At 37.8% G+C, this 72,089-nt stretch overlaps 1 protein-coding gene across 1 annotated transcript; it reads left to right on the plus strand.

Annotated features, from left to right (window-relative positions):
- The first annotated feature begins 13,010 nt into the window (after positions 1 to 13,010).
- Positions 13,011 to 59,779, plus strand: TBC1D9 (TBC1 domain family member 9). The gene is made up of 21 exons (XM_015821584.1): positions 13,011 to 13,137; positions 24,183 to 24,293; positions 30,540 to 30,658; positions 32,532 to 32,760; positions 33,754 to 34,015; positions 37,009 to 37,216; positions 38,420 to 38,626; positions 40,617 to 40,787; positions 41,413 to 41,563; positions 42,408 to 42,622; positions 48,353 to 48,470; positions 49,137 to 49,422; positions 50,751 to 50,880; positions 53,069 to 53,167; positions 53,254 to 53,322; positions 54,420 to 54,660; positions 55,742 to 55,807; positions 56,090 to 56,176; positions 57,574 to 57,648; positions 57,761 to 57,861; positions 59,074 to 59,779. The coding sequence occupies exons 1-21, from the start codon at positions 13,011 to 13,013 to the stop codon at positions 59,776 to 59,778; spliced, it is 3,777 nt and encodes a 1,258-aa protein (XP_015677070.1). The 3' UTR covers position 59,779.
- The last annotated feature ends 12,310 nt before the right edge of the window (positions 59,780 to 72,089 follow it).

Raw genomic sequence — 72,089 nt, forward strand, 5'->3', positions numbered from 1 at the left:
AAAGAAAAATAACTTTTGTTGAATTGGAAGATTTTAGCACAATATTAGATTGGATAATTGTTACAAAGAATGTGTCAAGTAACAACTGTGTTGGCTTTTAATTGTGCTGACCCAATTAAGGCATTGACTAAATTCACAGGTATCCTGGTGTGGTTTCCTTGATTTTTAAGACATTATATTGCAATTTATAAAACTTGTTTTGTGACTACTCTAGCATTCCAACTAAGCCAGTGATTAACTTGGATTTTGGCATTGCTTAGCAGCACATCACAAGCAGAGAACGAATCTGCTTACAGAAGAAACATCTAGCTTCATTATTGCTAATGGAGATGAACCTCCCCAAGTCATTATTCAAGATACACACCTTCTTTCTTTGATTATAATTTTGAAGCATCTTCTCAGATTTTATATTTGATGAACCTTTGTGAATTCTACTCTGAAGCACAAGATAAGTCCTACCTTTTTCCCCCCAGACCACTTGATGGTGCACATCATGAATTGGATACAATAGCTATATTATACTGTAGTTGGACCTCAGAGTTGGATTAAGCTCCAGGAGAATTCAACTACTTTATCAATATTGGGTCCATTTTAACAAAAACAAAACTTTGCTACCTGTTGTCCTATGTCACCAGATGATTATTTTTGTGATATTTCAATTAATTCTAAAAATAATGTAATGGATTTTGATTTTTTTTTCTCCCTGACCTCACATAGTTGTTTGTAAAACTGGAGAGGGCTGGTTGAGAAAATATTTATATTGCCTTCTTTAATGAAAGGCAGAATTTAGACTAAACAAACACCATGAGGATATAATTTCATCTTGCGGGTTCCATCAAGAAAGTTTATATTGCCATCTAGTGGCTGATACTAATACTTAATACTGTGCATTGTTTTATGGAGTCCTTGGTGCTCTTTTAATTTGATTTCTTACAGATATTTCATTACCCAACCAGGTAACTTCATGAGTGTTGATTTTGCCTTCTATTTATATATAGTAGCTTGCCCTACCAGTATTGATATGGGTGTAGTATCTTGATTACCATATTGTTTTCTGCTTGACTGTTTGCCTGATGTTAATCCCTGCTTATTTGGGTGACGAATGTTGAAAGAGATGTATTCTGGTCTTTTTGTTTCCTTCTTAGCTCTTTTACCTTTTTTTAGTGATGTGTAAATATGGTCCATTTCTATGTATCCAGGAGAGCCATACCAAAATCTTCCAGGTCCCCTGGGACCTGCAGATCTGATGGTATAGCCAGATCTTGAAGAACTTGCAGAATGTTAAATGGGATGGAGCTAATGTCACATCTGGGGAGAGAAGAGTCCATAAAGCAAGCACCATGGCATAGAAATACTGCCTCCTGGACTCACCAAGTGTAATTCCTTAACAGATAGGATCCACAGCATGCTTTCTCTGTCAGATCTGATGGGATACTCTTCAAGGTCAGCCCCACATAGAGTGCATTACAAAAGTCCAAATGAGAGGCGATTAGGGCATGAGTGACTATGAGCAGGCCCAATGATCCAGGAACAAGTGAACTACAAAGCTGTGTCAAAGGCCCTCCCAGCCCTGATTGCCCCAAGCAGGTCCAAGAGGACCCCCAGATTGTACACCAGATCTGTCTTGAGGTAGTGCCAAACCCATTCAGCACCAATGATGGAATCATCCTAGAACTGGAAAGTCCCAAAACCCAAAGCCACTCAATCTTATTGAAACCTGTTTTTCCTCATTGAGATCCTCATAGCCTCCAGGCACTGGGATAAAATGTTCACAGCATGACTTCCAGTTCCGGTTCGTGGCGCCAGCAGTCGTTCGGAGAGAGTTGTCTCTTCGCCGGCCGGTTTTTCTTCGCCGGTAGACCCTGAAGAGAGTTGAAAGTCGCCCTGGAGGGGCGACCGCCGTTGAGGAGGCTCCTTGTCAACGGCGGGAGTGCGACAGCTCCTTCCGCGGCTCGAGGTAGCTCCTTAGGACCAATGGAGCAAAGATCACCCAGTAAGATGGCCGATCACCTAGCTGCACCAGCCGAAAGTCACAAGAATATCTAAGCGTAAATAACCACTGTGGATGATCCAGGCGAGACCTTTCCCTTCTTCTCTTTACCCTATTTTGTTTCTATAAAAAGCCCCTTTGGAATTATTTCCCTGCCTTGAGAGAACGGCGTCTGTCTGTATGGGAAGAAAAGCTTTGTATAAAAGGAAAGAATAACTAACTTCAATGACTATTTTTACTTGTGGATACTCTGGGGTCCCAGAAAAACCCCTATTACAGAATTTTACTACCTGATCTAGTCTATATGTGGAGAATATTATTTTTCCTATTTCCTTAATTGGGAAAAATTTTACTGGTGTTTGGAAAAAGATTTTATAATCTACTGGGGACATTTTGTAGTGAAACTCAAAAACTGCAACTGCTTTCTCTTCTTGATGTTGAGGTTGGTTTTGACCTTCAATTTATCATAAAAGGGAAAAGATAAAGAAGTTGAAACAGCTGCTAGAAATTGTGGGGGTGGACATTGGCTAACTGTTATTAAATATAGCCTCCACTAAAAGATTAAAGAACTGCTTTTAACTACCACTGAAATGGAGAAATCCCATTTACAACTTAACTGTAAACTTATACTGGAAAAAAATCATGAAATCACTGAGCAAGTATGTGCCAAAATAAAAGAGACTATTATAGAAATAAAAGTCAAAAACCCTACTTCAAATCTGCAAACTGACCTCCAGACTTCAACTGACTATTCTACAGGCCAAAAAATCACAGAAGAGGAACCAATCAACACCAAAGAGGATTTTATACCATCCAATATACAACCCACTGAGATTTTTGATGATCAAAAAGTAATTTTAACTAAACCATATACAACTCCAAAAGCAACAGGAATTGATGTACAAATACGATTCATTGAGAACTATGACAACTGTGATAACCAACCATTAATCACAACATTGGATACAACTGAGTGTGCTACTCAACTGAATCAAACATCAAGATTTGAATTTTTAAAGCAACAAGAGATTAACCACAAAGGAGTCAGGTTCCTAAAACAAAGGATGGGACGTTCTCCCTTGACCCAAATGATATCACGAGGAATAAAGGGAGACTTATTTGTTGATATAGAGGCTCTGTTATGGAAACCTGCTTGGCACAAAAAGAAAGCCAGAATAAGATTTAAAAATGAGACTTAAAATTGCATGTAACGGGTTAAAAAGGCTTTTCAGAGACACCGATTGACTTAAGGTTTAAGACTCAGACTTATAAGCGAGAGGAAAATTGTTGGTTAATAGAATATATATGTGAAATAGAGTAAATGTATTTTTTGAAATAATATGTTTATTTTATGTATGATAACCACCTTGTAATGCAATGAGAATAAGAAAATGGATTGTGAAAATAGAAGACATGGTATTGTAAATAGTAGAATAAGAATAGAATATGTTTAGGAAATATAACAATGTAATTGTTGGAACAATATGTTTATTTTTAGATATTATAATTATTATGTTATGAAAAGAAGGAAATTAGAGATACCCGAAGTATAAACAATATACTCATTTATGGCTAAATTGAAATACGGTAATTGGAATTTTGTAAAGCTTAAATACAGGATTGGGATTTGTAGAGTTAAAATGTTATTGATAATTTTATTGATTGAATTTCACTAGAAATGTATTAATCTGAACAAGGTATATTACTTGAGGGAACTAGAGAGGGAATTTTTAATGAGTTAACCTGAGCTATATACAAATGACTTTGTTTTTGGATAATTGATTATCCCATCACCACACTGTTTCCTAAGCACCTTGATGTAAAAACTGAAAAAAATCAATAAAACTTGTATTAAAAAAAATGTTCACAGCATCACTTAATTTACTTGTGGTATATAATTAGGTATCATTAGCGTACTGATGATACTTCATCTCATGGTGATGGATGAGCTCACCTGGCAGCCTTATATAGATGTAAACAAAAGAGTGGAGTGTACTGAACTTTGCAGCACTTCATATGGTATAGGCTTTCCTGTCCAGCAACCACTGACTGGAACCAGACCCAGAGAAAGGAGGTGAGCCAGCACAGCACCATGCCACCCAATCCCAATTGAAAGATACAGAGAGGCCATTCACCCTCTGTCAATTTTTCTTCTGCCTCTCACCTAAAGGAAGGAATCAACTCACACTCACTCATACCCACTAGCATCTAAAGGCACCACCACCCTCATGCTCTCCCCAACTGGTAGAAGCTCTCATCCTATTTACCTCCTACCAGTTCCACCTCTTGTTCTCACCCAGAGGAAGGAGAAAAAAGAAGTCCATAGTGGGAAACCCACAGCCCAATTCTCAAGCACTTCACCATTAGATGGGAACAGCAGCATTTTTTCATCCTCAGGGGTACAGGAGAGAAGACAAAAAGGTATCAGCAGGGAGGGGGGTCCACAGTAGTATGCCACTCTATAGCAACCCCTCCCCAGCCTGGCCATTGCCACACTTCCAAAGTCTCAGTTCAATGACAGAGCAAATGGTGAAATAGGAGACTCTTCCAGAGCATTGCTGAGCTCCCAAAATGCAGTCAATATGGCAAGTGCAAAAGAGACAGAAACAGCTTGTCCCCTGCTGTAGTCTGTTCTCTGGCCCACTCCTCAGTCCACCATGAAACAGCATGAGCACTCCTCAGAGCACCCTGTACAGAGCAGCAGACCCCTCAGCCAAGCCAGTCCAAAAAAGTTCACCCACCAAATTAAAAAAAGCCTGTCCAGTTTACAAACACTGTGAACCTCACAAGACAGCAAGTGCTATCATCAGGGCTTTTTTTTTTTTGTCATAGAACGCCCAGAACGGAGTTCCGGCACCTTTTTTGGATGGAACCTTGTAGGGTAGGCAAGGCGGGTTGTATGACATGTGTGAGTTCCGGCACCTTTTTTTTTTTTTTTTTTACAAAAAAAGCACTGGCTATCATCCTCCAGCACAGATCTCTGGTTAGCTGCCTCAGCAAAGTTGCCAAATAAATCCAAATTGAGCTGAGAAGTGCAATTTCCTTCAGATGAGTGCCACTCCAAAAAAATCCCTCAAACTACGAAAAAAAGCATACAGCACACATTACAAGAATAGCAGCTCCAGATCTCCCGCTCTCTCCACCATCTTAACCAGAATCCAATTGTTAAATACCATGAAATTGTGTTGAATTTGACCATGAGTTGTGAGTTTAAGGATTTTCATCAATCATTTTCATTTCTATTCAACAGATATACATTTATCTGGGACAATGTTTCTTAACTTCGACAACTTTAAGAGTAATGGAATTCCGGGAGATGAAATCTACATTTCTTAAAGTTGCTAAGATTGAAAAACACTGTTCTAAAGGACTTTTTTTACTTTTTCCTGGAGAAAAATATATCCCATTCCCATTCCTTTTGTATTCACTGATGTCACAGTAGTGTTTTTACTTGATCTTGAAAAATAACTATCATTGAGATGGTATCAATGGACAGTTTCAAGGAAGAAAGAATAAACTACTTTCCAAAGAAGAAGCATGTCCTATCCAAGTTCAACTACCTCTGTATTACGAGGGCAATTTGGAAACAAACCTCCATTTGATTATCAATGACAGACACTCGCAGATACAGAACTTTTATTATACACATTAGAAAACTACAACATTACATTAATTTTCGACATAATCGCCATTCAAATTGAGGCACTTATCATAACGTCTTACAAGGTTTGAAATTCTTTAGCAGTCGTTGCTCAGAGACAAATCTGGGCTATGGCGGAGTGATCAAAAACATCCCACGGAACTGCTTCAAAAGTTCTTGGGTGCATCTAGTGGTATGCAGACGAGCATTATTGTGAACCAACACCACACCGGAAGTCAGCATGCCCCAAGGCTGGTTACGGATGGCTTAACTGAGTTTTTGTAATGTTTCACAGTAGACTTCTGAATTGATGGTTGAATCATGCTCCATGAACTTCACTAGCAGTACTCCTTTGGCATCTTCACATTTGGCAGGATTTTCTATGGCACCACTTCCGTTGTGGTGTTGGTTCACAATAATGCTCACCTGCACACTGCTAGATGCACCCAAGAACTTTTGAAAGAGTTCTGTTGGGATGTTTTTGAGCACCACCACTCCCATAGCCCAGATTTGGTGCCGAGCGACTACTACTAAGAATTTTCAAACCTTGTAAGACATTATGACAAATGCGTCAATTTGAATGGCGATTATGTCGAAAAGTAATGCAATGTTGTAGTTTTCTAATGTGTATAATAAAAGTTCTGTATCTGCGAGTGTCTGTCATTGATAACCAAATGGAGGTTTATTTCCGAATTGCCCTCGCACATTTCCAAGGTTGTCATTAGCAATTAATATCACCAATGCTGGAAAAAACCTTCAGCAATGTTTCTTCTTAAAGGTTGGCAGCCACCTGTGATAGAGTTCGCCACTGCTCAAGTTGGCTGAATAAAGAGTCACTAAGGAGAAATGTACAATGGTGGTAGCCTGTGACTTAGGCTATTTCAGAACATGGTCTGCTGGTATTCTAGAACAGCTCAGCCTACAGATTTTTTCATTCCAGGCTGTCCACCATCTCAGTGGCCTGTCAGCTGGGCTCTTTTTGGGCAGAGGTTTATCACTTCCCAGAACTCTAAAAGAGGCAGGTTTGCCAGTTTCTTTGCCTCAACACAGGAGTGACTAGGAAGAAGCTACAACAGATATTTCTGCTATACAAATTTCTGTATACACATTTCTGTTGTCTTATACCTTATGTAATTTGTAGAACAGCATGATATTAACACGAAGAGGCTTGGGAAATTATAAACCTTTTTCTCCAAACACAAGAAAGATGAATCTGAAATCCCTATTTGCTCATTTACACAACAGCAAGACTGGTATTAAGAAGCCCTCAATGAAATTTCACAGAAGCTGTTTCTCTTCATGTTTCAGATTAAGTTATGCTTAATATTCTCTTTGCCTCAAGTCCTTTTTTTTGGAGAAATAAAACAACATGCCAAGAAAGCTACTGTGTTTCTCTAACAACTGTGCCAATCAGCTTTAACTCTACACTCTGTATTTTGGTGGGTTTTAGCCAAGGCTTACATAAAGCTCTGATATCAGTCTACTGAGATTCTCAGCAGTTGTAACACCAAGCGCTGACTCATTTCCTAAATATAGCAAAAAATGTCAGCTTAGCCCAAGGTGCCAACCTGATTACTAATGAGGTTTTTCTCAGTCCTTAACACATCTGGGAGTCCTATGACACAAAACTGCATACTGACATTGCAAAATAGGCAGGTTTTTTTTTTACAAACTACTAACAAACCAATTGTGTTCTTTTTTTGTGAAATAACAACAGTAACGTAATTTCTGTGGTCACAGCCATATTACAGACTTCAACCAATTTTAACAGTAATTTCCTGCTTGGTTGGGGTCTGGGAACTGTGGTTGTGGGGGATAGATGAAGTGAAGCTTCTATTACTTCAGATTACTTCTTTGCATTAGACCAGGGCTAGGCAACCTCGGCTCTTTTATGACTCATGGACTTCAACTCCCAGAATTCCTGAGCCAGCATAGCTGGCTCAGGAATTCTGGGAGTTGAAGTCCATGAGTCATAAAAGAGCCGAGGTTGCCTAGCCCTGCATTAGACCATGGTATTAGGTCTGCACATGATTTATGTTTATTTTTAAATATGCCCATTCTCTGACCACTGACATCTTCCCAGTTGAAATGTCTCTTCTAGAATTTGCTCTGAGTGTTTACTTACAGATGAACTCTAGAAGAAGCCAGCTTTCGGCAACCAGTATTCCATAAAAGGTGTTATTTTCAGCAACATATCTTTGATCCTATAGATCAGACATGTCAAACTCGCAAAGTCATGTGACATCGCACGACATATCAGAAGTTTTCCCCCATTGCCGGCAATGGAGTGGGCGCGGTTTCCTCGTGACACATTCAGCCCGCGTTTGGCAGTTTGACACCCCTGCTATAGATAAATACAGCAATCATAGCCAGTAGCCACTGGCAGCCTTAAATGTATATATTCCTCTTTTGAGTTGCTGGGGGTCTTCGTGCACTTTGTAGTAGATTAACCTTTCTTTCATGTATGTAGAACATCCTAATACTCAGAATTATTGGAAGACTGAAACCATTCCAGGACCATGACAGAATAAGAAAAATTTAACTCAAGCTAATCTATCTTATAAAGATTCATATCATGAATTAACAAAATTCTGGGCATAAGCAATTGCAAACAATTCCATATGCTTTAGGAAGAACACAACATGATGGGGAAAATTGGTGTTGATCACGTTTAAATGCAGCAGTTAAATGCAGTTAGAATTTTAAAAGCTTTAATGTCATCTTTTTGACATCAATGATTGTTTTTAATTCTGAAGTTTATATTGTAACATAGTGTGTCTACATGTAAGCTACTGGAGTTTAATGCTAAGCTGAATACTAAATATTTTAGTTGATTTTTTTAAAGTACATAACAATTCAATATTATTTTGACAGAATAGGGAATTTGTTTCATAGGCATTTGTTGATAAATATTAAGGAACAGATGGCAGTTGTGGCCAGGACCTTTGAGTAACTGTGGGTTGTGTAATAGTTACACTCTTTCCTGGATCAACTAACTCTTCCTGAGCACAGTCACAGGAAGAGCATCATGTCCTATAATTTTTACAATTCCATTGAAGTCATTCAAGTTTACTATTCCTCTGTTCATACTAGCAGCAAAAGATCACGATCTATTCATTACTAGGCTAGCTGTGTATGCAGAAGAAGGCGAGTACCTCATCAGCTATATCAAAAATCATTGGGGTTGCAAACTTTGTGCAGACTACCCACTTACTATTACAGGTAGTCTTTGGTTAGCTATAATAATTTGAACTGGAATTTCCATCACTAAGCAATGCAGTGATAATGGCAACATCACAACTGTTTCACTTAATAATGGCAATCCCGGCATTTCCTAGTTGCTGTTGTTAAGTGAGGATGTGAGTCATTAAGCAAGGACCTCTTTGTGACTTTTTGCCACAAGCAAAGTGAATGGGGAAGCTGACAGGAACTTGCGAATCCTGGGAATCTTATAACCAGGCCAGAGAATGGGTAAGTGGTATCTACAGCACAAGCATGGCTGAGCATAGGATATGCAAGTAATTGTTGCAACCAATGTGAACACAACCGGGTGTGGATGCTGCTGGAGGCAAGAGGGTGTCAATGATCGCCAAGGTGCCACATAAGGCAACCAGGCTGGGGGTAACTGGGAGGGTGTTCAGGTGGCTGTTGTACCACCATGCAAGCTTGGCTACACATGACATCCCCAGGATCTCATACTTCATACCCAGAGTCATGGGGAAGAAAAATAGTGGGAATGGAAGTAACTTACAAGAGGAACTAGTGGCTTTTCTGCCAACAGCTTTGCTTGTGGGAGGACAGAAGGGAGGGCCTCAAATGGTGATCATGTGACCACAGGACACTGCAACCATGTGTGAGCCAGTGAAATGGAATGGAGGGATGACTTTGGGGAAAGAGGGGAAGACATGCTGCCTCGGAAACAGACAAGAGCAACAAGAGCCCCCAGAAACTTAAAATCAGAAAAAGAATCTTAGAAAGGACCGACCCTAATGGATCAAGCAGTTAAAAATGGTGGTAGGAAGTTTTGTACTTTCAGACTTGCAAGATTCTGTTAATGTAGCCTTACAATAGAGTAGATTTAGCTTGTGTTTCCTGTCTGGTTTAACTGGAAAGGCTGACAGACAGTTGCCAAGTGTCCAGATCATGAGCGCATGACTGCAGGGAGGCTGGGGCAGCTAAAACTTTGAGGACCAGTCATAACCATTCGGCGCCATTGTAACTTTGAATGATCCCTGAAGGAGTGATTGTTACCTTAGGACTACCTGTAATGTAATATTCTTGGAAATCTATAGTGGCAGAAATTCTGAATTGACTTACAAGTACATTTCTGTGTTATTCGTTTAATTTCTTGAATCTTTTTGTAGCCCTTTAGCTACCTGAAAAACAAGCCACCACAGACCAAAAGTTCAAAGGAGTTTGCAATGCTAGAGTGTGTACTACAAAGTCTTATCTACTTTGATATTGCTTAGGTTAAGCTCTTTCTCCAAAACTAAATATTTTTAAGATGAGGTGCACCAATCTAGAAGCAAAATAATAATAACAAATATGACAGCCATAAACAGAGAGGGAAGGCATTTTCCACAAAGCTCTTAAGCTTCTAAATTCCCCCTTCTGCCGGGTTTAAATAGTATGCTTATTATTAGGTCTTCTATGTTTTCTTTTCTGTCCTCAAAATCAAACAAACATAAGCCTCCCACAATCTTATGTTATTCTGATGTTTCCAATTCTTATTTGTTTTTGTATTTACCTGTCTGGTAATACTATATTGGATGTATAATCAATTTTGCATGGCCATAAATTTAATGTAAATATATTTCACAGATATATAAAGAACCACCTTTGTACTAACTCATTCACAGCCTGCAAAACAAACTATGGACATTTACCTAATGTATTTGAGGGAAGGCTAACATATCACCCAATATGATAAGTCAGTCAACCTGAAAACACTCACAAAAGAACCATAAAGCTGGAGCCTTAATCTCAAGGGTATCTCTTTTAGAATGATTTACCTAGAGATATAGCTTCCCATAACAAAAAAAGTAGCCAAATAAACATCTTCTAGGATTGCTATAATGGTAGCTCCCTAGCTTAAAAAATAATATTATTGCACAAAACACTACAAGAGTGAAAAATCATCTTCTCAAACATAGGAACTATTATGCAGGAATATCAACAAACTGTAAGGCACAGGACCACAAATTACTATTTCCATACCTAGTAAAAACTACTGTACTGTTATCTTGGGTTATAACAGTGGTTCTCAACCTGTGGGTCGGGACCCCATTTGGGGTCCATCGACCATTTCACGGGGGTCGCCAAGCAAGGCTGTCCGCCATTTTTTTTTTTGTCCATTTTTTTTGTCCGCCATTTTTTCCCCCTTTTCCGGCGGGTGCCTTGGGCTGGGCCAGCTGGTGGTCGGCCTGCTCCGTCTCTGCCGCTTGCCAGCTACGCCTTGGCCGACGCAGGGGGCAGAACCATGCATGCACGGCACTCCCGGGCAGGGAAAGTCCTCGACTTACGACCGGTTGGGTAGTCCTCGACTTATGACCGGTTTAGTCCTCGACTTACGACCGGTTGGGGTCGCGGCATTAAAAAGGTTGAGAACCACTGGGTTATAAGATCTGAACGGCAACGATTCAGACCTCCACCAGATGGCAGTAAAGAACTTGGGCTTCATACCTCTGCTTCTACCTAGACTCTAGACTAGAGGGTGGTCTAATTTTTCTCGTCCAATCTAATAATGCTGATTAACTGTATTTATTGATGACGAAGGTTTTGTGTGCTTATAGTTTTATCCCTTGCCAACACCTGCTTTGAGGGACAGAAATGTCTTCAATAAATCAACCGGGCGGATAGAACGACTGACTGGCAACGCAGTCCGCTTAGAAACAGAAATTGGCCATTACTTCTGTCTCGCCAGCACCTTCTGTGGGCAGAAGAGGGGAAAACGTGTCTCTTCTTCCGCATTACCGTTCACGAAACGACAAGCTCCCGCCGGGGCCCTTAAGCCGGCTCCAGCCGCTTGGGTGGAGCTTTGCGGGCTTCGAAGCCAAGCGAGGGATGCAGAGACCGCGTGACCAGCTCTTGGGATTGCAGGAAGCGCCAAGCCAACCACCGCGCGCTGCGCAGGTTGTTCCAGCGGAGGCCACGCCTCCTTGGAACCCGGCGCGTCGGCCCTCCGGAGGCGATAGGCTCGGGCGGGCGATGGAGATCCGCGGCCGAGCGGAGCGGTCCGGGGTGTTTCCCGTCGGTGCCATCCTGACTGGGCAGGGCTGGGCGATCTAAGCTATCGCGACGTTAGCAACCCAGCGGAGGATGCTGAACCTCTTTTGGCCTTGAGTGCGCTTGAACGAGGGTAGCCGGCCGTCTCCACGACGTCCTTTGTCGGACAGTGGCAGCGTCCCATTTCGGGGAGCGGGCATTTCGTGGCCAGCCCGGATAGGTTTGTCGTCCGAGTTTTCAGCCCGGTAGATGTAGGGGCGATAGGACGTGACAATCCGAAATCCGGGGTGTAACCCGTGCGGAGGCACTGCGGGCTTTGCCAGCTGCGAGCTCCGAAAGGCGCTGGCGCACTGATAGGTGGAGGAAGGGCGGCCGATCTGAGCCAGGCAGCTCTCTAGCCTCCGTTGATACACCTGACCTGGCCTCCTCCGCGTAAACGGCGGGGACTAAAAGGTCTATAGGTCACTGATAGGTGGAGGAAGGGCGGCCGATCTGAGCCAGGCAGCTCTCTAGCCTTCATTGATACACCTGACCTGGCCTCCTCCGCGTAAACGGCGGGGACTAAAAGGTCTATAGGTCACTGATAGGTGGAGGAAGGGCGGCCGATCTGAGCCAGGCAGCTCTCTAGCCTTCATTGATACACCTGACCTGGCCTCCTCCGCGTAAACGGCGGGGACTTATACAAGGAAGGCGGGTTTTTCCGAGCTTTCTTTGCGCAGAAGGCAATTCCGTGCCGTCACTCGCTTCCCTCGTCTGGGTTTTGGTCGGATGCGGTCCTCCTTCTGCAACCGCATCCTTCCCGGGGCTCTAATGCAATGGGCTGGATGGGAGATGGCGTTACCGCCCGGCAGGAGTGAGGCTGGGCGGGCTCAGCCGCCGCGTCGTTCGCTCTGAGGTCACCGCTCTCGGCTCGTTCCCGCGTCCACACCGAGCCTGATAATTGCTCCTACCTCTGGCCGAGGACGCGGGAGGCTCAGCGGGCATGCCGCGCCTCTTTCTTGCCTTCCCCCTGACCCATGGTCCGTGGCCCCGTCGAGCTGCTGGCGGCGCCCCTCCGGACCGGGCCGGGCGCTGAGGGCGAACGGAGGCTGCGTTCTTGAAGAGCGTCCGCCGAAAAGAAGCCCCCCCCGGGCTGCCTTTGTCTCGGCCGGGAGGATGTGGGTGAACCCGGAGGAGGTGCTGCTGGCCAATGCCTTGTGGATCACGGAGCGGGCCAACCCTTACTTCATCTTGCAGAAGAGGAAGGGGCACGGAGGCGATGGAGGCAGCGGAGGGATCACTGGTAAGAGCAGCGGCCTCCCCCCTCAGGGAAAAGAGGCACGCAGCCTTTCTTTATCAGGAAGGCAAGCCTCCTGGATTCAGGGGGACTACTCATGAGTAGACTCGTGTCGAATTGCACTCTCCATATCCTGTGTTGATCTAGCTCAGTGTTTCTCAACCTTGACCATTTTAAGGCATGTGGACTTCAACTCCCAGAATTCCACAGCCAGCTATGCTGGCTGTGGAATTCTGGGAGTTGAAGTCCACATGCCTTAAAATGGTCAAGGTTGAGAAACACTGACAGCTCTTTTTTTGGGGGGGGTCTTATTACTATTGATGGGGGGGTTATATATGAGGAAATCTTGATTATCTCTGAGCTCCGTTTTTTGCTTGCAGACCCTTACATTACCGAACAAGATAACAACCAGGTAACAACTGGAGAGCAACCCCCCACTCACTCCCACTTACGTTATCTAGTGTAATGAATTGTCTACAAGCCTAGACAGAACCAAGGACTTCACCATTCAATCCTGAGCTACATAAATTTTCTATAGGTTATATAAGATTTCACCTTTTCAAGTTAAAAAGGTACCAGAGATGGGGAAACTATGGCCCCTTTATGGCTGTCTCAGGAATTCTGGGAGTTGAAGTCCACCTGTCATAAAAGGGCCATAGTTTCCCACCCCTGTCTTAAATAAAACTAAAATGACTGCTTTTATTTTCTTCCATTATGTCTTTTAGCAATATTTATACACTTTGCTTGAGCTTTGCTGGAGTTTCTACTACAGTCTAATGCCCTCCAGATATATTGGTCATGAAATCCCAGAATTCCTAGCCAAAAGCCAGTTGGTAGGGATTCTTGGAATTGTCATCCCAATATTTTTAGAAGGCATTAGGATATGGAAGGTTGTAATTATGTACAGTAATTACTTGCAATATTATTTTGGGCTGACAGTTTTATTGCTAATTATTATTTCCTTTGTCATTGCACAAACAAACATTGGGAATTTTATGACAGTTCCATAAAACCGCTGGGATTATTATTAATCTTGTATAGGAAATGTTTAAAAGGTCTGTTGATCTCCTTGAGAGGGACTTTCAAGTACTTATGCAAAGAGTTTGTTATACTTATTCTGCTTTGAAATTCTTTTATAGTTTCATCTTCCAATGTTCTCTGTGAAAATTCCTTGTCTTTTATCTTGCTGTAAATATGGTGCATTGGGTATAAAATTGCCTGAGGTCACAGAATTAAAACTGCCTTGTAGAATAGACAAAAATCATTCTGAACATTAGCGTTTAAAATGGTTTAGGACATTTTCTGGTTCTGTTGCCTACACAAATAAATAAGGGACAAACTTCTTTTTTATTTCTGTAGCTGCAGTGGGTGAGACCCACATCTACACTTGGTTGTGCTATAAGCAACAGTCCATAACTAAAGAACTCCTTTTGATTTAATAGTTTATTGCAGTGGTCATGGCTACTATATATATAATTACTATTGAATAATTTTTGCTTCCAGCATTGGGCAGTCAGAAAGATAATACATTTCAATTTTCCTGTATTTATGTTCAGTCTTACACAGGTATCCATAAGATAGTAGTTCATTACTAGATGTGCAATACAGACAAAGAAATACAATTGTCTACTTTTAGCCCAAATAAATTATGTAAGAGTAGCAGAAGCCTAAAGGAATGTTAGTAATGCTACATTACCATTTCAGGTAAGGTAGTACATTTTTTACACATAATGGGTGCTTTTCTTTTTAAGGTATTTTAATTTGAATATGTTGGAAACCCGTTGTAAGAACATACAATACTTACTTTATCCTTTTCATTTTAATATTACAGTTTCTTAAAAATGGCTATATTCATCCTTTTCACTCAGTGTGTTATTGTTATTATGGGCAGTTACCAGAATGGAAATTTCAGTAGTAAATCATTTCTTTCTTGTTTCTAGATCTGATCTAGAACATGAACGGTAGCAATAAAATCACATATAATATTATTGTTTTTCTTTAAATTCCTTACCCCTTCAAACTGTATCCTAAAAATGTGGGATCGTCATAAATAATTCAAGAAGCCCTTTAAGGCTACTTCAGATTCTTACTCGAAAAATAAACGGTCAGTTTATAGCAGTTGTCCCTGTCTTAGATACCTAGCCAAACAGATTAAAACAGTGTCATGCTTGTAAATTAAAGACTAGTACGTCTGCTGACTGCAGTATCTGCAGGCATTTTTTTTAAATATTTTATTAATGTATAGAAAATAATATAGTGTTCTACAGGTGAATAATTCAGTTATTTCCGACCATTATTGCATAATATAAAAAGGCTTGGAAGACTCTGACATGGCTTCCTTTTGAAAAAAAAATGATATTCTAACAGAGCATACTGTAATTGTTAAAATAAGGGTTTACTCCTTGCTAACTGTGTTTATATGTTATATGAAAGTGTTGAAACAAAACTGAAGAAGAATCACTGAATCAGAGAGATTTAATATTTGAGGGAAAAATTCAGAATTTCAAGTGAAATATATCCTGAAAGTATAAAGTTCCTAGCTGTAGCATTTTTCATATAATTTTCAGCTAAAATGTTAAAGCACTTGCTTTCCATAGAAAAGATTCCAGACTTAACCTCTGATAGTTTCTAGTTAAAGGAGATCTTGGATAGTAAAAGAGGGGAAGGTATTTACTTGTTAGAGCTGCCAACAAGTAACACAGAGTAATTCCAGATAGGCCAAGATTTCAAATCTTTAATAGTACATTTGAAGATATTCAAAGTAAAAATTATATTAGCTTTATGTTTCACGGGAATAGAACTGAATTTTCAATTCATTCAGATCTTTAAAGGGTCTGTCCATCTTGTACATAGAGAATGATAAGTGCACGTTCTGATTTCATTATAGTGGATAAAGGAATAAAGGAGAATAATTGTATACATATGCAAATGTCATAAGTATGAGTCAGTTGCCAAGCATTTGAATTTTCGTGGCATGGCCATGGAGATGCTACATTGGTCATAAGTGTGAAAAACGGTCATAATCACTTTTTAGTGCTGCTGTTACTTTGAACAGTCACTAAACGAACTGTGGTAAGTCAAGGACTACCTGTAGTTTATCTGCCCAAATCTACATTTAATTTAGACTCAGACAAAGGCCTCTATTTACAGGACCCATTTCTTTGGACGGAATGGTCATACAGACATCCATATATTTATGATAGCAGCTGGTTCTCATCGGTTTGGTCTATGGAGTAATTTATTACCACCTGGCTATGTTCCAGCAGTTGACAGCCTGTGAAATTATGCCAGAAATACATTGTGTATGTATGAAGCACTAAGTAGGACAGAACTATTTCCTTCTGGTCTGTCTATGGAGATTCTCAGTCATCCAGGCCATGGTTGTCACAAAGGTGCTTTTTCAAAAGGCAACTGGATTTTCTTGGTTTTTTTTCCCTTGAAGACCATTTTGCTTCTCATCCAAGAAGCTATTCAGACTGAAAGGTGGCAGGGAATGGAAGGATTTATATTCCTTGCAGTCATCTGGTCATTAGCACTCTTGGAACATAATCATGTGAAGTTTTCAACACATTAAGGAAAGAAAGGTGAAAGATTTATATGATCTGAAGAAAAACCAGAGTATATGCTGCAAATAAGTGAAATATCAATCACTTCTCACAGGTCTGCTGACAGGCAGTTATCTCAGCAGAAACCACACTGAACTTCGTCACATACATTTGGTTCCCCTTTCCTTGCCTTTTTGAATTGTTTATATTATATTGTCAGTTGACTCCTTGTTCTTTAGTTTACTTGACATAAAAATACGTGGCTGCTCTAATCCCTCCTGTTTATGAACAACCTTTTACCCAGGGAATACACTAATTCTATTCTGATCTCTCTAATGTGCTAGGAAAATGTTGAAATGCATGCAACCTTTAGCAGAGAAACTCAAATTCTATCTTTCATAAACCATTTAATCATAAATGAAATTTAGAAAGTCATATTTATTCCATACATTACAACTGCCCTTTCAGCCTTAGGAGGCATGATATTTTCATATTTTCATTGCATGATGGTGCCATTCCAAATTATTTTGATTTTTCCAAATTCAGCAAAATTTGAAGGCAAAAAGTAGATTAGCAAATTGCTAATCAATTAAATTCGGTTCACAATATTTCTGTGATTGTAAGGCAAATTATTTTATATCAGCTTGCAGATATATATTTGAAATCAACAAAGTGGAATAAATTGTTGAAGACGAAATAGATATATAATCTGGCTGAAAGCCCTAAAGCTTTATACTTTAAAAGAAGAGTAAAAAGCTTAGAGGGAATACTTTTTGCAACTTATTTGTCTACATGTTATAAAATGTTTCTGCTTCTAAATAGCACATTTTGCAAACATTTGTTTTTGCTTCAAATAAAACCCAAACTAGCAGATTTGTCCATCCTAGACATTGTTTTCCTTCTGGCTTCCCCATTGACTTTGCTTGTCAGTTCCCCAGAACAATGCAGCCGTCCTAAATACATGCCAGCTGCCAAGTGTCCAAATTTTGATCACGTGACCACGGGGATGCTGCAACAGTCATGTGAAAAATGGTCATAAGTCACTTTTTCAGTGCTGTTGTAACTTCGAACAGTCACTAAACAAATGGTTGTAAGTCGAGGAATACCTGCAATAACTTTCATATTATTTATTCATAAATCAATAATATTCAGTTGGAATACTATATTCCATGTTATTTATTATTTATGAATCTCAGTACATTAGGAAGTTTCATGTATGATCCCATGATAGGATGTCTTAAAGTTGCCAAGGTTGAAAAACATTGGGTAAAGTTTTCCCCACTTCTATTTGTAGCTGGAAATTTCTCATGACATCATAAGATTTTGTGTTCATCATTCCATACATTAGTAGTCAATAGGACTTTGGAGTGAACAGCATGATTTGACAATTTAAGACAGTTCTAAGTTTACTGGTTATTAAAACTATAGTAGATATTATGGGGAGGGAATAAATAATTGCTACTGTGTAATTTAGACTTTCACATTTCAGATTTCTTCTTTGTAAAAAATATGTATTAAAATACTTTTACCTTCTTTTTTACATCCTTGGATAAGCATCCTTCCTTTTATCTACAAAATTGTCTAATAATGCGTAAACTGATAGCTTGGTATGAAATTATATGTAATAATAATTAGCTTTATGAATCTACAGTTTAGTAATTTTTTCTTTAAATACATGGTGAATGTGTCTATGTGTCATTTGTTAGCTTCTAAAAATAAAATGTTACACACTAAAAATAAATGATGCTTCTGAGCAAGAAAAACATGTTTATCAGTCATAACCTGGATTTTGTGTATACTAATTATGTGTGCAAAATAAACATTATGTGCAATCCTTCCTTAGTAAATAAGCTTGAGAAATTAAAAATTTGAGTCCAAATACGTACTAAATCTGTGCTGCTGCTGTAAAGTTCAGCCTTGGACCCCCATGTTATATCTGTGTTGGAGGCAATCACTAGGACAGAAAAAAATGCAACAAATGTTATTTCTTATTTATCTAGAAAAAGAACCTAAAGTATCCATTTTTTTCAATCCAATGAAGATAAAGCTTCCTTCCAGTTAAACTTAATTCTTACTGACTTCAAATATTAAGCAGTTGCAAACTTGCTTAGTTTAGATAGCATTTCATATTTTCAGTGGAAATTAAAATGTGCTTACTTTGTTTGCCCTCTGAGCAGCATAGAAAGGGTGTTTGCATGGAATTAAGTTGCTGCTATCTCCCCCCCCCCTCCAAAAACCTGCATAGAAATGGTAACAGGACAAACCTACAAAGATGCATGTTGAAAGAATCTGCTAATCTCTATTACACCTACTGTACACAGCAGGTAAATGGTTGGGTTGGCTCCATCCTTCTTAGTCTTTTGGAAAGCTTTAAAGACATGTCTGATCTCTCAGGCATTTGGCCAGGATATTAGATGACTGAAGAGATGATTTATGTAGATAGCCTCAGTTATAGTGTGTTCTCTTGCTCTTAGTTTTAATAGAGTATGTGTTTCCATTTTTAATGAATTGTGAACTGCCTAGCGTCACATGAGTAGGATGAACAGCCATGTACATTATTTAAATAGATTAAAAATAATAAATTATTTAGCAATAAATAAATGGGTGGGAATAGCCTCCATTTCCACTGTTATTTTTTTTTCCAAAAAAACAAACAAATAATGGACACCAATTTTGGATCACCATGCAGTTAAAATTTGGTAACAAGGTCATGGCCAGGCTGTAAATGAGGGCCTGAGGGAGCCTTCCTGATCTGGACTGTATATTCTTTTCAGCCAACTTCACATAGTTTGTTGGAATCTAGCATTGTTGATGCTGGAAAGGTGTTGGCAGTTTTTATGCCAGTAGCTGCCCACTGATGTATTTTAAGAGGATTATGACCTTGTGATACTTAACATGGTGTTTGGCCTTCAAAATGATTTGCCATTTTATAGGATATTTTGTTATTATTTTGTACTGAATAGAATAGTTGCCTAACATCTAAAATGATTTATCGTTTTCAAGAAGTAACTGAGACCAATCTAGATATTATGTTACAGATAGTCCTTGACTTACAACCACAACTGACCCCAAAATTTCTGTTGATAAATGGGACATTTGTTGAATGAGTTTTGCCCCATTTTACAATCTTTCCTGTCACCTTGTTAAATGAATCACTGCAGTTGTTAAATTATTACTGTAGTTCTTGACATGATTGTTAAGTGAATCTGGCTTCCCCATTGACTTTGCTTGTCAGAAGGTCACAAAAAGTGATCACATAATCCCAGGACACAGCAACCTTCATAACTATGAACCAGTTGCCAAGCACTGAAGTTTGATCATGTGCCTATGGGGATGCTGCAACGGTCAGAAATGTAAAAATGGTCATAAGTCACTTTCTTCAGTGCTGTTATAACTTTGAAAGGTCACTAAATGAACTATTGTAAATTGAGGACTACCTGTAGTTGCATGTGAACATTTAAACCAGCATGGTTAAATGGGAATACTGGGAAAAAAGCAGGCATGGGATCTGCTCATAAGATCCTCTAGGACAGGTTCCTTGCATCAGTTCTTCATTGTAAATAATTGCCTCTTGTGATTTCTGCTGTGAAAATGCTAATCCTTGGGCACAAATAACTATCATATAAACAACTCCAAATCAAGAACTTGTGGATGGTATGATATTCTTTACATCTATACTAAAAGTTATCAATGCTCAAAATTTGCTGCAAGATGAATGTACTCAGTGCCTCAGTGATCAGCAAATATAGGAAAACAAAGTGATTGTCCTCTGCTGTTGATTCAGAAACATAAGGAAAGCCTCTGAGCTCTAGGAATTAAGAATATTGGGCAAAAATCCAAGTTCTATCTTGCCTTCCCATGGAGCCTCAATGAAATAAAGCATGTTCTTCTAAGATGGATGGCAACTTGTCAAGCATAAGGTAAAGGATGTGAAAAATTAATTTTCCTTTTAGCCGCTGAGATCAGATTGCAGCCATATAGCTTGAAAAATAATTTTTTCCACTGAAAGCTGATATTTTCAGAATATTGTATAAGTGACTTAAATGCTTGGAGTTCACTCACAAACAGGATTCTAAATAAATTGATTGCGTTGCTTGTATTTCTGGAACAGCTATTGACTTACTGCATTAACAGAGGGATAGAATCAAGATCATGGAAATGTTAATACCACTTTACAATGCCTTGGTAATGCCACACTTGGAATATTGCATCCAATTTTGGTCACCACGATGTAAAAAAGATGTTGAGACTCTAGAAAGAGTACAGAGAAGAGCAACAAAGATGATTAGGGGACTGGAGGCTAAAAAATAGGAGGAATGGTTGCTAGGATTGGGTATGTCTAGTTTAAAGAAGAGAAGGACGATGGGTGACCTGATAGCAGTGATCCAATATCTCAGGGGCTGCCACATAGAAGAGGGAGTCAAGCTATTCTCCAAAGCACCTGAAGGCAGGACAAGAAGCAATGGATGGAAACTAACCAAAGAGAGAAGCAACCTAGAACTAAGAAAAATTTCCTGAAAGTTAGAACAATTAATCAGTGGAACAACCTGCCTCCAGAAGCTGTGAATGCTGTGAATACTTATCTCATAGATTTCCAGTGGGTCTACCGAAGCTTCTTCTAAAGTTGAAATACATAGTAGGCTACACTGCAGCGTGTGAATGTCATCAATAATTGTTAGCTTGTGGGCAGGCCAGTGACCATTGCTTTGGTTAACAATTCTGTATGTGCCCAGGCAAAATGTTCTGCTAGATTTGGCAAACTACAGAATGGCAATTTTTATGGCACATAATAGCTGACACCAGACAGATTCCAGCTTCCTTGTCCCTTTGACTCATGTATCATAGGAATATATGTAATATAATCATTTGTCTTGACCCCAAGATAGATATCTCACATGAATCCACCCCCTAGTCTGCATGGTAAACTAGCTCAGACACCAACTTTCTCCTTACCCAGGCTGGAATGCTTGAGAGTGAATAATAAAGGGTGGAGGTTGACATGGATATTTTTCCACACTGCAACTGTAGGAGTGGTTTTAAATGCCACAAGGGCCTCCCCTTACCTCCTCAGGCACCATCAAGTATCTTTTTCTGGTTGGGAAAGAAATGTTGGTGGGCAACAGGACTAGTTGACTTGAAGTATGGAGATGATGGTTTAGCAGCAGCAGCACTGATTTCTCAAGAGAATGGCTTGTGGAGTCACATTAACCCAGGCTTGTCTGATTGATAGCGCCTGGTCTGTCCAGCGGCTTCAAACTAGAGTTTTCATCAGCTCAAGGTAGCATGGTGAATATGATGGGAGTTATAGTTTAAAGTATGTGGATAAAATATCAGGTTGGAGGAAAGTGCAATAAAGAATCACAAACTTGAGACTACCCATTTGAAGAGAAATAACTTTCAGTAGAGGAGAGATACGCAAAGCCCATTTCTGCTCATTAAGCATAAGAAATGTGTGTGTGAGATGATGTCTGTTGCAAAGGTCAGCTTGCTGGCGAATCTTATATTTGCAATTTGGTTGATGCCCAGTGTGATTCTTTTGTAATTAGATAAAAAGATAAAGACACTGTTGAATGGAGTTTGACTGTTAATGACTTCATGGACCCGTTTACATGGTTTTCTAGCAACAATATGGAAAAGGATTGTCATTGTTTCCATCCAGGATGCTAATTTCATAGTCTAGCCTAGCTAGACTGTAACCCTGGAATTGCTGGTAGATTCTCATCCACATCTTTCCAAATCCAACTGTGCTTAGGTATTTCAGAATAGTTTAGGTTGTATGCTACCATCTATCATCATCTAAGGAAATTTATATCAAGGGCATTCACTTTTCCAGAAAAGCTTAAAGCAAGCTTATATAAAATTATTTAAAGAGAAATATATTTACTCATTTCCTTGAAAGATTTTTAAATAGCTCTCATCTAATGATCCCACATCACTATTAGTTGTTATATTATTCCTCCAAAATGGCTGGTAGGAAAAATGTGGTCTCAGAAAACCACTGAGGGGACACGGTTGTTCTGCTTTGCCATAGATATGATCTTCGATTGAAATCACTATTTCTCAACAGTGGCACCAAGTGAGAAAAGGCATCAGAGTAGATACTAGCGTCAACCCTTTGCTCAGGCTAGAGCTTCTGCTTTCTGATAGTTCCTAAAAGTGCAGTAAACCTGATAAATCTGTGGCTGAATGATTAACTCATTTACATTCATACATCTTTATACATGTAATCCTTGGCTTGGGACTGGATTTCAGTTGCTAAATGATGTAGTTTTTGAGGACAGGTCATAAATCACTATTTGCAAGACTGTCGTAACTTTGATCCGTAAATGAATACCGGTAGTTTTAACTCAAAGACTATCTGGTACTGCTTCATCTAGTGATGTAGGACAAGGCTCTTCCTGTATTGCTCATAGTCTGAATAGCCTAAAAAAGGGAGAGAATGATAGGGGTCAGTGATGAGTTGTTAATGAAGCAACTTTGGGACTTTTTGCAAAAAAGTAAGAGAAGTGTAATTTTGTTTTTGGGATTTAATGATTAGAATTATATAGGACTATAGAAGTAATGTATATTGTTAATTTTAGAATAAGAGTTGTTTGTATTTTTTATATCTGTATCAAAGAAAGTTGAAGCCATTTGTTCTTTTTTCTTAACTTTTTTCCTTCATTGTTTTGTACTTTTATCTTGCTTTTTGTCTGATTCTTTTTTCTATTTTCTTTTTGTCTTGCTCATTTATTTTTTATTCATGTTTTTGAAAGTTAATAAAATTATATAAGAAAAAAATATGTCTTACCTTCTAATTTAAGTGTATTCAGTATAATAGTGTAGAATATATACAGAGCTATTCCATAAATTATTCCTCTGGCCCAGTACTGTTTATTCTAACTCACTCATTCTAATATCCAATCTTTGAAAAGCAGCTTGAAGATAACTTGTGATCTTCTTTGCTGATAAAAAGTACCGCTAAGCTGTCAAGTTACTATTTCTCCCGTGCATTGAAATGATTGTGTAAAATGGGTGCCAAAAGACAGGGCAAGATTGAAGTCTCTGCCAGTAGCAAAATAACCAATGTTAAGAAATCAGACAGATCTAGAACTGATTCTGAATTAGTATGAAATTCTCAGGCAGAAATGCGCTGTGTATCTGAAGCTTCACAGGATGAATAGATGAAGATTTTCACTTGCCTTCCATTTGAAAACATCAGAAGTGTATGGCATATGTGCCCATTATCATATGGACTTCGTTAGATTTGTTTGTTAAGTTGTCCAGCTTTTTCAATAAAACAAGGTCCAGCTTACATTATGTCCTTTGTTCTCCAGGTTGCTCAAACTATTGGCTTAATTTTACAACATCCAAGGCCAATAATGTAATCACTGTGCTCCAGTGTTCACATTTTAAATATACCTTTGTATATGCTGTTTAATTCATTCCACAGCTAGAGTATGCTTTAATGTGGCACACACTTTTACTATACAATAGGTAATATTTGCATTGTTCTTTTTCCCCCAGGACTTCTTGTAGGAACTCTTGATGTTATGTTAGATTCAAGTGCAAGGGTAGCACCATATCGCATTCTGTATCAAGCACCAGATTCTATGATATACTGGACTATTGCTTGTGGTAAGTATCTGAACTGTTTTCAAGGTATTCTTTTTTTGACCCAAAGACTAGTATTTGATATAACTTACCGGTATACTTTTACAATGTATCAGTTTTCCTTTATAATGGATACTTACTGAACACTGAGCCCTATCTAAGAAAATGAAATTCCATGGAGAGAAAAGTAAGGTTCTACATTTACCAAGAAAAACCAAATCCACAGGTACCATAGGTGGTATCTGGCTCAATAATAGTAACTGTGAGGGGGATCTTGGAGTCCTAATGGACAATCACTTAAATATGAGCCAGCAGTGTGCTTCAGCTACCAAAAAAGCCAGCACAGCCCTAGGCTGCATTAACAAAGGGACAGACTCAAGAGCACGTGAAGTGTTAGTACAACTCTATAATGCCTTGGTACTATTGCACCAGTTTTGGTTGCCATGATCTAAAAAAGATGTTGAGACTCTAGTAAGAGTGCAGAGAAGAGCAACAAAGATGATTAGGGAACTGGAGGCTAAAAAATTTAAGAATAGTTGTAGGAATTGGGTATATCTAGTTTAAGAAGGACTAGGGGGGACATGATAGCAGTGCTCCAATATCTAAGGGGCTACCACAAAGAAAAGGGAGACAATTCATTCTCCAAAACACCTGAAGGCAGGACAAGAAGCAAACGATGGAAACTAGTCAAGGAGAGAACCAACTTAGAACTAAGGAGAAATTTCCTGACAGTGACAACAATTAATCAGTGGAATGGCTTGCCTCCACAAGTTGTGGGTGCTCCAACACTGGAGATTTTAAAGAAGAGATTGGACAACCATTTGTCTGAAATGGTATAGGTTTTCCTGATTGAGCTATAAGTTGAACCTCCAAGGTTCCTTCAAACTATGTTATCCTGTTATGTGGTTCCTTCTAGATGTGTTATGCTTTGGTTTCCATAATAGTTAGGCAACTCTCACAGTAAATGTAAATTATGTTTCACTTTCTGTTTACTTTTTTTTTTAAATCAGTTTTCCACCAAGTTCTGCAAGTAGTTGCTAAGATTAAATGCTGACTTACATTTCTGTTTGTGGTGCTGCTATAGTTGAAGGGTTTCTCTGGGTTCTCTGTGGAGCCCTAATAATTCTGGATTCTGGCCTTTTTTTCTATAGAGTTGAAACTCCTTGAATGAAAATATATATTTATTCTTTATAAAATATGGTACACCACATCAGCAGGAGTTCTTATGCTTATTTTGCTGAATGAGAAGTCCTGTATGATTGGCTTGCCTTGTCCTTGGACAGCAAATAGTGGGCATAGTTGTGAGGTACTAGACTAGGATTACAAAGACTGGAGTTCAGCTGTATTTTCATCTGTGGAAATTCAATAAGTGTTATTGTGGGGCTAAATGAAGGGAGACTTCTGTGAAAAGTGCCAAGCTAGAGCTGGAATAAAGATGACCTGTACATTGAATATGATAAAGAAGCATACTGAGCATTGAATGGAGATGGGGAAAAGGGTTTGGGAAGCATTGTCTGTAAATCTTAGTTTTCTGTATTGGAAGCTGAAATTCTAAAATGTCAGATTCATTTCAATAGACTGGATATAGAATTTTTGAGTGCTTCCACTCAGGATTTGGTAAGTTCTTTTTTTAATGTTTAATTACTACTGTGAATCTATTCACACTTATCTAGGTATTGTTGATATGCTATAGGTCAGTGATGGCGAACTTATGGCATGTGTGCCACAAGCAGCACTCGGGGCCCTCTCTGTGGGCATGTGCGCCGTCGCCCCAGCCCTGCCTCCCCCCACGGCCCCCTCCTCACCTGCAGTCCCCTGGAGGAGAGTCGCCCCCGGGCGTGGCCTGCACGGAGCAGTGCAGCCAAGGACCTAGCCAGGCAGCAGGAACAAGACTCCATCCTCGTACCTCATAGCGTGCAGATGATGCAGGGTGTGGGCGGAGGGCGTGGCTGCCATGGTGCTGCAGGGCTGTCTGGGCGATCTGCTGCAGTTGGCCATGGAGGCGGTGCATGGTCCTGCAGGCGGGCGGGGCAGGGGTGGGCAGGGGCAGAGCAGGCAGGACGGGAGGCGGAGCGGGGGCAGGGGTGGTTTTTGGGCACTCGGTCTCTAAAAGGTTCGCCATCACTGCTATAGGTTATAAGTAGAAGATTCCATGTTTAAGTACAATTTGGGAGAAATGTATTGCATGCAGATGGGGCGTTCAGTGGTTCTGTCCTTTACCCAGATTTCAATTTTTATATATATTCCTCAGATAATTTATGTTGTGACAAGGAATTTATGACTTACTAAACTATAGGTCTTTCTCACTAAAAAATTGCAGGTCTGAAGGTAGAATTATTTTGAATCTTTGAGTGTGCAAGTATATAGAAATTAGAGAAAGACTAACTCAGATTTCAGAACAACCTCCAGCATTTAACAATATATTTTCATACATTAATTTCAAGCATAGTCCAGTGCACTTAGCAGATAAGAGGTTCAATTATGCAGGCTTTTCAGAGTGATGCACGTTCCAAGAAATGCAAGGCCTCCCTGGAAGGGAGACAGAATGATGTCACTCCTCATCAGCAGACCCGGATCAGATATAAGCTATTGCTTGCAGTTCTTCAGAAACAATATCATTCTGTAAGCTCTGTAGGAGGTTAGGAAACAGCTTATTTCCATATTGAACTCACCAGTGCCTTTCTGACGGATTTCTAACAGGAGTTTCAATGATTTATAGAATATGTATTGTAGCATTCAAATTCATTTGAAAATACTGTTATTGATTGTGAGCACAATTCAACCATGAAAAGACAAACTCATCACACTATTCTCTTTCTGGGTAAGCATCATTAGGAAGAATAGAGAAAAGGAGTAAACAATAGTAAGCCAAAAAATGGAAGCCATGAAATAAGAATAGAATAACAGAGTTGGAAGGGACCTTGGTGGTCTTCTAGTCCAACCCCCTGCTCAAGCAGGAGACCCTATACCACGGGTCGGCAACCCGCGGCTCTGGAGCCGCATGTGCCTCTTTCAGCCTTCTACTGCGGCTTCCAGTCCTCCTCCGCCATTTGCAGAGAGAGAAACAGAGACAGAGAGAGGCACTTGCACTTCCCTTCTCTCTCTCTCTCTCTCTCTCTCTCTCTCTCTCTCTCTCTCTCTCTCTCTCACTCTCTCTCTGTCACACACAGACACACACACACTTTTTACTTACTTAGTGGCAGACCAAGGGTAAGAGAGAGCTAGCCCAATAAGAATGTGTGTCAGCTTGTTGGAGAACACTGTGAGGCCAGCTGATCAGGTGAGCAGAAGATCGGAGAGAGGGAGAGGGGGGGAGAGGAAAGAGAGAGAGGAAGAGAAAGAGAAAGAGAAAGAGAGGGAGGGAGAGAGAGGGAGAGGAAAGAGGGAGAGGAAAAGAGAGAGAAAAAAGAGAGAGAGGGGGAGAGAAAGAGGGAGAGAAAGAGAGACAGGGAGGGAGAGAAAGAGAAAGAAAGAGAAAGGGAGAGGAGCGCTGGACAATAAGAGGGAGGGAGGGAAGGAAGGGACAAAGAGAGGAGGAAGGAAAGGGAGGGAGGGACAATGGAAGGGAGGGAGGGAAGGAGGAAGGGACAAAGAGGGAGAGAAGGAAGAAAGGAAGTAAAGAAGGAAGGAAGGAACAATGGGAGGAAGAGAGGGAGGAAAGGAAGGTGCCCATGCCTGTCCCACCCCCCTCCACCAGAGACTCACAGATCCCCCCCACATCCCCGCCCGCACCCCCCATAGGCACCCTGCAACCTGAGTGATGAGCTGGCCATGCCCCCCTGGCCATTGACTTCACTTGTCAAAAAGTTGCAAAAGGTGATCACATGACCCTGGGACACTGTGACCGTCATAAGTATGAATCAGTTGCCAAGCATCCAAATGTAAATCACATGACCCTGAGGATGCTGCAACAGCATTAAGTGTGAAAAATGGTCATAATTTGCTTTTTTCAGTGCCATTGTAACTTCAAACAGTCACTAAGCGAATTGTTGTAAGTCGAGGACTGCCTGTACTTTATCATTTTTTCCTTTTTTTTGGTCAAGTTTTTGACACCTTGCTGGGTGACTGGTGGTACTCGGATATTGCCTTATCCTAAAATGGTACAATGGGTGAAAAGGTTGAAAAGCCCTGCTTTAGATAATAACAAATTGTAATATCAAACATGGCCACAAGATGTCACCAATGCCATTTAAGGTTTTTTAAGTCCAAAATTTTTATAATCCTTTTTCCAATTTTATTTCTTTTTTGTAAATAAAAACCAAAGTCTTCAGTAAAGATAAGAAATCTTTTGGTCTCCAAATTTTAGAAGCATATAAATCCCTCTCTCCTCACAGGGGGGAAGATACTTTGGGCAGTTTTTACAGGAGAAAAAAAATACTTAGGATTGAAAAGAGGTTCAGATCTCACCCAGTCTCATCCGCGCTGCTTTAGAAGTGCCTGGTGGTAAGTTTGACTTTGGCTGTCTGCAGCCTAGTGACGAGCCATATTTCTATGGCTGGTCTTTCGTCCGCTGGTTTGGAGGGCTGCCCCGGATCGATCGTAAGGGCTACCGCTGTCCTGCGATCAAGCGGGGGTCCCGGTAGGGGTGGCTCTCGACCCTTTCCAGGGTCCCCCAGTGGTGCGAAATCGAACGCGGAAGACGGAGCTTGCCTTCCAGCGGCTGCGGCAGCCACAATGGCAAACCGGAAGTCTGTAAATTCATACTCTTTATCATTTATATTCCAAGTCACAATTTTCATATGCCTTAGTCAACACTATGGTTGATAGAAGCTGATGATAAAAAGCTAAAACTGATTTTATTAAGATTGCCAGTAATAATAGAATCTTGCAAGTCTGTTTTTGATGTTGCTCTTCCTCCTTGTTCAGTGAATTATGGAGGTGCCTGCCTGAGCCATGTCACATATTGCATTCCTTGCAACAGTTAAGGAGGATATCAGGCAGTGTTGTTTCCTGTTGGCTTGTATATCACAAATCCAGTTAAAGCCCAGTTGTGTTGCTGATATGCTCATGTTGTTCTGGACAAACTAAGATCTCTTATCTACAGGCTGCCTTGAAATCTATCATACTGTTGCCCTGCCTTCAACCAGTCAGTTTGTGTACACAGTCTATCTAAAGCAGTGGTTCTCAACCTTTTTAATGCCGCGACCCCAACCGGTCGTAAGTCGAGGACTAAACTGGTCGTAAGTCGAGGACTAAACCAGTCGTAAGTCGAGGACTACCCAACCGGTCGTAAGTCAAGGACTTTCCCTGCCCGGGAGTGCCGCGCATGCGTGGTTCCGTCCCCTGCGCCGGCCGAGGCGTATCTGGCAAGCGGCAGAGAAGGAGCAGGCCGACCACCAGCTGGCCCAGCCCAAGGGAGGTAAGGCACCCGCCGGAAAAGGGGAAAAAAATGGCGGACAAAAAAAATGGCGGACAGCCTTGCTTGGCGACCCCCATGAAATGGTCGATCGACCCCAAATGGGGTCCCGACCCACAGGTTGAGAACCACTGATCTAAAGAATACCTCCGAGAAAGTTAAAACAAACTTTTAAATCCTAATGAGAATAATATGTTTTTGATATTACATAAAGTTTGGTAAGAATATTACTTAATAATTTGTAAGGGATAAAACTAGACCTTTCTAAATCCCCATGTCTGACTCCTTTTCCTATCCCACTAGGTCAGAAAAAGAATAGGGGACTATAAGATACTCTCTTATTCACTTCTTTCTGTTTATATTATGAAAATATTACGTTAAGTGTTTGCCAGTTATTTTTCATGACTGAGTTTGAAAGAACATGAACTGTGTTTGGGACAAGGTGGAGAAACGATGCTGCCAAAGAACTGTAACAAACAAGTCCTGTATTCTACAAATCAGAGAAGCACCTGCAAGCTAATAGTATAAAAAGATCAGCCCACAGCAAAAACATCCCAAGCTTTAATTTCCAGTATCAAGTAATTCTCAGTTCTTCAAGATGACCACACTTTAAAAATATGTGGCTTGGTTAAAATTGTAATTAGCAAAACAAAGTTTGCATTCTGAATTGCTATGAAATTATCAACCAAGGCATGGATCCTTGGTTTTTTTAGTATCAAAATCTGGCTTGTTTAAAATGAGAAGTGAACCCTTAGTGAAATGAGAAGAAAGATGACCTTTCTAGGCAAGAGCTATATCAGAAGGCATCCTTCACAACTGCTAGATAATCACTAATAATACTTGTACTAAATCTTTTTGTGCATGTGTTCTTCACAATGGAATAATTTTACAAATACCTTCTGTTCCTATCTTAGGTTGCTCAAGAAAAGAAATAACTGAGCATTGGGAATGGCTTGAACAGAATTTACTACAAACTCTTTCTATCTTTGAAAATGAGAATGATATAAACACTTTTGTCAGAGGAAAAATACAGGTATTGTATTTTTTGATCTGTTCAATATATATGTGACTAGGAAAAGCTAGTATATAATTGTATTTTATATCTGATCTTCTTGTCCGTGTGCATTTTTAAAAAGATGATTCCAATAACAGTGTAATATTGTTTGCACAACCGGAGTAATCAGCAATGCCAGTATTAAATGGTATTCATAGGAAGAGGTTCAAACTGGTATTTTAAACACATGACAATCCTGCCAGTTGCAACACAATTTCTAAAATGTTGGTGGAGTAATACTGTCTCTTTTGCTCATCCACACATCCACACATACCTTACATAATTTGACTATCGTTTTTCAAAAGCAGATTTGCCATGCAATTTGGCAGCTGTTATGTAGGAGAATGAATCCAGTCAAAAAAAGCCAATACAATCCTGGGTTGTATAAACAGAGGCATAGAATCAAGATCACGTGAGGTATTAGTACCACTTTATAAAACCCTAGTACAGTAGTTCTCAACCTTTTTAATGCCGCGACCCCAACCGGTCATAAGTCGAGGACTAAACCGGTCGTAAGTCGAGGACTAAACTGGTCGTAAGTCGAGGACTACCCAACCGGTCGTAAGTTGAGGACTTTCCCTGCCCGGGAGCACCGCGCATGCGTGGTTCCGCCCCCTGCGCCGGCCGAGGCGTAGCTGGCAAGCAGCAGAGACGGAGCAGGCCGACCACCAGCTGGCCCAGCCCAAGGGAGGTAAGGCACCCGCCGGAAAAGGGAAAAAAAATGGCGGACAAAAAAAATGGCGGACAGCCTTGCTTGGCGACCCCCGTGAAATGGTCGATCGACCCCAAATGGGGTCCCGACCCACAGGTTGAGAACCACTGCCCTAGTAAGACCACATTTGGAATACTGCAGCCCATTTTGGTCACCATACCACAAAAAAGATGTTGAGAGTTTGGGAAAAATTCAGAGAAGAGTAACTAAGATGATCAAACTCCTGGAGACTAAAACATACAAAGAACGGCTGCAGGCCTTGGGTTTGGCTAGTCTAAAGAAAAGAAGAAGTAGGGGAGACATGATAGCAGTATTCCAGTATTTGAGGGGCTGCCACAAAGAAGAGGGGGTCATGTTATTCACCAAAGCACCAGAGGGTAGGACAAGAAACAATGGTTGGAAACTGATCAAAAACAGAAGCAACCTAGAATTAAGGAGAAACTTCCTGACAGTGAGGACAAGTAACCAATGGAACAGCTTGCCTCCAGAAATCGTGGCGCTCAATCACTGGAGATTTTTAAGAAGAGGCTAGACAGTCACTTGTCTGAGGTGGTATAGGTTCTCCTGCTTGAGCAGGGGGCTGGACTAGAAGACCTCCAAGGTCCCTTCCAGCTCTATTCTATTCTACTACTGGTTTAGCAGAGATTAACAAGTTATGAGTGACATCTGGATTTGTACTTTCTCAACCAAAAGATTATTATGTGAAGGATTAATAATGTGAGGCTCTTGAGCTGGATGGCACTCACATGCCATGGATAGGGTTAGCTTACCTCCAAAATCTTTTTAATAGTGACTGTAGCAAGCGTCTTGCAACCTTGTTAAATCTTATGAGATCAAGCTACTGTATTTTCATAGGCGATCTCGTGAAGCTGTGGCATTTGTTTGTTTATTAAACATTTGTTTCCTGAAACATAATATGAAATTGTGCAGTGGTTTTCCATATGAATGGGTTGCTTATATTTGGAAAGTGTATTAAAAGGGAAAATTATAATTATTTAAAATTTGTCTTAAATCTTTTATTTCTAAATTAATGGATCAATATGTGTAAAATGTAAGGATCCTAATTTAAATACTAGAAGTGAAACGCAAAGGGTATAGTTGCTCTGAGAATTCCAAGTGGTCCTGTATGATCTACTTTAGGGTATCATCGCAGAATACAACAAAATCAACGGTATTCGGGAAGATGATGACACGGCCAAATTTAAGGAAGCAACAGCGAAGTTCCATAAATTGTTTGGGATGCCAGAGGAGGAGAAACTTGTGAATTACTATTCCTGCAGTTATTGGAAAGGGAAAGTCCCGCGTCAGGGTTGGATGTATCTCAGCATTAACCATCTGTGTTTCTATTCTTTTCTCATGGGACGAGAAGGTAGGAATGAATGGCTTCTTACTGAATTATTAACAGGTTCATTTATTACAAATGTACAGTATGTATGACTTAATGTTCTTCTTATTCTCATGTGCAGGAATTAGAGGTGAGAAAATAAGTATTAGAATAATGAGCAAAAGGAAAGGTGGTCTAATAAATTGAAGAAACTACACAGTGCTATTTCACTGAATATATTCTTCAAATCTTAATATTACCATATACAGTATGTCATATAGAAGAAGCAGCATACAGTATATATAAAATGTTGAAGCAAAAGAGTTAATTCATCCTTAGCTGACAACATTATTTCCAAAGAATTTTAGGTTTTGCTCCAAATAACTGCTGAGAATTCATGGACATGCATGTATGAACCCTTTTTTACTCATATTAACATTTTCTAAGAGGTTTATAGCTTTGAATTGTGGAATGAATAATTGTAACTTGTTTGACTAGTATTGGTCACTGATATTCTGTCGCCATGATAAGTACCTGTATTTTTAGTACATGGATTGACTTAGCTAGTTTTGGAATGGTGTATCCTTACTTAAAATTTATGATACACAGACTAATAAGTACTTAAGTAATTTAATGTTTGTATCTTGCTTGCTTTTTTGTTAAGCTTTAGTGTACAGTTAGAAAATGGTTTAATTCTCTTTCAGATGTGTGTAGGGATAGGTTTTTATCTGTAAAACAATCTGTCTACACTTGCCAGTCAGATAGTATAGTAAATATATAAATATATCAGAAGATCTTACAAATAGCAGCCAAATCCTTTCAGCTGATAACTGCCTAGTACTAGAGACTCAACCAGTTGAAGGCACTGAGACTAACATTTGAACAAACTTTCAAAGGACTGTACCATAAATCAGTATTTAGTTTTATAAATGTGTGGTTTATAATTATTATAAAACTTTTAGATTTTATCATCTGAGTTTTGAATTTGAAACTATTGAATGTTGTTGTTTCTTCTGAAGCTATATTTTTCTTTAATAGCTAAACTTGTCATCCGATGGGTAGATATCACCCAGCTTGAGAAGAATGCAACTCTGCTGTTACCTGATGTGATCAAAGTTAGCACAAGATCCAGTCAGCATTTCTTTTCTGTATTTCTCAACATCAGTGAAACATTTAAACTAATGGAGCAACTTGCTAACATAGCTATGAGGCAACTTTTGGACAATGAAGGCTTTGAGCAAGACAAATCACTCCCCAGACTTAAAAAGAAGTCTCCTAAAAAAGTATCTGCCCTAAAACGGTAGGATTTGGAATCAGTTGCTATTTTGCAGCCCAAACTAAGCAAGTTACATGCTGACTTAGCATTATGCTTCAGCCCTGATAGATTTTTTTACATGGGTTTCTCTTATTTTACGTGTGCGTGTGTGGTTGGAGGGAGTGTTTCATGGGGGAACATCTATGAAATTGAAGGATTTGATTGAAAGAACCAGCGTACAACAGCATTCCATTTCCCCCCTTTTTATTCAAACTGCCAATAAAACACAGCAAAAGCAGTTTTCATTTTTTTCAGCCTCAAGGTTCACAAGAATGATTTACAGCCATCACATTGCCTACTATTCCATTCTGAGCAGTGCCTCCTTCAGATCATACTATGTTTCAAAAGTATGAGATCACTTTTCTCTCAGCTCGTAACTTTCTGTTCTAACCAACTTTAAGTGGGTATAAGCATACAATTACATGTTTAACACAACATAGTTGTTGCTTAACATTGGTAATTGAAAGGGGCAACTCCATTGCTGAGGCAGTCATAAAGCATGATGTCACATAACTGTGCTGATTTACAGCAACAGTTGCAGCATTTCCAGTTGTCATCATTACAGGAATCTCTTGCATTGCAGTGTTCGGTGGTCATGTGATTGCCATTTGCAACCTTCTTCTGGCTTCCCCATTGACTTGTTGGAAGCTGGCAGTGATGGTTGCAAATGGTGAATATGGGTAATCCTCGACTTACGAGCACAATTGAGCCCAAAATTTCTGTTATTTAGTGAGATGCTTAAGTGAATTTTCTCCCATTTTACGACCTTTCTTGTCACAGTTATTAAGTGAGTCATTGCAGTTGTTAAGTAAGTGACACTGTCATTAAGTGAATCTGGCTTCCCCATTGACTTTGCTTTTCAGAAGATCACAAAAGGTGATAACATGACCCTGGGATACTGCAACCGTCATAAATATGAGTCAGTTGCCAAGAGTCTGAATTTTGATCACATGACCGTGGGGATGCTGCAATGGTCATAAGTGTGAAAAATGGTCATAAATCACTTTTTTCAGTGCCGTTGCAACTGAATAGTCACTAAATGAACTGTTGTAAGTCGAGGACTATCTGTATATAACTGTAGAATGCTGCAAGCCATCGTAATTGCAAGCCACTTGCCAAGCATCTGAATCAGAATCATGTGACTGTAGAGACACTGCGATAGTCACAACTACAAGGAACAATCCTAAGTCCCCTCATTCAGCACTATCATAAACATAGAACAGTCACTGAACAAGTGGTCGCTGTGTGAGTTATGCTACCTATCCATCTACTCTTCCATATTTTAGAATTAAGAAAGGGATTATTATTTGTCTTTTTTTTTTTTGCTTTTGCATTCAGTCAGATGAAATGACAGCTGATCTTGATCTGGCTGATGATTCTTTGATTCAGAAAAACCTTTGATCTTTTTTTTTAATGTCTTCAACCCCACCATGGATCCTCTGCAGTTAGAAGATTAAATCCATGTCGGTCCTTTACCACTTCAGCTCTCTCCCTCCCAGATTATGCCCTTGAATGCTTCGTGGACTTTAGTCCATTCACAAACTAATGAGTCTTAAGCAATGTAAATTTTTCCCAATCTGTTATATTAATACTAGCTACCTTTTGTCTGGTTTGAAACCAACAGTCTTCTTTTAGCAGCCACTAAAGCTTCTCTGTCCATTTCATCTATTTTAGCTGCACCCTTCTGCTCCTTTTCCAAGTTTTTTTTTCTTAAGTATTCCATGGTCATCTATAGCAAGAGTCAGCAACCTTCTGGTCAGAGGAGATGGTGCTGCCGCCACCATTTCTGGGGGACTCATGGCTCTGTACACAGCAAGGTGGCTGGTGAAGCCATCATTAAAATGGGTCCTTGAGGTAGTAGAATGTGTTTTCTCTCTCTTGGTTCAGTAAATAATTTTTTGGGATCACAACCAGATGATTTTGAGTGGCAGGCCATATCTGGCCCACAAGCAACAGGTTGCTGACCCCTGATTAAAAACTTCCTTCTTTCTCAACCCATATGTGATCACAAATGGCAATCACATGATTGTGAGGAGACTGCAATGTCTGCAACTATGAGTATCCATAATAAGTACCCCTTGTTCAGCAGCTTGTAACTGCAACTACCTTTATCTATATCTATTTATCTATGGCCACAAGGAGTCAAAAATAACATAATTTATGCCAAAAAATGACAACTTCTGGCTGAGAGTCTTTCTGCTTGAGCATTAGCTCCTGGTGCTTGCAGGCAAAAATATGAATTTCCATCTTTCATTTGGTACTGCTGTTGAAATAGCCTTTTGTGCCATTATATTCTTATTACTCTAGTGTCCTTTGCTTACTCTGTTTGATCTTCCTTACTATGAAATTTAAAAGATAAGGCATTTTGATTGCAGCTCATTATACTTTTCACCTGTAGGCTTATTCCTTTAAACTACTCCATAAAACTCCATGCACTGTAGAAATATTACATCAAGTAATATAACAAAGCAGATACCATTCTACTGTCTACATCATGATCTCAGTTCCTTCTTGTTTCTGGTTGCACTTTCTAGCTTTTTTATAGGACTGTTTTTAATTCACAGATTTTAAGACACAGTAAGGCAAGGGTGTCAAACTGCCGGCCCGCGGGCCGGTTGCATCATACGGAGGCTGCGCCCACCCCAGCTCCAGCAATGCGGAAAAAGTCACGATACGTTGCAACACGTCACATGACGCAGCAAGTTTGACACCCGTGCAGTAAGGTGTAAAAAAAAGTATACTACTATCGCCACTAACACTACTACAAAAAGTCTCATAAACATGTTAAAGCAATTTTATAAATTTGTTTTAAGCCCTGTTAATATAAATCTTGCCATTTATATGTAAAGACTGCTATAAAAATAGTTCTATAAAGAATATACTTTGTTGCTTATTTTTAATGCAAAAGCAAGAACTACATGAGATGTGTGCGTGTAATTGGAATATTTGCCATTGAAATCTGAAATACTGTTTTTCAGGGATCTTGATGCCAGGGCAAAAAGTGAAAGGTACCGCGCTTTGTTTCGGCTTCCAAAGGATGAAAAACTAGATGGACATACCGATTGTACTCTGTGGACCCCATTTAATAAAATGCACATTTTAGGTCAGATGTTTGTGTCTACAAATTACATTTGTTTCACTAGCAAAGAAGAAAATCTATGCAGTCTCATCATCCCACTTTGGGAGGTCAGTATAAACATGCTGGTTTTATTATATTAGGATTACTATGAACATTCAAGATATCTGATCAGGGCAGAGGCCCAGCCCACAAGCATGGCTTCATCAGCGATGCCTGAAGGCTTGTTTGGAAGCCTCTCTGGCACTGGAGTGTGGTGCTAGGCCCTAATCTAGCTGGATTCTTCTCCCCTGTTGGTCTGTTTTTGGCTTTGCAAAGCTTTTTGTTGCTTGTCTGCCTCTCTTATGGTGGACCTCTCAGGGCCTATCTCATCCATGAGGTACCCCATGCTCAATTAATGTCTCACATGTTTGTTTAATGGTGCCATCAGAGACCTGAGTGTGTGTGTGTCATTAAGCAAGGCTGCTTCACTTAACGGTTGTCACCACTTGTAACCATAATGGGCAGGGTCCATTATGGTTATAGGTTGAGGACTACTTATACACACGGCTGCTCACTGTTCAGTCAGTAATCCATGCATTGTTACTCCACTTATTGCACCACCCGTGGCATCACCCAATTGTCACAAATTTTCTCTGTGATCAAGAAATTACAATTTACCATTGGCAAGGTCTAACTTGGACCAACAAATGTGTCATATTTCTTGAAATAGCTATGTCTCTTTTTCAAGAAGAATTTGAATACTGAATTCATGTTTATGGAATCATTTACAGATTTTATAACAGAAGATCTCTATATTTTAGACATACTGTTTTATCAATAATTCACATTTATCAAGAATTAACTATTATTTATACATTTAAAGTACATCTAAAAACTAAAGAATATAAAATAGAAAGAGTAGAATAGAAAAGGCCATGACTAGCATACCGTCTGACACCTAAACAAAGAACATTATAAACTATGAAAAAAATCATATCGAGAATTATTACTGTAGAGTCATAACTTCCTCTAGTAAATCTGACAGGGAGACGATGAAATATTACATATTTGGGTTATGTAATCTTTCCTTATGCAATAGTAAAACAAGTATGCTAAAAATTTATAATGCCATCTGAGTTTTTAGAATTATAGCTTCTATAATCCTGGATCACTCATAAGAACTTGATAGTTTTTTCAGTATTTAAAAACTGCAATTATGTTGATGTGTGACCAAATTAAAGATTCAATTGAGGGAGAACTGCCTCTTCCAGTGTGTCCTTTCATTTAGACTTTCTTTATTTTGGTCCTTCTATTTCCGTGTGTCCTATTAGGTGACAATTGTTGAAAAGGCAGATAGCTCAAGTGTCTTACCTAGTCCATTATCTATCAGCACTAAAAACCGAATGACGTTCCTCTTTGCCAACTTGAAAGACAGAGACTTCCTAGTGCAGAGGATTTCTGATTTCCTCCAGAAAACTACTTCCAAAATTTATTCTGAAAGAGAGATTTCTGGAAGTTACAACAGTTCAGATGATGAGGTGAGTAGATAAAGGTCACTTTGAGTTTAATTTGATTATGTAATTATTACCCCAGGTAAGATAATTACACTAAATCTTGATTTGCACTTTTCCATTTGTTTTGTTTTGTTCTAGGCCTTGGGGCTGATCTTGTTTTCTGGAGATTGCCTGTTTTCCTTTCTGTTTCTAGTGACTGCAAGTCCCTGTTGTTTTCTTGGAAACATTTTTTTGGAGGTGTTTTGTCAGTGCCTTCTTCCTATCGGTAGGGTCGAAAGAGAGAGAGTGGCAGATAGTCAGTCAACTGGATGTTTTGTGACAAAGGCAGGAATGGAACTCATGGTCTCCATGAGTTTCTAGCCTGGTGTCTTTAACCACTACATCTAATTAGCTCTGTGTACTTGCCCTACAAACCATGATTTACCATTTTTTATAAGTTAGGTTGGGTTTGCGAAGACACATAACTATAAATACTAAATCATAATATTTGATTTTGGTTGGAGAATTTTCAACCAGTCTGCATATTCAATCCAATGTAGTAGAGCAGGGGTCATTTATTTGTTTATCATTAACATAAGTTGTCGGAAACTAAGATGAAAAAATAATGGGTTTTTTTAGCATTCTTCTAGCTTCTTTGTCTTCTTGACAGTTTTTCAGATCAATTTGGTTGCTCCCATAATTTTCCTACCCCAATTGTTTTCAGGATCATTTATAAGTCATTTAAATACTACAGGATGCCAAAGAAAAAACAATTACAAGAAAGTATGGCATTACTTTCCCTGGCAAGCTAAGAAACAATACGTTTGTGAGAATTTGTTGGGCCAGTCCTCTATATCAGGGGTCCCTAGCCCCCTATTGGTGGACTGGCACCAGTCTGCGACATGCCAGAAACCAGGCCGCGCAAACAAACGAGATCATGAGATGCAGGCAGCACATGAAACCACGCCCCCTCCAGTCCGTGGAAAAACCTCTCTCCACGGAACCGGTCCCTGGTGCCCAAAAGGTTGAGGGCCTCTGCTCTATATCAGTTACAGTATGTTTCATAAATATGATGGCACTCAGAAAGGAGAAAAAAAAGCTGTTCTGCTTGCAAAAGATTTTACAAGATTAACATAACTTCATTGCTCTTATAGTTTGTTATTTGGAGAATGTTTCTGGATATATAATTTTTAAGAACAACTTACAGTAGAGTTATTATGGTATAGATATACTGTATATTAGAAAATGTTCAAAAAATATTTTATGAGAGGTTTAAATATTTTGCTTAAAGGGAGAATGTGTGTTTCTTCAAGCTTTGTTTTAATGCCAGAAATCCTCTGTAGTTTATCTGATTCTCAGTGATCTTATATGGATCCATATTTATAAGCAATTACTGTGCAGATCTCTAATTTGGATTAAAGGGTGGAGGCAGTTGATACAAAGGGTGAGAGGGGGGGCAGTCTTCCTTCTCTTGGGCTTCAAACACATTTGGCAATGTGCACTTTTTCTGCCCCAGTGCCTTTCATCTTCAATTACTTGAATTACTCAGGCTCAGCACTAAAAATGGGAGGAAGGAGGGATGGGCAGTGTGATACAGCAAAAGTATGAGCTAAACTGTTTCCTATCTTAAAGCTTTTAAAATGTGGGCACTAGTATCTTAGCACTGTTTTGACATTGGTTGTCATTTTTTCATTCTGTCCATTCCTGAGCTCTCTATGAAGTACGTGGGTTCCCCATAAGCAGCCCCCCTCCCCAGTTTCTAATTACATGAAGAGACTGAAGAAGCGGTAGTGTTTATCCTTGAGAAGAGAAGAGCAATAAAGGATATCTGAAAGGCTTTCATGGAGAAAAGCTCAAGATCTATTCTCTGTCGTGCCAGAATGCAAGACATGGAACCATGGATATAAGTTACAGGAATGCAGATTTAAATTGTGTTCCTGCATTCAGACATATATTAGCTGTTCATCAGGGATGCTTTAATTTGGAATCCTGTACTAAGCAGAGGTTAAAAGTGATGCTGTGTGATTCCCTTCAGGTTTATTCAAGGGCAAGTAGTATCCTTTCATCCAGCCCTCAGAGAAACCTAAACTCTGAGGTGGATGGAGACCAGCAATTCAACCTGAATGGAAATAGTGTCCCAACTATAACACAGGCACTAATGACTATGTATCGTCGGCGTTCTCCCGAGGAATTCAACCCTAAATTAGTAGGTTGAATTAATATTTTTTTGCTCTTAGTTGTATAGCAAAAATGTTGGCTTTGTTCTTTTTAAAATATGTGAATGTAAATTGTATCCGCACCAGTTTCTTGATTAGAATGGTGGATGAAGTCAGTTTTGAAAAATATTTAACATCTTAATTAATTTAAACTTTATAATATACTATCTGCCGGTTTAATACTTTGAAGAATTAAGACAGAACATATTACAAGTGAAAAAATAAGATACATTATATCATTGATAAAAACTATTTCATTGTTCTCTGATTTATTTATGTACATTTATTATGGCAAGAATGACATCGTACAGTGATAGTGAAAGCATTTTTGGTTGAAAAAGATTGTCACAAGTACCGTAATTGTTCCAGAGATTATTTTCATCATCTGTATCCTCAATTTCCATAAAGCTAATTAATTATGTGGCATCAAAAATGTTTTGTTTGAACATCAAATAAATATGCTTTTGAAATTAACACATGACAAAAGATTCATTGTAAGACTAGTGAGACATACCATTCAGTTATTTCATCATAATTGGCCACAAGATTAATGGATTCTATTACACAACAGGGTTTCCCTGTGTATTTTATGCTGTCGTATCTATTACTTTTAAGGCAAAAGAATTTTTGAAAGAAGAAGCTTGGAAAATGCATTTTGCTGAATATGGCCAAGGTATCTGTATGTATCGTACAGAGAAAACAAGAGACCTTGCATTAAAAGGTATTCCTGAAAACATGAGAGGGGAACTATGGTTACTCTTGTCAGGTAGGTATCAGTAGGTAATATACAGCAGTTGGTTTATTTGCTCCTGGGGAATTTATTATGTACAAAGTGGAGATCCAAATGTTGGCTGAAAGCAAATGGGAAGTTATAGTTGCATTGCTAAGCATTTTTATCCACCAGGACATTTCTCTGATTTCATCAGAACTAATTTGGTGATAGATTTGTTTAGAATTGCCAGAAATAGAGATACAGAATCTAAATAAATAATTACTTTACAATGTTAAGATCCCCCCCCTTCCCAAATTATGGAATGAGTACTGTAATTTAAGGCTCTGGATAAACTTAGTAGACTATCAAGAGAAAAGCACATGTCTTAATATGTATTTACATTGGCTGTTGAAGTAGAGCTCCACTATCATTTTTAAATGAATTCATATATGCGTATGTGTGTGCACAATATGCACTCCCACATTAGTGCGGCTGTGTGTTTGTGTGGTATTTTGACTCATTTAGAATAAATATTGTCATCCAACAAACTATCTTAGGAAAAGAAACAGATTAGCCAATTCACTGGCAAATCAAATATTTGGCAATAGTTAATTAAAATGTAAGGTTTTTATTAAAACATATTTTTATAGAGTTGGGATCCAAAAAAACACTTTAGACGTGTACTCAGAATTTTGGATATAACTTTTTTAAAAAGTTAGCATCCCCTCACAACAAGATAATGTTTCTGTTACAGCTTTAAAATGTGGGCGGGTGTCCAATAATGAATTGTATATTCCTAAAAGTCAGCCGATCTCTTGAGCATGAGAATGATCTGTGCAGTTAATTTGATTCTTGGCCTACATCTATAATCTATATATGTACTTATTTGCATTTCTAGGAGCAATAAATGAAATGGTTACCCATGCTGGCTATTATGAAGACTTGGTGGAGAAATCTATGGGGAAATATAATCTTGCGACAGAAGAGATTGAACGGGATTTGCATCGCTCTCTACCAGAGCATCCGGCATTCCAGAATGAGATGGGTATTGCTGCTCTGCGGCGAGTCCTAACTGCATATGCATTTAGAAATCCAAATATAGGATACTGCCAGGTATCATACAATAGATTCTTTCACTCATCCTAATGCTTTTATTGTTTCGTTCAGTGTTTCTCAACCTTGGCAACTTTAAGATGGGTGGATTTGAACTCCCAGAATTCCTGAGTTTTCTATATGACACTGATGCACGCTAGCTAATTTAGGTACAAATTCATAATCCATACATCTGCAGCTTTGCTAAGAAATGTACCACTGATAATAGACTTCAGTTCAGGAGGATGGGCTTCAGTAAGGCAACAAATCTTTGTATAGGTATACAGTACGTAGCATCCAAAATACTTTGTATTCAAAACAGACTGTGCTATGGATCTTAGAGAAAACTAACGAAAGGAAAAAAAGTGCATTCAGCTTTTGCATATTGCTTCATTGTTTCTCTGCATAACACATCTATCTTGTAGTATGTTACTTTGCAAGTTTTCAAGGAATCCTGTAGATCAGTGTTTCTCAACCTTGACAATTTTAAGACATGTGGACTTCAACTCTCAGAATTCCACAGCCAGCAATGCTGGCTGTGGGATTCTGGGAGTTGAAGTCCACATGCCTTAAAATTGTCAAGGTTGAGAAACACTGCTGTAGATAACAAAATATGTGATATTAAAGTGTTTTTAACAATGATTTAATTCTCCAATGAAAAGGGCTGTATTGAGGTTTTCTGGAAGACGTTACAGAAAATTTAAACTTAGACTCCCTCGGGACTTTATCTAGATCCGGTGTCTCAAACTCAAAGCTTCAGAAGTTTTGCATTAGCTTGATTAGTACTTTAGTTTGAGGGCTATAACACTAAAGCTTTTTAATAGATTGATATAAAATTCTGTAGGAAATTTAAAAGATGTAGTTTTCTTTGATCAATACCCCATTATTCCCCAAGCTGAAGAGTTGTTCAGTTGCAATTCTGTCTTCTATTTTTTCCCCAATCTGCCAATTAGTATTGTGATTTGTGCTAAGAATAACTGGCCCAAAGTACGTTTTCTGGTCTGAGAGTGAATTAGAACCTGAGTTTCCACAATTCTCATCTAATGCCTAAATCTTTCATTACACCATCTTGCTATCACGGTGGTCCATTAAACTTAGATGTAGCAAATGCATTAGTTTTACAAACAGATCTATCTGTGAAAGCTGCAAAGAGGCCATATCACTTTGGCCCCTGAAACTGTAGCATTTTTCATTAACCAGAATACTATTATTTTGACTATTTTTTTTCAGGGTCATGAAAATCTTCCCCACTTGTAGCTGTCCAAAGTCTCTTTTTCTTTTCTATTCTTGCTAAGTAGAGAGATTTTCCTCAAGTCTTTTTCTTCTTTTCTTCTCTCCTTCCTGACTGGTCTTTCCTCTTTCCTTTCTTTGCCTAGCAAAGAGCCTCTGCTTGATTGTGGCTGTCTATCCTATTACTTGTCCAGCAAAGAGGATCACATGGGAGGTGGCCAAACTCCACCAGGTGCTCATGTACCTATTTCTGTTCCTCAGAGAACTCCAACCTTTCAGTCAGACATCCCTGAGCAAGCCTTAGTTCCTTATTGACTTTGCCTGAAGAGTCTAGCACCCACTACAGAGTGAAAGGGCAAACAAGAGTTCCCAGGCAGTCCCACTGTTTATTGTGAGATGTCTTGTGCACCAAGGGCATGTTTCAGTCAACCAGACCCAGCTGTTGTTATGACACCTGCTGGGTTGAGCAATGGTGAACTGGTAAGCTGCCACAGTCAGGCTATTCGACTTCTTGGATAATTTTCTATGGCTTAATCTGGTGTCCCTGGTCATGTTGGGCAGGTTTTTAGCTCTCACAAACTATGATTTTAGGCTACAGAAAATGACTTAGAGGGCTGCATGTTTCAGTCCCCTGAACTATTAGATAGTATCTATCAGTTATGTAATAAGAAGTCTTGGTAATCTTGTGATCCAGGTAATAGACTTTTTAAAACAGAAATTACATGTATAGGAAGATTGTGGGGAGCAACCAGTGGGTCACCTTGTTCATAAAAGCAGATCTGAAATATTTCTGTCATAAAGCATTTTAAAATGTTAAGGCCATCTTAAGTCTAACATATATTTTCTTGGACCTATGTGGACATTGTGTGAGCCCCTCAAAATGTTCAGCTTTTTTAAAGAGCAGTTGGCAGATAGGAAGAGGTGCTCACACTGAATTGAAAGTGCTTTTTCCTGCTTTGGATCCCAACACTGCACATCACTTGCATCTTCCTGTCCAGTGGAGGAAGCTCTTGTTCCGGATTCCAGTCAGCTGTGTTTTCCTAGAAGGGTCTTGTGATGTTTATTATCTGCTCTCCTTTCTGATTTTCTTTTCTGACCGATACCTAACATTCTGTTACTACTGAATATGCTTTGTCTCCGTGAGGCAGTTTCTGGGAGCTATCATCTATTTTATATTTTTATTTTATTACTTTTTATTATTATTATTATTTTATTTTTAGTCTGGTTCCCTTGAGCCTGCTGATACTATCATCCCATTTCTCCACTGCCTGTTTTGATGAATGGCCCTCAATACTTGAAAATTGTCGTGTTAGAGAAAGTAACATTGGAATAATTGAGTTCTTTACAACTGGCACTAAGAAAATAAAATCTGTGGAGTCCATGGTGCTCTCTGAGCTTGATTGTTTGCTTGCAGCACTCGGTAATATCAGTACAATCAATAAAATATTTTTCCTATTCATGTTTTATCATCCCCCTCTAGCCTTTTAAAACTATAGTTAATCCCTCCAGTGATTTTCCTGTGAGAATGAATGTTGGGGGCTCTTTGGTTTTAAATCTCATGGGAAATATTTTTGAAATCTTAGCAAAAGTCATAGCAACTTGCTCATTATCCGTCTACTGCTTGACAGAATCTGTTACGAAAAATGTGTCAAATTAGATAACTGTGTGTCTTAAATATTTTCTAGGCCATGAATATTGTTACATCAGTCTTGCTATTGTATGCAAANCCCCTCCCCCCTCCCTCCCCCCCACTTCCCAGAGCCAATCACAGGGTTAACAATACAATAACCATACTCTATCTAACATTAATCAACTATTAGATTAACAAATCTGTAACATCCTTTAACTCTCTTTTAAACAAATATACTAATATTAAACACAATAATTATAACAACATATTAATAATTATAAATAAAAATAAATAACTTATTATAACATAAAAACTACATTAATACTCTAAAATTTACTCAAAAACCAGATGAAATTTTTTAGTACCATATTTCCTCTCAATATAATCTATCCATCTTCTCCAAACCAAAATATATCTTTCTTGTGAATGATCCTTCACATAGGCAGAATCTTGGCCATTTCTGCTAAATTCGAAACTTTAAGTGACCATTCTTCTATAGTGGGCAAACGTTCCATTTTCCAACATTGAGCTACTAGTAGTCACTTTGCAAGTTTTCAATGAGTCTTGTAGATAACAAAATACATGATATTAAAGTGTTTTTAACAATGATTTAATTCTCCAATGCAAAGGGCTGTATTGAGGTTTGCCGGAAGAGGTTACAGAAAATTTAAACTCCCTCGGGACTTTATCTAGATCCGGTGTCTCAAACTCAAAGCTTCAGAAGTATTGCATTAGCTTGATTAGTACTTTAGTTTGAGGGCTATAACACTAAAGCTTTTTAATAGATTGATATAAAATTCTGTAGGAAATTTAAAAGATGTACCCCATTATTCCCCAAGCTGAAGAGTTGTTCAGTTGCAATTCTGTCTTCTATTTTTTCCCCAATCTGCCAATTAGTATTGTGATTTGTGCTAAGAATAACTGGCCCAAAGTATGTTTTCTGGTCTGAGAGTGAATTAGAACCTGAGTTTCCACAATTCTCATCTAATGCCTAAATCTTTCATTACACCATCTTGCTATCATGGTGGTCCATTAAACTTAGATGTAGCAAATGCATTAGTTTTACAAACAGATCTATCTGTGAAAGCTGCAAAGAGGCCATATCACTTTTGCCCCTGAAGCTGTAGCAATTTTCATTAACCAGAATTCTATTATTTTGACTATTTTTTTCAAGGTCATAAGTAGGATAATATAATCTAGAAAATCTTCCCCACTTGTAGCTGTCCAAAGTCTCTTTTTCTTTTCTATTCTTGCTAAGTAGAGAGATTTTCCTCAAGTCTTTTTCTTCTTTTCTTCTCTCCTTGCCTGACTGGTCTTTCCTCTTTCCTTTCTTTGCCCAGCAAAGAGCCTCTGCTTGATTGTGGCTGTCTGTCCTATTACTTGCCCAGCAAAGAGGATCACATGGGAGGTGGCCAAACTCCACCAGGTGCTCATGTACCTATTTCTGTTCCTCAGAGAACTCCAACCTTCCAGTCAGACATCCCTGAGCAAGCCTTAGTTCCTTATTGCCTTTGCCTGAAGAGTCTAGCACCCACTACAGAGTGAAAGGGCAAACAAGAGTTCCCAGGCAGTCCCACTGTTTATTGTGAGATGTCTTGTGCACCAAGGGCATGTTTCAGTCAACCAGACCCAGCTGTTGTTATGACACCTGCTGGGTTGGGCAAGGGTGAACTGGTAAGCTGCCACAGTCAGGCTATTCGACTTCTTGGATAATTTTCTATGGCTTAATCTGGTGTCCCTGGTCATGTCTTTAGCTCTCACAAACTATGATTTTAGGCTACAGAAAATGACTTAGAGGGCTGCATGTTTCAGTCCCCTGAACTATTAGATAGTATCTATCAGTTATGTAATAAGAAGTCTTGGTAATCTTGTGATCCAGGTAATAGACTTTTTAAAACAGAAATTACATCTATAGGAAGATTGTGGGGAGCAACCAGTGGGTCACCTTATTCATAAAAGCAGATCTGAAATATTTCTGTCATAAAGCATTTTAAAATGTTACGGCCATCTTAAGTCTAACATATATTTTCTTGGACCTATGTGGACATTGTGTGAGCCCCTCAAAATGTGGACATTGTGTGAGCCCCTCAGCTTTTTTAAAGAGCAGTTGGCAGATAGGAAGAGGTGCTCACACTGAATTGAAAGTGCTTTTTCCTGCTTTAGATCCCAACACTGCACATCACTTGCATCTTCCTGTCCAGTGGAGGAAGCTCTTGTTCCGGATTCCAGTCAGCTGTGTTTTCCTAGAAGGGTCTTGTGATGTTTATTATCTGCTCTCCTTTCTGATTTTCTTTTCTGACCGACACCTAACATTCTGTTACTACTGAATATGCTTTGTCTCCATGAGGCAGTTTCTGGGAGCTATCATCTATTTTATATTTTTATTTTATTACTTTTTATTATTATTATTATTATTTTATTTTTAGTCTGGTTCCCTTGAGCCTGCTGATACTATCATCCCATTTCTCCACTGCCTGTTTTGATGAATGGCCCTCAATACTTGAAAATTGTCGTGTTAGAGAAAGTAACATTGGAATAATTGAGTTCTTTACAACTGGCACTAAGAAAATAAAATCTGTGGAGTCCATGGTGCTCTCTGAGCTTGATTGTTTGCTTGCAGCACTCGGTAATATCAGTACAATCAATAAAATATTTTTCCTATTCATGTTTTATCATCCCCCTCTAGCCTTTTAAAACTATAGTTAATCCCTCCAGTGATTTTCCTGTGAGAAAGAATGTTGGGGGCTCTTTGGTTTTAAATCTCATGGGAAATATTTTTGAAATCTTAGCAAAAGTCATAGCAACTTGCTCATTATCCGTCTACTGCTTGACAGAATCTGTTACGAAAAATGTGTCAAATTAGATAACTGTGTGTCTTAAATATTTTCTAGGCCATGAATATTGTTACATCAGTCTTGCTATTGTATGCAAAGGAAGAGGAAGCATTTTGGTTGCTGGTGGCTTTATGTGAGCGTATGCTGCCAGATTACTACAACACAAGAGTTGTTGGTATGTTAATAGGACTTTGTAAAAGGCTAATAATTGGGAAATTATTTAAAACTATCAAAAAGTTAAATTTGAGTTGCAGATTTGGATGTTTGAATCCATTATATGGCATGATACTAGAGCTAATTAAGTAGGCAGTTATCTATGTTACATTTTTATGCTTTCTTATTTCATATCACAGCTAAATATAAGGTATATGTATTTTGTTCCTAGTGTGTAAAATAAATCCATGTTTTTTATAAACTGCAGATATTGCTAAAGTCGTGTTGATTGCTGGTTACTTAAATTGGGAAACAATTATTTAAGTAGGCTATTATTAATATTAATATTAACAATATTAATATTATTTTTATTTACATTTATGTGAATCAGATAACAAGTATGCATGTTTTTAAAAAGGCCTCTCTTCTGAATGAGGAAATAGTGTAGTTAATAAGTAGATAACCTTATGTCCCAAGATGATTTGGGCTGTAGTTTCCACAGTTCTTCCCATTGGTCATGTTGACTGAGGCAGACAAAATTAAAAACACCTAAGTGGACTACCTCAATGCAATTCAACATGGTTGAACTTGGAAAATGCTTCTACAGTACTTCATTTTAGTAGATGGGCATGAATACATATTCTGTTGATTCCAGTTTCACATATCAAATGCTGATTATGCCTTCCAGGTGCTCTGGTGGATCAAGGTGTGTTTGAAGAATTAGCTCGAGATTATATCCCACAACTCTATGACTGCATGCAGGATTTGGGAGTCATCTCAACCATCTCTCTTTCATGGTTCCTCACACTCTTCCTCAGTGTAATGCCTTTTGAAAGTGCTGTTGTGGTGGTAGATTGTTTCTTCTATGAGGGTATAAAGGTGATATTCCAGTTAGCACTAGCTGTGCTAGATGCAAATGTAGAGAAGTTGCTGAACTGTAAAGATGATGGTGAAGCTATGACTGTGTTGGGAAGGTAAGTACTCTAATTGCAGATTTTCCTTCCATTCAATTACATGCAGAGCAAGTCACTCCCCCCTCCACCTTTAAATTAGAAATTTTGCATTGCCAGAAGCTTTTCATATAACACAAGGAAAGCTTAGCTCTTAAGTGGAGGCTTTTGGCTTTTAGTGTCCTTTCTTACTAATTAGTCTCTGCTAGCCACTTTACTTCAGTGTTTATTTTCTTTTATTCTTTGTAATTTGATTTAATTATAAGAGGCAGTTTTCTACAGAGTTAAGTAATTCCTTTAGTGTAGCATTGTCATTCCTGGTCCAAAGAGAAGTCTTGCCCAGCCTTTTTGCTAGAGGTTTTTGCTAGAGGTTTTAGAATAAAAATTTCCTGGGATTTCATATATGCAGAGCAGAACTCAAATATCTCCTTCAAATGAATATGTTTTTTATCTTTAAACAATTGCTGCTTCTGTTGCATTTAGTAGATTTAATCACACATAGGCACATAACACTGTTTCAAGTTTCAACTGTCTTTGGATCACTCTGGAATGGTTTAAACCAGAAAACTATTTAAAGCTTCAGAACTGTTGTGACTTTTAATGTGACTATCTAAAAATAAAACATTTGTTGATATTTTGCTTCTTGAACCACGAGTACGTGTCAATACACTGCATATATTTCCAAAACGATAGAATGCTGGCAACAATATTTAGCTTGCAGGGAAATCCCTAATGCAGATCAGACATACTTAGAATAAAATTGGGCCATTGTTGTCAACCTGGCCCAAATCACTTCAAACTAACTGGTACTGTCCTTATTGTTAGCAGGGAACATTGTGATTAGATATGACAAAGGCCCTTTCTCTGTCTCTTTACAAAGTGTTGGAGAAAGCTTTGGTTGAACAAATCCATGATAGGTGATTGAAGCCTGTATTGGTGGCCCATTTTGACTTGGCATATGGAAGACTGTGATTTGAAATATGAGAGGATTAAATGAGCATGAAGTGACAAAGAAAAATAGATACACATTTGTTTTACAAACTAAGAGAAAGGCAAATATAATAGATCTGAATGAAAGTGGTGAATACTGCTTGATGACATAATGGATGGGAAGAAGATGAGAAAAGTAACTAGGCCATTTGGAAATCCAAAAATGAATGCCAAGTGGGGGCTGCTTAAAAGAAGAGCTCTTTAGGAAAAATATATATATTAGAATATTAGAATATTTATAAATATTCTAATGTATTTCCATTTTTTTGCAGTATGCCTGTGTGACTAAATGTAAGAGAAATTGTACTTTACACTTGAATTAAAATATGGTATATTATTGTTTTTTTTCTTGCCACCTCTAGATATTTAGACAGTGTGACCAATAAGGACAGCACCTTGCCACCAATTCCTCATCTTCATTCACTATTGAGTGATGACATAGGGCCTTATCCTGAAGTAGATATATTTAGGCTCATCAGAACTTCCTATCAGGTAATTTCATGAACATATTGGTAATTAAACATGAGTAGGAAAAAGACACACCCACCAAGCAAATGACTTGTCAGATTCTAGTCCTCTCCTCTGTAATCCTTTGTCCTCCAAGATTGTTGGAATTTCATGGCTATTATCTAGTCTGGCTAGAACAGTGATGGCGAACCTTTTAGAGACTGAGTGCCCAAACTGCAACCCAAAACCCACTTATGTATCGTCGGGTGCCGGGTGGGTGTGGCCCATTGGGTGGGTGTGGCCAATTGGGTGGGTGTGGTCCATTGGGTGGGCATGACTGCAGTGGTAACGGCAGACTGGGTGGGACTAAAAAGTTCAATCAATCAATTCCAACTTTGCGAGATTTTTTTTCCTGCAAGAAGTTGAAATTGATTGATTGATTTAATCCTTTTTTTTTTGCACACAGCGGTGGAGGCCTAAAGCGAAAAGGTTTTATAAAACCCAGCTGAAGGCCTAGGACTGGGGCGACAGTGTGTGTGCCCACAGAGAGGGCTCTGCGTGCCACCTGTCGCACATGTGCCATAGGTTCGCCACCACGGGGCTAGAAATTCTGAGACCTTTTCTCTATTTCCAACACATGAAGTTGGGAAAGCTGCACAACACAGGAAGAGCAGGAACTATTTTTGAATTGTATGTAAATAATACAAAAAGGTATTTCCTTACCTGAGGTATTTAGAGGTATTTCCTTACCTGAAGATATAAACAGAATGACCATGGGTGGGCAAAAAAGCAGTGGGTAGTGGAAATGGCTTCCAGTTTCCTATTTTTTTCCCCATTTTTTTTTAGGCAGCTGGCAGGGAGTGTTGAAAATTACAATTTCCTTAGTTGTGCCAATGCTTCAGTAGCCACAACTTTGAAAATACAATTTGCTGTAAAGATCCTTAAAATTTCAATTATGTGGGAATAGTGCACCCAGATTTCACATGCATTCTTTAAGTTGGTAGATTTAAGATACTTTAATTCAAAAATTTGTGTGCTATGATGCATTGTTTGGGTTAATGGAAGGTTACAAACAGACAAACAAAAAGCAGAGTTTTAGCAGTATATAGATTCTAAATCCCCTTATCTGGATGAAATCACTGTTGAAATTAATAGCATGCATTCCTGATTATAGGATTGAATTGGCAGTGATTGCAGGGTTTACCGGTATTTGTTTTTATTTATTTATATCCCACCATTATTATTTTAACAAAACATATCCAACATATCTTCCTCCTCCTATTTTCCCCACAGCAACAGGCCCATGAGTGGATTGGGCTGAGAGTGACTGTCCAAAGTCACCCAGTGGGCTTTCATGATAAAACAGGACTTGAATTCAGAGTTTCCTGCTTTCTAGCCTGGTGCCTTAACCAGTACACCAAACTGGCTCTCTGACAACTGGCTTGTCCCAATTGATACATAAATAGAAGCACAACAGCAACGAGGGTTCCATGTATGATGGAAAATGAATGGAAGTCCAGTTTCCATGACATTAAAAAGGCACAATAGCACAGAGGAGCATACATAAGGCTCTAATTATTTTCTGACTATATTTAGTATGGAATCTATGCATTGGTGGCTTTAAATGTGTGATAGATTTACATCAAAAAGTGAATTGTGAAGCTCGTCCTTCTTTCATATCTTATCCTTATGGAAGTCATACCCAGAACAATAGTAATAATATTGCAGTGTATATTTTTGTGGCTTTTTGTGCTCCCTTATTCACTCATTTAGAAGAAATAGTAGAGGGTCCAAGAGATCTACTGCCTAACCTGAACCTGTGGTAGAGATTTCTGCACCTGCAACATGTTGAAATACTGACCTCTTTTATCCTTGCTCCATTCTTTCTAGTTGAAGAAAAGGAGTAGAAAAAGTTGTGATCTCTGGGATATGCAGAGATGCTTTTAGGACTGAAATATTTAAAATACATTGAAATTCTGCCTAATTAATTTTTTCTTAGATATATCACCTTAGTACTGTCCTTTTGATATGATTATTTTTCTGTCATGTCAGAATATGTATTTCAATCTGCTATTTAAAAAAAAAAGATAAAAACCCCTGATTTTACATTTAGTCATACCTTTAGTCATATCTTAGGTACTATATTTAGGCAACGTCTAAGTGAAATTGTCTTTTAGTGAATTTTGTTTCTTAAATTTTGTAGGAAGAATGACTGTTATTTTTTTTCTTTTAGAAATTTGGCACCATTAGAGCAGATTTGATTGAACAAATGAGATTCAAACAAAGGTTGAAGGTCATTCAAACCCTAGAAGATACTACCAAACGAAATGTGGTAAGTTCTTGGGAGTTTTGTTCTTTGAATTTAAATATTAAAGATAAGTACACATGTTTAAAGTGTCTCCTGTTTATATTTTAAAGGTACGAACCATAGTAACTGAAACTTCATTTACAATAGATGAGCTGGAAGAACTCTATGCCCTTTTCAAGGTAACCTTCAAATAGCTGTCTTGTGTCTATGATATTTATAGCAGATACCGCACTGCCTTTTTCTTACTAATTTCACTAAAATAATTTAAAGAGACCAAAATGTGCTACTGAGAAAATGTTTAATTTATAAAGCAGAACTTTTTCATTTCCCCTTAATATACCGGGATACGGTATTTAAATTACACTTTAAAATGAGTGAAATGCTCATCAGGATAATAAATGTGACTATTGCTATGTAGACAATCTTTTTGTGATCATAATCAACAAAAAGGGACCCCAATTAATTGTTTTCACCCCGAAAAATGATCATAGCTGCATGCTTGCTGTAAAACCAGATTTGAAGTTACAGAGTAAATTGTACCCAGAATATTCACTGGACTTGCAGAGCCAGCTTTCTTTTCAATCAAATATTGTAGTAAATCTCAAATAATAATATAAATATATCTGATACATATGGCACTTTTCTCTGTCTGCTTAAAAAGGCAGATATAAATATAATCTATAAACAGAAACTCAAAATTTGTTGTTTACACGTACAGTATATACTAACCACTCCTGTAGGGTTTCTAGGCAACACCTTTATAAAGCTATCTGGAGTCACTGAGAATGAGTTCGGTGGCCACATACATTTTCTTAAATAAATAAATAAATAAATAAACAAACATATAATGGACTTTCCTTCAGTGTGTTTTCATAGTAACATCCCTGTGAGATCAACTAGATTAAGAGATAGTAAAGGTACAAAGTGATCCAATGAGTTCCATACTTAGATATGGATTTGAACTTGGATCTTTCCATTCCAGACCAACATTTTAATGCTAGGTAACTTGGGCTTCTAAATTATTTCTTGTCCCAGGTGTATGAAGTGACTAGGAGGCCACAGTTTTGGAACTCAATAACAGAAAGGCCTGTGACGATAGTAATATGTAGGTAGAAACGTTTCTGGATGGAGTTTGTTCTATTTCTGTGTTCTATATCAGGCAGTATGAAAAACATTTTTATATTAAGATGTTTTTAAACTGCATAGACAGTGATAGATGTTGCTGAAATAACTACAGAGATTATAATAATTCCACATGCCTTATTATTATTCTCAGGCAGAACATCTCACTAGCTGCTACTGGGGAGGCACCAGCAATGCCACTGACCGTCATGATCCAAGCTTGCCTTATTTGGAACAGTACCGCATAGATTTTGAGCAGTTCAAAGGGATGTTTACTCTTCTCTTTCCTTGGGCATGTGGAACTCATTCTGATGTTCTAGCTGCACGCTTGTTCAGATTGCTGGATGAAAATGGCGATTCCTTAATTAACTTCCGAGAATTTGTTTCTGGACTTAGTAAGAACGAAACTGCTTATCTAATGGCATTTGGCTCTCTTTATTATCACCATTAACTGTAACATTACTGTCTTGGCATGCAATCATTCATGAGACAGATTTGCATTATATTTGTGTATTTGTGGTTTTTTGCCATTGTTTATAGCTAGTTAATATTCTGTCCTTCAAATTCTCCTATTTGTAATCTATTAGTAGAAATACACCCCCCTTTCTGAGATTAGGTGATATATCTGAGTTAATGCCGATTATTTTGGCTTTGACTGCGCAATTCATTTAAAATCATCACTGTTTACATGTGTACAGACAATCTCAAAATTTATTCTTCTTTATGAAGACAGGATTCAGTTAAAGAACAGAAAATATTGAAATTGACCTCAGATCCCAGAATTAATCTATATTTGAATTGGTCTATATAGCAATGCCTCTTTAACTATTTTAAAGGGACAAGTAATCATCTGAACTTGCTTACAGTATATGCTGCCCAGTTGATCCAATGTATTTTATTTTTCTGTAAGATCAAAGGTTTACAGATAGGCCTATGTTATAGTGAGATAAAATGATGTTATTAGTTACTCAAGATAAGTAAGATACTACATCTTGCTTCATAATACAATTGTAGATTTTGACACTGAGCAAAATCCATCTCCTTGCATTGAAATCTCACCAGGCAAGGAAAGAAAATCCATTTGGATTTTGCTGATCACTCTATTCTACCCAGATATGGTGGCAAAATACCACCATTCAATACTTACAGAAGGAGAGATAACGTCTGGTTAGTGTACAAAAGGATGGACAAAGTAATGTTGCCTGAAGCTGTACCTTTAAGTCTAGCTTTTGGCTGGGAATGGTAATGTGTAAGGCCATGTTGTTTGAATGAGTAAAGCTGTGATTTACTGGGCTTCAAAGATTTTAAAAAACTGTACTGAGTTTTGTACAAGGGTATTAAGTTTAACAGATTCAACTATCTAGAAGCAAGTATCAGTGATATTAACTATTTCAGAAGAGCATATTTTATGTTAAATTGATGACACTTAATAGATGAATATATTTAGGATTACTACAACGACTCAATTGCTTCTAGGTGCAGCATGTCATGGAGATCTTACTGAGAAACTGAAACTACTTTATAAAATGCATGTTTTGCCAGGTATGTAAGCATGGGATAATTTGTAGATAATACCTTTCATGTGAAATCCTATACCATTTTAGGTGATGGTAAGAGGGGCTGCAGGGATTGCCATTGCTAAGCGATGCAGTCCAGTGATATCATGCTTTACGACCGCATCATTTGGTGATAGAAATTCTGGTCCCAACTGCCGTCGTAACTGGAGTACTACCTGTGTAGTATTCCAGCTATAAACGATAGATATGGGGGGTGTTTGTGTAAAATATGAAAATTGTTGATGATTTCTTATACTTGTTTGTACAGATCCATCTTCTGATCCAGAAGAGCCAGATTCAGCATTTGAAGCAACTCAGTACTTCTTTGAAGACATTACACCAGAGTGTACACAGGGTAGAAAGACGTGTTAGTTTTCTCGTTCCTGACTAAAGCATATTGATAATTTTGTAAAGTCTTCCTCTTATCTTCAAAAGAAAAAACAGCTTGTCTAGAGTGAGGAGAACAATCGTTTATCAAGATGTCTTTTAAATGTTGCATTTTCAGAGTCTTACAATTACAGATTCAGTAAGCAAATTTGTGAATTCCACATACAAATAGATGGCTTACCAACAAATATTAGAATATTTGTTTCTAAACCTGTAGCTCATGATAGATCTAAAGACTGGTTTCACAAATTGGATCAATATATTTTGTATGTATTCATTCGCATCTCACCTTTATTGTTTTTTACAAATAACTCAAGGCAACAAACATACCCAGAACACCTTGCTCCTCCTATTTTCCCCACAACAATCCTGTGAAGTGGGTTGGGCTGAGAGAGAGTGGCCCAAGGTCACCCAGCTGGCTATCATGGCTTAAGGCAGGACTTGAACTCACAGTCTCCTGCTTTCTAGCTTAGTGCCTTAACCGCTAGACCAAACTGGCTCTTGTCGAGAGTTTTTGTTGAGAAGATAATGGTAAATTAAAATAATGTTCATGTCAAGATCAGTATTCCATATAATCATTTGGTAGTTTAAATATCAATCATGTTTAATAAAATGGTATATAAACATAGATAAATATGAACATAAATATACAAAAACAAACACTCTTCCCTACTAACGTAGAGTATCTTCCCAAATTGCTGAAAATACAGTTTATAGAGAACTAATGAATTAATTAAGGTAGAGGAAGAACGTGAAACTGGAAATATTAATCATAACTATTCAATAGTGGGAGATACTACCATAAGTGCAGCTCCATATTCTGCAAATGATACAGTAAAGCCTTATTGTTTGTTACAAACTAGTGATGGCTTTGGGGCAGCGATCAATAAAAATAGGTTCTTTCCTTTTAGTATCTAATTCTAGTACAGAGTTGTAGTTGATGCCTTCTACCAAAGATTTTTCTTATTTCAGATTTTTGATTAGAATTATTCCACAAAACAGGGAAGTCAGTTCTTGAAAACACAGTATTTTGTCTTGGAAAAACTCCCAGCTTTCCTAGTTTGCTTTCCTTGGCACAGATCAACTTGGTTGATCTTGAGAAAGCAAATCAGGCTCAGGTCTGATTAATATTTGGACCACCAAGAATCCCCAGGCTTTAGAATACTTTGGGTGATTGAAAAGCATTGAAAAGGATGCAATGATCAATTACGTTGCTGTAAACAACAATAGCAAACAAAAAAAGGTCAAGTTCATGTAGTCATCGGGAATTGAGTTTTATTTAAGAGAATCTTGAGTGTAAATTAGGCTACTGTACCATCGCATTTTGAAAAAAGAGCGCTTATTATATATTTATTCTTTTATTAGTTGTTGCTGTAGAAGGAAGGAACAAACATGGAGTTGAAGAGGGATTTGTTAATGTGAGTTTGAAAACAGAAAAAGGTATGCTGTTCATTATCTTTACCAACAACATCATGACTATTAGGGGAATTGTATTTGGACCATAATCAGATAAACATCTCTTCACTGTGTTTCGGATAATTGATTGTAATAGGAAAGAAGAATTCTCAAGAAAATAAAAATTGCCTTAAAATCTGGAGTCAAGAGAATAAATCCAAAGCCAGAAATGCAAAGGACTTAACTAAACTAAACCAGGTACTGTAAGTGTTCTTCTAAACTTAATAAAAGTTATACTTTTGAAAAATGCAAAATTAGCATATGCACGATACTAAAAGTGCATGATGGGTATTTCATGTCAGTAAAGCATATACATAGCTTAACCTTGAGATGGGATTAAAGTTTGAAAGATTTAGTTCCGATTGCAGATATCCAAATTAAAAGGGGGAAGCAGGACAGTGGGCTCCCTTTATATTCTTCTCATGCTCTATATCAAGGGTAGTCAGCTGGCTCAGGAATTCTGGGAATTGAAGTCCACGAGTCATAAAAGAGCCAAGGTTGACTATCCCTGCTCTATATTAAAGGTGAGCAGCCTGTAATCGATGGAGCTTCACTTTTTCATTTTGCCCTGCCTGGAACCTCATATAAGAGTGGATGGAACTAAAGATTTAGGGCATTTGAGGGCTTTATTGGGGGGAGGGCTTGTTTTGAAATTTCAGGTGTCAGATTTGTGTCTGTTTATTCTTTTTCATAGACTATCCAGTGGATTATTTCTAATAATTGCCTTTATAATTCTGCCTATAGTTATGCATGGATATATGTATGTATGTGTATATATACTATGTGTGTGTGTGTGTGCGTGTGTGTGTATATACATATTAAAATCTACATATTTCACTTTTAATTAGATAAACAAATTGGCCCAACACTTGCTCTCAGGGGGCTTTTAATGGGAGGCATGCAACAAAGCAAACAATTCTAAAAGATTCTATCCCTGGGAAAACTGGGCTTACTATTCCTTTTTCTTCTATATCTTTTACATCTTTATTAAAGATGAAAGGTTCTATGAGAATTTGGATGTGTTGTATTCCTATCATGTGCCCAAGAATAGTGTGCCTAAATTGGATTTCATGCTAGATACTGCTAAAAATCTTTTTAAAACTACTTATTGTGCAAGATTGCACTGGTTATTGTTAATTAAATATTACCTAGAAACAAGCATTCATCAAAAGCACACGTGTGTATGTGTAAAAAAATAATCTCTTACAAACAAAATATGTTTTCACTATTTCTCTTGGGCCCCAGCAAATAATCTGGGAACACTTGATAATGTCATTATTGAAACTAGACAGATGTTGTCTAATTAGTCTGTTGGAAGAAAAACATCTAAGAGTCCCATCTAACCATTGGATTTGAATAGGATGAACAGCTGCTTACCAACAAAGCATTATATTTATCTTTTACATCTAGGAGCAATTTATCGAACTATGTAAGACCATGTATAATATGTTCAGTGAAGACCCCAATGAACAGGATCTTTATCATGCAACTGCAGCTGTGACAAGTTTGCTTCTAGAGATTGGTGAAGTTGGTAAGCTATTTAGTGTCCAATCTATTAACGACGCTGAGAATAGCAGTAAGACCATTCCGAATGTGCTGATTCAGAAGAAAGGGAGCCAGCAGTACCGCCTTGACCAACACGATCATTTTCAAAATGGTTTTCTTGATGAAGAGGAGAATATTTGTGGTGACAGTTCACAGATGGAGGATGTTAAACTGGAAGATTCTTCTCCTAGGGATAATGGAGCTGGTTCTTCAATGTTGATTTCTGATGATGATACTAAAGATGACAGCTCCATGTCTTCGTATTCTGTCCTGAGTGCAGGTTCTCATGAGGAGGAAAAGCTGCACTGTGAAGACATCAGTGAAGATACTGTTTTGGTACGAAGCAGCAACCCAGCTTCTCTGCCAAGAAGTAATAGTAGTATTGACAGAGACTGGGCTATCACCTTTGAGCAGTTTTTGGCTTCCCTGTTGACTGAACCAGCACTTGTGCGGTACTTTGATAAACCAGTGTGTATGATGGCAAGAATTACTAATGCTAAGAATGTGCGGATGATGGGAAAACCCATAATATCAGCAAGTGATTATGAAATCTCTGCTATGTCAGGCTAAATCAGACATGTCAAACTCGCGACATCATGTGATGTCACACAACACATTGGGACGGTTTTGCCATTACTGGCAATGGGGTAGGTGCGGCTTCTGGATGATGCCTCCACCCCGCAGGCCGGCAGTTTGACACACCTGAGCTAAATGGACTGGATAAGTAGAGTTTTTTAAAATTCTTTTAGGTTTTTGAAATATTTATTATAGCCTACACAGGTCCTGGTGTTCACAAAATTTATTAGTAATTGTTTATGTAAACATGTTAGGATGTACAGTACATCTATTTTATTTTGAATTATTATTATTTTTTTGTATAATGGGAAATATCATTAAAATGCTCTTCTGAGTCAGTCGAAGGGAAATCATTGTCATTGGTATATGTATTGTTAGTCTTGCTATCTCTGGATAAATAGTGAAAATTTGTTCAGTTCTAACTTATTGAACACTATATGTGTATGTTTGTCAGACAGATCTGAAACGTCTTAATAAGGAAGGAACCTTAATAATTTAGAATAGTGCAAGTACAGAATATGCTGCAGTGTGTCTGTAGAGTTCCTTTATAACATTTTCTTTATAACTTGGCAGAAGTAGCACTGTATTAGTATAGCTTTTGTGCATACAGAGCTGCTTCTCTCTCAACTAATTAAGGGGAAATTGGACAGGAACTCCATGTCTGCACTGCAGCTGTTGTGCCTGTATAAAAATAGATTCAGAAAAAAATAGAAAGAGATGCTGTCAACTTGAAAAGTAAACTCTGCAGCATACGTGATAGGTGTCTCTTCAAATATTTTTTTTAAGAAGTCTTGTTATTTTTTAATACTTTTTAAAACATTCTTCGGGGATACTGCCAGGAACTTTTCTTGATACCTGTCAACATCCTGACCTAAACAGTTAATGGTACCCCTTTTTAAAAAATGAGACTTTTTAAAAATTCTGTAGATAATTCTGTCTTATTGATACTTTAATCCCAAACATCATAAACTTAGTGTACTGTAGATGACAAATTCATAACCAAATTGCATAATCCTTCATTAAAAGTTATTAGCAAGAATGTAACCTGTAAAATAGCTGCAAGAAAATGTAATCAAATGTTTGAAAATCTTAATGAATGAAACCGTCACTTTATTTATAATTAACAGAATGTGTTGAATGACAAATGGAGCACCTGCACTTTGAATTCTTGCTTACTTTTCAGAACCATTAGTTGGGCACAATCCAGTACTAGAGAACATGCAGTACAAAAAACACATACCCAAGTAATAACTGAATGCCAATAGAGATGTGTTCAGCTCTTTGCAACCTGTCTATTCAAGCAGGAGAAGAAATAATGCTTTAAGTAATCCTACACAAATAATCTCAATATGGGCCCAATACCCTTGTTAGGACAGGATTGTGTCTAGTTTTTTTACACATTCATAGGTGATTGAATATGAGTAATTTTATCTGCTTTAACTTTGTTCACTGTCTTCAAAAAATCTCATTTTTTTCTTTTTATGTATTGTATATTATTGTAATTATCCTTTTTAAAATTAAAATATTGATTTGATTCTTATTTAGAGTACTTAACTGTCTGCAGTGTTTTTTTCAGCAGGGAACCCTGAATGTTAAATTACAATTCTTCTAATCTATTTTCAACAGAATTTTATGTTAGAAATTTAAATTTGCCACTGGAGAGTGACAGCCTCCATGGCAGATAATTTGGGGGACAATGGGGGGGAAGTCCAGGATGCATCACTGGATGATACTGCACAAATACTAAGTCTGCATATCTTCTTATAAGATCCACTATACAAATATGTAGTTATCTTCCAAGAATATTCTATTGAGAATTTTTTAAAAAGCAGTTTCTAATACATAGCTATGTTTAGGTGTTTTTAGTGAGCATATAGCTTTAGCAGAAAGGCTAGAATAAGAAAAGACCAACAGAAAAAAATAGGAACAAATTTTAGTAGCTTATTGAATTATTAGTTATTTGTTAATTGATTTCAACTACTAAGAGCTGAAACAGTTTTAAGGGATGCTAGGCAAAATCGTACATTTATAGATACCCACCATTGCATAATATTTATAGCCTGGGATAAACTTAGTGTTTGAATCATAAAATTGTGGAACTAAAAGTGACCCCAAGGATCATTTAGTCCAACCCTCTACAGTATGCAGGAAAAAACAAGTAAATTATCATTAAAATAAAGCTGTCCAGCTTTTTCTTAAACACCTCCATAGGTAGACTGTTCCATTGCTGTATACATCTTACCATCAAGAAATCTTTCCTTATATATTTATAAATTATGCAATTTTTATCCATTATTTCCGGTCCTAGTTTCTGTGGCAATGGCAAATAGTTCCTGACTGTTTTCCTTATCTCTTTAATACACCTGAATACAGATATTATGTCTCTCATGGGTTATCTTTTCTCCAGAATGAATAACTCAAGTTCCTTCAGCCTTCATAGGACTTATTTTTAAGTCCGTGTATCATTCCTTTCTGAATCAATTCTAATGTGATCAGTATCACATTCACATATAGCCCTTATTCTACACTATATTGTACATCAGGGTAAAATAGAGAAGAGTAAGTACTTCATCTTTTTTAGTATAGTGCTTCTTCTAAAGTAGCCCACAATTACACTCAAACTAGTAGCTGTTTCACCCTGCTAGCTCATGCTCAGCTTCTTATCAGTGAATACATGTCCTTCTCCAATTTAGTTCTTCTGTGCCATTTTTCTTTGTGTATGTGCACCTTGCTTTTTTCCTCTAAATGTAATAACTTACATTTCTTCCCATTGAACAGCATCATGTTCCATTCAACCCAATCTTCCAATCTAGACAGATTAGATTGCAATCTGGTTCTGTTATGCCAGTGGTGGCGAACCTTTTAGAGACCGAGTGCCCAAACTGCAACCCAAAACCCACTTACACATTGCCGGGTGCCAGGTGGGTGTGGCCCACCGGGTGGGCGTAACTATGGTGGAAATGGCACGCTCCGACTCGTGCTCACTCTCTCGATGTCTGCAGCAAATGCTGCTTCCGCCGAAAGTTGCTCCCTTTATAGCTTCTCGCCTATTCCCAGACTGCGTATGCGCAGAGAGCTGCAGGAAGCTGCGCATGCACAGAATGGAGGAGGGAGCAGCTCGGCCCAGCAATGGCTCACGTGCCACCAGAGAAGGCTCCATGTGCCGCTTGTGGCAAACGTGCCATAGGTTTGCCACCATGGTGTTATGCCGTGTGTTAACCAATTTTATTTATTTTTTCTAATGTTGAACTCAAAGACATAGGAAAATAACATAAATAGGTCTATCCCAAACAGGAAATTATACATATTATAATTATTTTGCAGATATTATTGTGTTCCAGTTTCATTTTTGGTCTGATAAAGAAATATTAATTTAATCCATGTTAATGCAGCTGCTTGGTAGTATAGAACCCAGTCTAGTAGCCCAAATCCTCCATTTTCTTTTGCTTCTTGCAGTAATTTCAGTCTTATTCTGGCTTTGCCAGATGAATTTCAGAATCAATGCATTTAACTCATAAAAAAATTCTCTAATTTTATAGGTATTGTTTGGAATAGCAAAAGTAGTTTTGGTAAAATATTCATTTTCACCGTCGCTATTCTTCCCAAGATTGATAATTGTAAATTTTTCCATCTTTCCAAATCTAATTTTATTTGTTTTAATAGTTTAAGATAATTATCTTCTTTTAATGTCGACACCTTGCTGTTAACTTTCTTAACTATCTGGAGATCTGTTTTTTCTGACAGTTGATTTTTTGTCTATCCGTAAGATTTTTAACTATCACTTTAGTTTTATCTCTGTTTATTTTCAGTCCTGCTACTTCTACAAATTCTTCAATCTTTATCAATAATTTAGGGCTTGTCTCCAAGGGATTTTTTAAAATAAATACCAGATCGTCCGCAAATACTTGTAATTTATATTTTTCATCTTTTATCTCCATACCTTTAATTTTGGGGTCCTGTCTAACATTTCTATTCAGCACTTCCAGAGTTAAAACAAATAATAATGAAGATAGTGGACACCCTTATCTTGTGCCTTTTTTAATATTAAAATTCTCTGTAAAGTCTTCATTTACAATTACTTTGGCCGTTTGTCTATAGTAAATTGTTTTAATTATATTTATAAAATTTTCTCCAAAGTCCATATGGCTTAATTGTTGTACTATAAATTGCCAGTTGACATTATCAAAAGCTTTCTGCGCACCTAAAAAAATAATGCTATTTGTTTCCCTGGATGCATTTTGTAATATTCCAAGTATCTAAGATCATTCTTAAATTATTCTTTATTTGTCTCTTTGGTAAAAATCTATTTTGATCTGGATGTATGAATTCAATCAAAAATCTCTTCAATCTTTCTGCTATTATTGAAGCAAAAATTTTGTAATCCGCATTTAATAAAGATATTGGTTTATAATTCTTTATCTGACTCAAATCTGAATCTTCTTTTGGTATTAAAGTGATATTGGCTTCTATCCATGTATTTGGTAGTTTGGTCTCCACTAAAACTTTATTACATAATTCTTGCATTAGTGGGCTTAGTGTATCGTGTAGGCTTTTGTAAAATTCTGCAGGAAGCCCATCTGGGCTTGGTGTCTTGTCATTTTTTTTTGGTCTTTTTATAGCTTCTGTCAGCTCCATCATTGTTATTTTCTCATTTAACATGTTTTTGAAGTTCTCTGGAAATTTTGGTAAGTTAGCATTTTCTATATATTGCCTTATTTTTTCCTGAGTAATTTCTTCTTTATCATAAAGTGTTTTATAAAATTCTTTAATTAATTTTTTTATTATATCATTTTGGTATTGTAAATCACCTCTCACATCTTGCAATTTATTTATCTGTTTTTTCTCTCTTTTTTCAGTTTATAGGCTAACCATTTGCCCAGCTTATTAGCATTTTCAAAAAAGTTTTGTTTTGCTCTTTTGATTTGTTGGGCCATTTCTTCAGCTTCTATTAAGTTTAATTTGTGTTTTATTATCTCCATTTGTTTTTTAAGCGTATTCTTTTGTGGGTCTCTTCGTAATTCTAATTCTGTCAATTCTTCCTTTAGTTTCATTTGTTCTTGTTTTTTTCCACCATGTAAGTTATGGCTAATCCTCTAAAATAAGCTTTGGCTGTATCCCAAATGTTTTGGAGTAATGTATCTATCTTCTTTCTTACTTTCTTTTAAAAAAAAAATCCATTTCCTTTGCTACTTTTTGTATAAATTCTTTCTCTTTCAGTAAAGATTGATTCAATGTCCATCTTAGTTTTTTCTTTGTTCCTCTCCATCTCATCTTTATCGGATTGTGATCCGCTCATACATTAATTTCTATCTCAATCTCTTGTATGTTCATTCTTAGTTCAGCAGATATCCATATCATATCGATTCTAGACAATGATTTATGCCTATTTGAGTAAAATGTGTATTGAGATTTCTTTGGGTTTTTCTCTCTCCAAATATCCTGTATACAAATTTCTTCTGTCATTTAAATAAAAGCTTTAGGTAGAATGTTCCTACCTTTTTTCCCTATTATACTGCTTCTGTAATCTAGCTTTCCGTCTACAACTGCATTAAAGTCTCCTACTAAGCAAATATTTTGATATTCCATTTCCACTATTTTCTTATGTAGTTTTTGATAAAATTCTTCTTGTTTGTTATTTGGTGCATAAATGTCTGTTTTTGATTTAACATTATTTCCACCATTAATATTCTTAATTCTTCATCTGCATAAATTTGTTTTGGGTTCATTGTTTCTTTAATATATAAAGCTACTTCTCTTTTCTTTTGTTGTGCTGGTGAAAAGAAGAGCTTCCCAATTTTCGGGCAGTCCAGAAATTTATAATATTGTCTTTTAATATGTGTTTCTTGAAAAAAAACTATATCCATTTTTAGTTTTTGTAGTCATATAATTTTCCCCCTTTTTACGGGAGAGTTCAATCCATTTATATTCATTGAAAGAATCCCATTATACTTCTCCATCTTCTTTAGTTATATTTAGGTTTTATTCTTCTAGTTGTTCTTATCAGTCTCTGTTCTTTTCCCTTTGCTCCTTCTTCTTGATTTATGTTTTCTATGTTTTCTGATTAAATTCCAAACTTCCTTCTTCAAAAAAAACTCCGTGTCTCTCATTAAATTCCATTGCTTTAAAGACAAGTCCAATCTGTATCTTTTGGAGTCCCAATTGAATACGATCCCCTCTGGCATCAGTGATCTAAAATTCACTCCTTTTTTGATTAGTTTTTTGGTCAAGAATTGATAGTCTCTTCATGAGTCCCTTCCTAGGTATCTGCTTAAAAACTACAATTTCTTTTCCCTTGTATTGCAGTAGGTCATCTCTGACTCTTCTCAATATCTCATCTCTTACTGATTTTTTGACAAAATCTAACGTGTACCTCTCTAGACACTTTGTTTCTTTTTGCAGAACTTGAATTGACTCTAAATGTTTGATCAATCTCTCCTTCCATTTCCTGTTTTCTAGTTTCCAACGCTCCAGCTAGTAGTTCTGTCATCAAGTCCGCAAGATCTTCTTCCTTATCTTCCATTACGTTCTGAAATCTTAAAAAGTGAGAGGCCTTTTCCATTTCCAAAACCGCTATTGAGTCTTCTAATTCTTTATTTGCATGCATCAATCTTTGATTTTCATCTTTTATTTCTTCCAGTTTTTGATCTGTTTCTACTGATTTGTCTTCTTTCTGAACTCTTTGCTCATTCTTTGTAATCTTTTGTTGAAAGTTTTCTAATTGAGATTTCAAGTCATGATTTCTTCCTTCATTTTATCAAAGTTATCTTTCATCTCTTCATGCTTCCTCTTCATGTCTTCTTTGTGTGAAGTATTAGCCTCCTGGATTGCTTCTAATGTAATTTGCATTTCCTTCTGGAAGCTGTTGGTTTTTTCTTGTAACATTGCGTCAATTGATCTCTGATACATAGGACTGGGGGTAGTAGATGATGGCACTGAGTATGGTTTTTTGCTAATTTTAGCTAGATTAGAAACACTCATTTTTATTCCCACTCTCCAGATCTCTTCAATTCTAATATATTCCCCAGTTATCAATCTTATACAAAACCTTCAATCGTATAATCAATATTACAATATGCCCTTTAAGTTTGTAGTCCAGTTATGTCCTTCAATCCAACTCCAAATGATTATCCAAAAGTCCAACATTATCAATCAGCTCCAATTTGTAGGCCAAAAAGAATCCTGTTGTATAAAATTTATAATCCACAGGGCCTCCCCCAAATGGAATCGCCAATATTTCTTCTGTCTCTAAATAGTTCTTGAAAATAAAAATCTATAATCCAATAGATTCCCCATGAAAAAAGGGAAGAAAAAAAATGTATAATCCACTTTTGTCTTTCAGCACCAACTCCAAGCAGTTATCCAAGAAACAAAAATCATCAGTCGCTCAGGGTTTATAATACTCAAGGCCTTACTATTCCAAGTTAATAATCCATAGAGCCTCTCTCAAAGAGAATAACCAAGTGTCAAGTTTGTTCTGTCTCTGAATAGTTCTTGATATTGCAGCTCAAGCAATGTTTGTAATCCAGGAAAATCAGCTGGCTTCAAGGTAGTTTATATTTATAATCCATCCTGCAGAAAAACGGCCCAAAGAGTTCCTCTTCTCTTCTTTTCCAGCTGCAATCTGCAAGGCTGAGAAGTTCACACACATCAAAAAGCCTAGCTTACTATCTTTATTTAGGCTTCAAACCAAGGTCATTCTTTCCATACTATACAGAGTAAAAGAAAAGAAAAGTCTTGGTGTTGCTGTTGTTCCTCTTTCCACCACTAGATGTCATTAGAAGTCTATCTTTTGACCAGGACGTTTTTCTCGAGAATTCAGTCTGATAGATTTTCAAGCAAATAAAGTTTCCAAAATATTTTAAGTCTCCCAACTTTTTCAGTGTTACAACCTTAAATTATTTCTGATTTGATTTTACAGTCTATTTTCCTCCTGAAGATGTTAAACTGCCGCCATTCCTCTAGGGGGAGGGGCACCAAGAACCACCCCCACCCTCTTGCTTCTGAGAGCTTTGTTCCTTGAGATTCTTTTTTTTCCAGGGAGATTTTTTTTAAAAAGTAGAGCAGGAAAAAAAATACTCTCACCCAGTTCCAAACACATTGCTTAAATTTGCTAGTTGGTGCTTTTTTCCCTGGCTCTCAGGAGCTTCCGACTGGCTGCCAAACTGCAGCAGTCTTTCACCAGCTGGTTTAGAGGACTTCCTCGGATTGAACGGATTGACCACAATCAATTCGTGATCTACGAGGATCCCCTTTTTCTTTGTCACCTCTTCAGGGTGACTTTAGGCCTTTTTTGGGCCCTCAGCAGGATGAAATTGAACGCGGGAGGCAGAGCCCTTCTTCCCTGCATCCCTCTCGCTCCAAACGCTAAACATGGCTAAAAGAGTGGATAACCCTTAGACACAAAAGACTACTATGCCTAGAAGGACATGATCTACAACTTGGATGGCATGCCTTTCTATGGTAAGGGAAGAATAAAATCCATAAATATTTTCAAAATCATTATATAAGAAATGCCTTGTTTTTGACATGGGAAAAGATAAAAATGAAAATTTATATGAAAATACCAGGATGGATCTCAACAATGGAAGCGTTTGTGCATCCAAATTTAATTAACTATGAGAAACTTGTGACATACAAAGACATTTTGAACACAGATGAGAAATTACAAACTAAACAAGAACTGGAAGAACAGGGTATTGAGCTATCATGGTGGCCACACTTGCAGATGCAAATGAGATACGAAAAAGATGCTAAAACATACAATTTCTATAAAGATCAAACAGTGTTTGACCAGATACTATTGTCATCAGATGAAAAACTGATTAAGAAACTTTATAAATTTTTGTTAAACCTGAAGATGGAAGATGAACAAGTTAAAGAAACAATGATAACTTGGGCAAAAAATTTTGGACACAATGTAGAATTAGAAAAATGGAAAAAGTTGTGCGAAAGAAACTATAAAATAACAAGGGCAGCTAATTATAAAGAAAATCTATATAAAATGTTTATAGATGGAATTTATCACCTACAAGATTAGCAAAAATGCTTAAAAACATGTCTAGTAATTGTTGGAAATGTAGGTAAAAGCCAGGCACATACTATCACCTTTGGTGGACATGCCCTAAAGCAGTGATGGCGAACCTTTTAGAGACCAAGTGCCCAAACTGCAACCCAAAACCCACTTACTTATCGCAAAGTGCCAGGGCTGCATCAGCATTGTGGTGCCCTCAGGGTGGTGGGTGGGCGTGGCCCACTGAGTGGGCGTGGCTACAGTGGTCACGGCAGACTGGGTGAGCATGGCATCCCCGGGGGGCCAACACCGCTTGCTCACTCACTTCCTGCCCTGTCGTTTCCAAACGCCACGTGCTCGCTACTCTGGGGAACTCTGCTGGGGCAACGGCGTGCGTGCCCACAGAGAGGGCTCTGAGTGCCACGCGTGCCATAGGTTCGCCACCACTGCCCTAAAGCAAAAAAATTTGGTCAAAAATAAACGTGGTCACAGAAAATGTTAAGAAAACATGTACATTTTAAGCCAGAATTATTTCTTTTAGGTATAATTACAGAGAACTATGACAAAAAAATGTGTGTACTTAATATTACACGTATTAATAGTAGCAAGAATTGCATTTGCACAGTATTGGAAAAATGAAGAAACATAATCGGAATTAGACATAATCAGGAAAATTTTAGATTGTGTGGAAATGGATAGGGTCACACTGAAAATGAAAGGGAAAGAAGATACAGAATATTTGCAAACATGGGATAATTTCTATAAATAGCTGGAAAAATGGAATAGAGAGTAGAAATGGAAGTTGTATTTCTATTGTTAAATATGTGAACCCAGACAACATGTTGTTTATTAAGCACTAAAGATTTGTGACTATAAAAACTTAATAAAATATTTATATAAAAAAAGAAATATTAATTTAATTTAATCCTATATTAGTGTAAGCCAAACAACCATGTTTTGCTTTACATATTGTGTGAACCCAGATGGTATGGTCGCTTGCTATTTCAGTGTGCGATATGAACTAAAAACTGAAATAATAAACTGTAGTTCAGTTAAGCTTAGTTAAATGTATTATGCAATTATAACTGGTATGATTTTATTAATACTGTCATGTTTTTAAAAACTATTCAGCTTGGTTCTATTTGACTGCAATCCTTTTATTGACATATTATTTGCATTTGTATGGGAAACGTATGTAACTATTCAAAATTGTTGCACTACAAATCAATCACAAAAAGGACATATTAAAAGCTATGCCAAAAAAAGCTAGCAATTGGAAATGATAATAGTAACTGCATTAAAAATACAAAATTTATTTAATTCTACCAAATATGTATCAGTTACTATTTCTTTCAAAAATGTTAATACATATATAATCCATTAAAGGTAAGTAATAGCTATGATTTTCTTAGATGTAAAAAACGCCTTTAATAACTTTGAATGACCATATTTACAGTTTAAAAAAAACAATGGTATGCTGTTTTTTTACATGGATCCGAACTATCTACAAGGAACAAACAGCCCAGATTTTATCACAGTGACAATGAAAGGAACAATACAAAGTTGCCTCTTTCTTCTTTATTTCTAATCACTTTAGAATCACTGGCACAGAAGATACAAAATAACAGAATAATGATATAATGCTGTGGATATAATTTACTTGGACTTCAGTAAGGCATTTGATAAAGTAGACCACAACCTACTACTTGATGATAGAAAAATGTTGCTTAAACAGCATTACCACCAGATGGATTCGAAACTGGCTGACCAACCACACTCAATGTGTAATCCTCAATGGAACTGCATCTACATGGAGGGAAGTATGCAATGGGGTACCCCAAGGCTCTGTTTTAGGCCCAGTACTCTTCAATATCTTCATCCATGATTTAGATGAGGGTATAGATGGGGAACTCATCTAATTTGCAGATGACACCAAGTTGGCAGGAATAGACAACACTCCAGAAGATAGGCTTAAGATACAGAAGGATCTTGACAGACTTGAACATTGGGCGCTATCTAACAAAAAGAAATTCAGTGGTGAACAAGGTTCTACATTTAGGCAGGAAAAACCAAATGCACAGGTACAGTATAGGTGGTACCTTGCTCAATAATAGTAACTGTGAGAGGGATCTTGGGAGTCCTAGTGGACGATCACTTAAATATGAGCCAGCAGTGTGCTGCAGCTGCCAAAAAAGCCAACACAGTTCTAGGCTGCATTAACAGAGGGATAGAATCAAGATCATATGAAGTGTTAATACCACTTTATAATGCCTTGGTAAGGCCACACTTGGAATACTGCATCCCGTTTTGGTCACCATGATGTAAAAAAGATGCTGAGACTCTAGAAAGAGTACAGAGAAGAGCAACAAAGATGATTAGGGGACTGGAGGCTAAAACATATAAGGAACGGCTGCTGGAATTGGGTATGTCTAGTTTAATGAAGAGAAGGACGAGGGGTGACATGATAGCAGTGTTCCAATATCTCAGAGATTGCCACAAAGAAAAAGGAGTCAAGCTATTCTCCAAAGCACCTGAAGGCAGGACAAGAAGTGATGGAAACTAATCAAGGAGAAAAGCAACCTAGAACTATGAAGAAATTTTCTTACGGTTAGAACAATTAATCAGTGGAACAACCTGCCTCCAGGAGTCGTGAATGCTCCAACACTGGAAGTTTTTAAGAAGAGAGTGGACAACCATTTGTCTGAAATGGTATAGGGTTTCCTGCCTGAGCAGGGGGTGGGACTAGAAGACCTTCAAGATCCCTTCCAACTCCGTTATTCCATTCTATTCAAGATTAGAGCTGAAAAGATGCTTTGGAATATAAAGGAGAATTAGAGGCTATCAAATCAAGAAATCAAAATCATATGCAGATGTTATAGTTACTCAAATGATTCTTTAGAATTGATAACAATATATAAAACAGTATGGTTTATTATCAGGATATTTATTTAAATAAAACCAAGATCCAAATGTTGACATGGAACCTACCTGAAATGAAAGAAAAATATTTACAGCAAAAAAGAGCTTTAATATTACTGTTAAAAGACCAGATATTGATTATTTATTTAACAAAAATGATAAAGATTTATTTAAAACAATTTAATTGTAAGATAGACATGAAAAATAAGATAGACATTTCAGGGTGGAAATCCAAAAGTTTCTTTGTTTTAAAATAATATTATATTTTGTTAGAATCTTCTAAATGTACTGCTTGATGTTCACGCATCAAGTAGTTATTGCAATTTATTCATCTTGGTTTATAATCCATAATTTGAGCCATATTGGTTAGAAATTA

Source organism: Protobothrops mucrosquamatus, unplaced genomic scaffold, assembly GCF_001527695.2.
Source record: "Protobothrops mucrosquamatus isolate PMUCROS unplaced genomic scaffold, P.Mucros_1.0 scaffold_166, whole genome shotgun sequence".
Lineage (NCBI taxonomy): Eukaryota > Metazoa > Chordata > Lepidosauria > Squamata > Viperidae > Protobothrops > Protobothrops mucrosquamatus.

Excerpts from the sequence above, each read along its gene's own strand:
- TBC1D9 (XM_015821584.1), top strand. The coding sequence starts at position 13,011 with ATGTGGGTGAACCCGGAGGAGGTGCTGCTGGCCAATGCCTTGTGGATC. Across the intron at positions 13,138-24,182 it reads AGGCAGCGGAGGGATCACTG|GACTTCTTGTAGGAACTCTT; the intron begins GTAAGAGCAGCG and ends TTTTTCCCCCAG. Across the intron at positions 41,564-42,407 it reads ACTATGGTTACTCTTGTCAG|GAGCAATAAATGAAATGGTT; the intron begins GTAGGTATCAGT and ends TTGCATTTCTAG.